General features: G+C 40.8%; 2 protein-coding genes across 2 annotated transcripts; one reads left to right on the top strand and one right to left on the bottom strand.

The window, feature by feature from the left end:
* Nucleotides 1–30139: 30139 nt before the first annotated feature.
* Nucleotides 30140–64949, bottom strand: LOC135652979 (probable inorganic phosphate transporter 1-4). Its single transcript, XM_065174382.1, has 3 exons — nucleotides 64844–64949; nucleotides 64574–64722; nucleotides 30140–30823 (listed from the first exon to the last, which is right to left on the bottom strand). The coding sequence occupies exons 1-3, from the start codon at nucleotides 64947–64949 to the stop codon at nucleotides 30140–30142; spliced, it is 939 nt and encodes a 312-aa protein (XP_065030454.1).
* A 2775-nt stretch (nucleotides 64950–67724) lies between these two features.
* LOC135652461 (sugar transport protein MST4-like) lies at nucleotides 67725–69501 on the top strand. The gene is made up of 3 exons (XM_065173402.1): nucleotides 67725–68121; nucleotides 68286–68912; nucleotides 69018–69501. Exons 1-3 carry the CDS (start codon nucleotides 67816–67818, stop codon nucleotides 69453–69455), a joined length of 1371 nt encoding a protein of 456 aa, XP_065029474.1. The 5' UTR covers nucleotides 67725–67815; the 3' UTR covers nucleotides 69456–69501.
* The last annotated feature ends 2588 nt before the right edge of the window (nucleotides 69502–72089 follow it).

Here is a 72089-nt window from a genome sequence, read left to right as displayed (position 1 = left end):
CGGCTCATCGTCCTCTCCTACGGCCTATTGCCCAATAGGCGAGTTGACTCTACAACTCCGATATCGTTGGCGCAATACCCACTCTTCTTGGTGTTAGGATCAAGAGCACTAAGAGGGGGGGGGGGGGGGGGGGGGTGAATTAGTGTAGCGGAAAACCTTCTACGAAAAATAAAAACTATGTTCGTTCATTAAAAGTGATTTTAGTAAGAAAGCCGATTCGTAAATCACTTTAACTTTTATTTAAGCGAAATGCAGCAAAGATATAAATGCAGTTTGCATTTATGATTCTAATCAGATAGTAGGCGCAAACTGAAATATGATATTCGTACGAAAAAACTGATTTACGTCTAAATGCTGATTCGTAAATCACTTGATTAAGTGAGATGCAGTTTAAGCAAGGATATAAAGGCAGTTTGCAGTTATGATAGAAATCAAAACGTAAACGTAAACAAAAATTTGATGATCGTACGATGAAACTGAATTATGTCAAAACGCCGATTCGGAAAGTGCAGAGCTTGAAACCCGATCGTATATGCGCAGAAAGCAGTAAGCTTTAGAGGAGGTTTGCAGTAAAGATAATATGCTCAAAGTAAATGCAAACCGAGATTTAGAGTGGTTCGGTCAATCTTGACCTACTCCACTTTTGGCTTCCTCCACCGACGAGGTCACCGACGTCAACTAGTGGCCTTCCTTCAATAGGCGAAGGCCAACCACCCTTTTACAGTTTCACTCCTTATGACGGGCTTAGGAGACAACCCTTACAGAATTTTCTCTCCCCTCTTTAAAGCTCAGAACTTGGAAGAAAAGAGGGAGAAGAACTTTTGGCCTTTACAACAATTTTGAGCTCTAAAAATCATAGAACAAGATCAGGATTTCGGTGTATGTTTGTTACCTTTCAGTGCTGAATGGGTGGGGTATTTATAGGCCCCAACCTAGTTTGAATTTGGAGCTCAAAACTGTCAATTCCCGGAATTATGGGATATGGCGGTTGCACCGCCTAGTAGAGCTCGAAGACTGAGCCTTTAGGCGGTGCCACCTCCTGTCAGGGGCGGTTGCACCTCCTGCAAGAGCTCGAAGACTGAGCTCAAGCGGTGCCACCTCCTGACTGAGGCGGTTGCACCGCTCAGCTAGAGCTCGGAGACCGAGCCCAGGCGGTGCCACCTCTATCAGGGGCGGTTGCACCTCCTACCAGAGCTCGAAGACTGAGCTCAGGCGGTGCCACCGCTTGACTGAGGTGGTTGAACCGCCTGGCAGAAATCAGGGTCCGAATGGTTTGATCCATTCGGCCCAATTTGGGTTTTTTCAGGGGCCCAATTGCCCCAAGATTAAGTAAACGGGATCACCTCCCATTTCAAACTTAATCATTGTGCTAACTATGATATTTCCTAAGATATTTACTGCAACTTGCTCCGGTGCGTCAATCGCTTCTTCCGGCGAGCTTCCGGCGAACTTCCGTCGATCATCCGATGAACCCTCGGTGATACTCCTACGGACTTCCGGCAAACTCCTAGACTTGCGACGATCCACTTGGCGAGTTCCGACGAGCTTCTTTGGCAAGCTCATGGACTTCTCGGATTTGTTCCCACAGAACCTCCGACGACTGTCCGAACTTCCGTCGAACTCCCAACGTGATCATTATCTTGACTCCGTCGCAACTCCTGCTGCATATCTTATTTTCATCGTAGTTAATCCTGCACACTTATCTCAACATATAGATTAGATAACAAATGACAATTGACTTCATCATCAAAATCCGAGATTCAATAATCTGCCCCTCTTTGATGATGACAATCAATTGATAATGGAGTTAACCTTAACTCCCCCTGTCTATATGCCATACTTGAGATAAGTCAATCTTGAATTCAAAACCTTTGAATTCAAGAGACATATTGATAAGTTAAAATCATTTAAACTTATCAATACTCCCATCATGATTCCCATCATGATGTTTCTCTCTGAAGATGATGTCAATGCTTGACATTCATTTTCAAATTTTACATAACAAGTTTGAATGATGGTAATAGTAGCAATCATAGCATCAATTCATATATCTCTTGGTGATGCAAGCATGGCATTAATACTCATATATTTCTCCCCCTTTGTCATCAACAAAAAGCATTGTGATACCAGGAGAACAATATAAGCAAATTTTGAGCATAAGTGTGATGCCTTTACTAGGTTCATGTCATTTTCAATAGTGAGTCAATTATGAAACCATGACATGAAGATATCAATTCTGTTTTTACCCCGCATCTCTACCATCTATTTTTGAGTTTACTTTAAATGAAGTTAAAATTGATAAGAGATTAAATCTTGTTTCATTTTCACAAGGATCAAGATATGTATTAGAAACGAATCCTTGTTACTAAAAACACTATCATTCACATAATCAGAAATCATTTTATTAAATCTATTTCTTTAAAGAATATTCTTCACATAGGTGTATGAGAGATGTATTTCATATGTCAACAATGATGAGAATTAAACTTGTTATGACATATGATTTATTAAGTCTGGAAGAGGATAATGTATCGAGAAACTCCGATTTTTAAGAGAATCCAAAAACGAAATTCGGACGAGACTGTGCTATTGATTTTCAAATATGATCATGAAGACAAAACATGCTTATCATCATAGAAATTTTTATATGCATACACATAATTTCTAACATGTAATTGTGTAAAATCATCATAGCAATTAAGTGAAATTGATCAATCAATCAATAAAGTCCGAAAAATAATTTCAACAAGTTTATGTATTCGGACACATCAACATTCTTAATTCTCTTCTTATGAAATCAAATTGTTCTTCACTTAGAGATTTTGTAAAAATATCAGCTAGTTGATGTTTAGTGTCAATGAACTCTATAATTACATCATGATTAGTAACATGATCTCATATAAAGTGACATCTAATATCAATAGGTTTTGTTCTTGAGTGTTGTATAGGATTCTTTGTTAAACATATTGCACTTGTGTTATCACATTTAATGGGAATATTTTTAAGATGAAATTTATAATCTTCTAAGGTGTTTTTCATCCATACAACTCGTGCACAGCATGCACTTGCTACAATATATTCAGCTTCGGTTGTTGATAGTGCAACCGAATTTTGTTTCTTAGATGACCAGGAAACAAGGGCATGTCCTAAAAATTGACATGTTCCTGATGTGTTTTTAACTCAAGATTCTCTGATTTTGGGTACCATAATCCCAGATTTGTGGTACCATTAAGATATCTAAGTATTCTTTTAACTACTTTGAGATGAGATATCTTAGGGTTTGATTGAAATCTAGCACAAAGTCCTATACTGAACATGATATCTGGTCTAGTTGCAGTGAGGTAAAGTAAACTTACTATCATGCCCCTATAAGTTTTTTGATCGAAGCTTTCTCCACTTTCATCAATTTCTAACTTAGTGGAGGTGCTCATAGGAGTGTTAATAGCTTTTGAGCTATTCATATTAAACTTTTTTAGCAAATTCATAGCATATTTAGTTTGACTAATAAAATGTCATTGCTTAGTTGTTTGATTTGTAAGCCTAAGAAGAATGTTAATTCTCCCATTAAATCCAGGAGGTTGTTCAACATAGACTTCTTCGGAAATAAAGCCACTAAGAAAAGCGCTTTTAACATTCATTTGAAACAACTTAAAATTATTACTACTAGTGTAGGCAAGGAGCATCCTTATGGCTTCTAATCAAGCCATAGGAGCGAAGGTTTCTTCGTAATCGATACCTTCTTCTTGGTTGAAGCCTTTGGCCACTAATCTAGCCTTGTTTCTAACCACGATACCATATTCATCTTGCTTGTTTCTAAAAACCCATTTAGTACCAATAACTAAATGGTCATTTGGCCTAGGAACAAGCTTCCACACCTCATTTCTCTCAAATTGATTTAATTCATCTTGCATTGCGATAATCCATGAATCATCTTTCATGGCTTCGTCAACACATTTGGGTTCAATTTGGGAGAGAAAAGCGGCGTTGGAACAAAAATTTTTAAGAGAAGAACGTGTTTGAACCCCCTTTGATGTGTCTCCTAAGATTAGCTCCTTAGGATGAGCATCTACATACTTCCAATCCTTGGATAAGGATGTTTCGGAAGTGGATGCATCCAAGTTGTTAGTTGGAGATACGGCTACATTTAAGTTCAAGGAATCAAAATTAACATCATCATCAAAATCGGTTTTCCTGATTTCGGAAATCTCATTGAAAACAACATGAATGGATTCTTCAATAATTAAAGTTTTTTTATTGAAGATACGAAGAGCTTTAGAAACCGAAGAATAACCAAGAAAGATTCCTTCATCGGATTTAGCATCAAATTTTCCTAAGTTATCTTTTTCATTCAAGATAAAACACTTACACCCAAAGACTTTAAAATATGAAACATTGGGTTTTTTATTGTTCCATAACTCAGAGGGAGTTTTGGTGAGTAAGGGTCTTACTAGAACTCTATTCAAAATATAGCATGCGGTGTTTACGGCTTCGGCCCAAAAATATTTGGGTAGGCTATGTTCATTCAACATGGTTCTTGTCATTTCTTGTAAATTTCGATTTTTTCTTTCTACTACTCAATTTTGTTGAGGATTTCTAGGAGTTGAGAAATTATGGTTGTATCCATTGAGTTCACAGAATTCTTGGAAATCATGGTTTTGAAATTCACCACCGTGATCACTTCTAATTGACGAAATCATATAACCCTTCTCATTTTGAACAAGTTTACAAAACTTGGTAAAATATCTAAAGCATTCATTTTTCTGTTTTAAAAAGTAAGTCCATGTGTATCTGCTATAGTCATCCACAATGACGAAGGCGTATTTGCTACCTCCTAGGCTTGATGTAGAGATTGGTCCGAACAAGTCCATATGGATCAATTGTAAGGGCCTAGAGGCGCTTATTTGATTCTTAGATTTGAAACTACCCTTAATTTGTTTACCTAATTGGCAAGCATCACATACATTATCTTTGATGAACTTGATATGAGGAATTCCTCTTACAAGTTCTTTAGATGATATTTGAGTGATTAGTTTCATGCTAGCATGATCTAATCTTCTATGCCATAGCCAAGCATCCTCATTCAAAATCGAAAAACACATTTTATTACACAAATCGTTGATGTCAATAGTGTATACGTTATTTTGTTTTAATGCAATCATAGACGTGTTTTTGTGTGGTTTTTCAATGATGCACGCATTAGATTCGAATCTGACAATATATCCTTTATCACATAATTGACTAATGCTCAAGAGGTTATGTTTTAAACCACCAACTAACAAAACATCTTCGATAAAGAAGTTAGATTTGTTACCTATGGTTCCTTTGCCAATGATTTTACCCTTGTTGTTGTCTCCGAAGGTGACATAGCCTTCTTCTATGCTAGTGAGCTTAGAGAATTGAGATGGATCTCCGGTCATATGCCTTGAGCATCCACTATCAAGGTAGCATCTCTTGCTCCTAGCTTGCGATTGTATAGGTTTCTACAAGAAAGGATGATCTTTAGGTACCCATTTGCTTTTGGGTGCCTTAAAAATAGATCTATATTTTTTATCATGTTGCATAGAATTTATCATGGTTCCTTTAGGAACCCAAATTAATCTGTTCGGACTAATTTTCTTGAATGGACAATAATACGTTTTGTGTCCAAGTTTGCAACAAAAGTTGCATTTGCTTTGGTGTCGAACATGTAAGATGGGGCCTTTTATAAAGGTGGTTGGATTTTGGTGAGGACTTCTCACAAATCCGATTCCACTTCTTTTAGGAACGTGACCCTTGTTTGCAAGGATCATGTTCAAGGACTTGCTACCAACCTCGAATTTCTTCAAGGTGTCCTTAAGTAGCAAGTTTTCCTTTTGGAGAGTTTCTAGATCATGGCATTTTATGCACGAACCTAAAGTATCATGATATTCAGTTTTTAACTTATCGAAATTACAAGTAAGACTATCATGCTCCTTTTTTAGCAATTTATATTTTCTACTAATAATCTTGCATTCATCAAATAAGTCATGGAAGGCATTTAATAATTCATCAAATGACAAATCTGCATCTATTAAATTCGTTTCCTCCTCTCCGATGGCCATTAAGGCGTAATAAGCAACTTGCTCGGTGTTGGACTCCTCTTCTTCGGACGCGCTTGAGTCATCCCACGTTGCTTTGAGTGCCTTATTCTTTGATGTTCTCTTTTTGACTTGGGGACAATCACTTTTGTAGTGTCCCAGCTTTTTGCATTCGTAGCAAATAACTTGGTCCTTCTTGGGTTCAAGTTTATTTTTTGTGTCATTCTTAAACTTGTTTCTTTTAATTAATTTTTTAAAATTTCTTGTTAGAAGTGCCAAGTCATCGTCACAGTCCTCATCACTTGAGTTTTCTCTCAAGTGATCTTCTGAAGTTCTAAGTGTCATATCCTTCCTGTTCTTTGGAAGGATGTCTTCTTGCTCTTCATGAGCTTTGCAAGTCATCTCGTAGGTCATTAATGACCCGATTAGTTCTTCAAGAGGGAAGTTGTTTAGATCTTTCGCCTCTTGAATAGCAGTGACTTTAGGATCCCAACTCTTAGGAAGGGATCTTAGAATCTTATTTACGAGCTCAAAATCCGAAAAACTTTTTCTGAGTCCTTTGAGACCATTGACGATATCCGTGAAACAGGTAAACATGTCGCCAATAGTCTCACTCGGTTTCATCCGGAAAAGTTCGAAAGAATGTAACAAAAGATTGATTTTTTACTCTTTCACTCTACTTGTGCCTTCGTGAGTCACTTCGAGTGTGTGCCAAATATCAAATGCGGTTTCACAAACCGAAACACGGCTGAACTCGTTTTTATCAAGTGCACAAAATAAGGCATTCATAGCCTTTGCATTAAGAGTGAAAGCCTTCTTCTCCAATTCATTCCAATCGATCAGTGGAAGAGAAGACTTCGAAAAATCATTTTCGACAAGATTCCAAAGTTCAAAATCCATAGAAATAAGAAAGATCCTCATTCGGGTCTTCCAATAGGTGTAGTCCGTCCCATTGAACATGGGTGGACGTGTAATAGAATGGCCCTCTTGGTTTCCGGCCTATGCCATCTCTCTTGAGTTTTAATCCGTTTGAGAGTTAACGTGAATTAGTGCGGCGGAAATCTTTCACAAAAAAAAAATGTTCGTACGATAAAAGCGATTTCGGTGTCAAAGCCGATTCTAAGATTACTTTAACTTAAGATCAAGCGAGATGACGTTAAAGTAAATCTATGAAGGCAGTTTGCAGTTATGATGAAAATCAGAATATAAGCGCAAACTGAAATACGACGTTCGTATGATAAAAGCGATTTCGGTATGAAAGCCGATTCGTAAACCACTTTAACTTGAGATGAAGCGAGATGCAGTTGAAGCAAATATATAAAGACAGTTTGCAGTTATGATGGAAATCAGAATGTAAGCGCAAATTGAAATATGATGTTCGTACGATAAAACTGATTTGCATCTAAATGCCGATTTGGAAAGCACTGAACTTTGAAACACATTCGTAAAAGCACAGAAGGCAGTAAGCTATTGAGGATGTTTGCAGTAAAGATAAGATGCTCAAAGTAAATGCAAACTGAGATTTAGAGTGGTTCGGTCAATCTTGACCTACTCCACTTTTGGCTTCCTCCACCGACGAGGTCACCGATGTCAACTAGAGGCCTTCCTTCAATTGGCGAAGGCCAACCACCCTTTTATAGTTTCACTCCTTTTGACGAGCTTAGGAGACAACCCTTATAGAATTTCCTTTCCTCTCTTAACAGATTAGAACTTGGAAGAAAAGAGGAAGAAGAACTTTCAACTCATACAACACTTTTGAGCTCTAAAAATCATAAAGTAAAATTAGAATTTCGGTGGTTTTTGGGTGCCCTTTTAGTGCTGAAAGGGTAGGGTATTTATAGGCCCAAACCCAGTTTGTATTTGGAGGTCAAAACTGTCAATTCTCGGAATTCTGGGATTTGGTGGTTTCACCGCCTGACTGGGGCGGTTGCACCGCCTGGCAGAGCTCGAAGATTGAGCCTCTGGGCGGTGCCACCTCCTGTCAGGGGCGGTTGCACCTCCTGTCAGAGCTCGAAGACTGAGCTCAGGCGGTGCCACCTCCTGACTGAGGCGGTTGCACCGCTCAGCTAGAGCTCGGAGACCAAGCCCAAGCGGTGCCACCTCTGTCAGGGGCGGTTGCACCTCCTGCCAGAGCTCGAAAACTGAGCTCAGGCGGTGCCACCGCCTGACTAATGTGGTTGAACCACTTGGCAGAAATCAGGGTCCGAATGGGTTGATCCATTCGGCCCAATTTGGGTTTTTTCAGGGGCCCAATTGCCCCAAGATTAATTTAATGGGATCACCTCTCATTTCTAACTTAATCATTGTGCTAACTATGATATTTCCTAAGATATTTACTGCAACTTGCTCCGGTGCGTCAATCGCTTCTTTTGGCGAGCTTCCAACGAACTTTCGTCGATCATCCGATGAACCCTCTGTGATGCTCCTGCGGACTTCCGGCAAACTCTTGGACTTGTGACGATCCACTTGGCAAGTTTCGACGAGCTTGTTTAGTAAGCTCATGGACTTCTCGGATTTGTTCGCGCAGAACCTCCGACGACTGTCCGAACTTCCGTCAAACTCTCGAACTCCCAACATGATCATTGTCTTGACTCCGGCGCAACTCCTGCTGCATATCTTATTTTTATCGTAGTTAATCCTGCACACTTATCTCAACATATAGATTAGATAACAAATGACAATTGACTTCATCATCAAAATCCGAGATTCAACAGACGCTTCATCCGATTTTTCGGTGCATCGTCCCCTCTTGCAGCCTATTGCCCAATCAACCAGTTGACTCAGCAACTCCAATATCCTTGGCTTAATATCGGCTCTTCTTAGACCGATGCCCGAATCCATGGCCCGAAGAATTCTGTCGATACCTCGACTAATCCACCGACTCGACGTCCAATTTTTGACAATTTTTCCCTCGGCCCAATATTATTCTTCTTGCTTTAATTGTCTCATCCTGATCGAAGCATCCTGCATCACTCAAAACGCAGATTAAACCATAAACACTTATCAATTGGTTTCATCATCAAAATATTTTTTTTTTGGTAAGTAAAAGTAAATTTATTATGTGTAAAGTTTCTACAAATAGCTTTATCTATACAAGTCATAGACAAAGCAAAGTTACTCATAGAGTGCGAATGCGATAGTTATGACTACACATGCTGTAGACTATAACTACCTATGGGTACATTATTTGGCATCATTCCCAAGATCTTTTGCTAATAGCAAAATTAAATTTGATAAAAATATCTTTTTCTCTTCGGGTGAAGTGCTCAGTTTTTAGATCTTGCTCCAAACAGGATCTTGAGTCTCTAATAATCTCTTTCAAGAGCTGAGCATTGTTTGTGTGTTGACATTCAAAGATTCTATTACATCTCTCCTTCCACATCCACCAAATAGCGCATCTGAAAGTAACCTTTGCCAGTTGTGTTAGAGGCCCTTTTCTTGAGAAACATTGCATAAGGTCGCCTAGTTCTTGGTGCAAGTTTGGTTGCGGCAGTCTATTGAGTTCAAATCGTTGGAGAATCTCCTTCCATATCCATTTTGTATAATCACAAGCAAAATAGAGGTGGTCAACAGTTTCTTCTTGTTGCAAACAAAGGGAGCATCGGTTAACATGATAGATACCTCTTCTTTTCATATTGTCTATTGTAGGTAGTTTATTGAGAAGGGCCTGCCATGTACATAAGCAGTGTCTTTGTGATCCCGGTCGATCCCATGTCCAACTGCTTGGGACCCACTTGTTATTTCTTTGCCTAATTTGATTCCATGCGGATGTGGCACTAAATTTGCCATTGTCATGAGGCCAAATAAGTATATCCTTGGCTAATCAAACACATCTCTTATGCAATCTCTTCTGGAACTAGTACTAATATGTGGTACAATCCTTGGGTGAGTGGGAAGAGTATATTTCAATTATATGGCGACAGAATACGAAAAGATCTTGGGGCTCCCAAAGATTGGAAGGTTTCCGAGTTCATTGCTAACGGTACCTGGTGTCTCCCTAATCCTATTTCTCCCGAAATGTTATCACTTTGGCCGACTATCATAGCTATTCCAATCAGGAACAACTCTTCATCATCAAAATATAAGATTCAATAGTCCAAACGTTCAACGAAAGTTCTAACGTAATTGATCAAGAAGTCTAGGAGCTTACTAAAGAAGCTCGTTGGAACTCACCAAGAAGATCATTGTAAAGTCCAGGAGCTTGCCGGGAGTCCTCTGGAACATTGCCGAGAGATCGTCGGAAGTTCGTTAGAAGATCACAAGAAGCTTGCTGGAAGAAACTGGACTTATTTAGCTTAGTAAATGCCTTAAATTTTGTAGTTAGCACATAATTAGATTAGAATTGGACTAACTCAACTAGGGACCAATTGGGCCTAAGGATAGGTTGTGTTGGGTTAAGTGAAAGGCCAAAATAATGACCCAACAAGTAGAACCATCGTGGCATATTCTCTGAGATTGTATCGGGCGGTGGTACCACCGGCCTAGATGGTGGTACTACCCAGGCTCAGTCTACGAGATATCAGGCATTGGTACTGTTGAATCTCGGATTTTGATGATGAAGTCAATTGTCATTTGTTGTCTAATCTATGTGTTGAGATAAGTGTGCAGGATTAACTACGATGAAAGTTAGACAAGCAGCAGGAGTTGTGCCGGAGTCAAGTTAATGATCACGTTGGGAGTTCGAGAGTTCGACGGAAGTTCGGACGGTCGTCGGAGGTTCTGCGAGAACAGATCCGAGAAGTCCAGAAGCTTGCCAAGCGAAGCTCGTCGGAACTTGCCAAGCGGATCGTCGCAAAGTCCAGGAGTTTGCCGGAAGTCCGCAGGAGCATCACCGAGGGTTCATCGGATGATCGACGGAAGTTCGCCGGAAACTCGCCGGAAGAAGCGATTGACGCACCGAAGCAAAGCTGCAGAAATTGTCTTAGATCTAATCGTAGTTAGCACGTTGATTAAGTTGGAAAATGGGAGGTGATCCCATTAGCTTAATCTTGGGGCAATTGGGCCCCTGAAAGACTGAAATTGGGCCGAATGGAGCTAACCATTCGGACCCTGATTGCACCAGGAGGTGCAACCGCCTAGGCCAGGAGGTGGCACCGCCTGGGCTAAGCCTCCCAGCGAGACTGGGCGGTGCAACCTCCCCAGCCGGGAGGTGGCACCGCCTGAGCTCAGTCTTCGAGCAAGACTGGGCGGTGCAACCTCCCTGACAGAGAGGTGGCACCGCTTGAGCTCAGTCTTCGAGCAAGACTGGGCGGTGCAACCTCCCTGACAGAGAGGTGGCACCGCCTGAGCTCGGTCTTCGAGCTCTGCCAGGCGGTGCAACCTCTCCAGTCAAGAGGTGCAACCGCTTGATCCCGGAATTCCGGGATTTGATCGTTTTGAGCTCCAAATTTGAATTGGATTGGGGTCTATAAATACCCCACCCATTCGGCACTGAAAAGATACAGACCTACACCGAAATCTTGATCTTTTCTATGATTCTAAGAGCTCAAAAGTGTTGTAAAGCCTTTAAGTCTCCTCCTTCTGTTCTTCAAGTTTTTGAGTTGTAAAGTGAGGAGAGAAAGGTCTGTAAAGGTTGTCTCCTGAGCCTGTCAAAAGGAGAGAAACTGTAAAAGGGCAGTTGGCCTTCGCCTATTGAAAGGAAGGCCTCTAGTTGACGTCGGTGACCTCGTCGGTGGAGGAAGCCAAAAGTGGAGTAGGTCAAGACTGACCGAACCACTCTAAATCTCTGGTTTGCGTTTATTTTGAGCACTTTATCATTACTGCAAATCTCCTTCATAACTACTGCTCTCTGCGCTTTTACGAACAAATTCTAAGTGCTGTTCTTTCCGAATCTGCATTCAGACGTAAATCGGTGTTTTCATACATTACAGTTTACGTTTACGTTTTAATTCTGCAAAACTGTCTTCTACGCCTTCACGAACAAGTTTTTAAGTGCTGATCTGTCCGAATCTGCTTTCAGACGTAAACCAGTGTTTTCGTACGATATTTACATCGCAGTTTACGTTTACGCCTTGATTCTGCAAAACTGTCTTCTGCGCTTTTACGAACGAGTTTCTAAAGTTCAGATCCCTTTGAAACTGCGTCTTGACGTAAAATTGCATTTAGACGTAAAACTACTCAAACTGTGTAAAGACGTTTTAGACGTAAATCTTAGTTTAGACGTAAATCTGCGTTTAGACGTAAAACTACGTTTAGACGTAAATCTGCGTTTAGACGTAAAACTGCGTTTAGACGTAAATCTGCGTTTAGACGTAAACTGCGCTTAGACGCAATCTGCGCTTAGACGCAAACTGTGTTTAGACGCAAACTGCGCTTAGACGCAATCTGTGCTTAGACGCAAACTGCACTTAGATACAAACTGAGAATTAGCTTTTGCATCATAATAGTTTTTATTGAACGAACGCAGCTTTTGGTTTTAATCGCTGTAAGATTTCCGCTGCACTAATTCACCCCCCCCCCCCCCCCTCTTAGTGCTCTCGATCCTAACAATTGGTATCAGAGCGTGGTTAACTCTCTAACGGATTAAAACCCAAAGAGAAATGGCATACGCCGGAAACCAAGAGGGGCATTCTATTACACATCCACCCATGTTCAGTGGGACGGATTACACCTACTGGAAGACCCGAATGAGAATCTTTCTTATTTCTATGGATTTTGAATTGTGGAATCTTGTCGAAAACGGATTTTCGAAGTCTTCTCTTCCAATGATCGATTGGAATGATTTGGAGAAGAAGGCTTTCACTCTTAATGCAAAGGCTATGAATGCCTTATTTTGTGCACTTGATAAAAACGAGTTTAACTGTGTTTCAACTTGTGAAACTGCATTTGATATTTGGCACACACTCGAAGTGACCCATGAGGGCACAAGTAGAGTAAAAGAGTCAAAAATCAATTTGTTGTTACATTCTTTTGAACTTTTCCGCATGAAACCGAGTGAAACCATTGGCGACATGTTTACCCGTTTCACGGATGTCGTCAACGGTCTAAAAGGACTCGGAAAAAGCTTTTCGGATTTTGAGCTTGTTAACAAGATACTAAGATCCCTTCCTAAGAGTTGGGATCCTAAAGTCACTGCTATTCAAGAGGCAAAAGATCTACGAAATTTCCCTCTTGAAGAACTAATCGGGTCATTAATGACCTACAAAATGACTTGTAAAGCTCATGAAGAGCAAGAAGACATCCTTCCAAAGAACAGGAAGGATATGGCACTCAAAACTTCTGAATGCCACTTGAGAGAAAACTCAAGTGATGAGGACTGTGATGATGACTTGGCACTTCTAACAAGAAAGTTTAAAAAGTTCTTTAAAAGAAACAAGTTTAAGAGTGATGCAAAAAATAAACTTGAACCCAAGAAGGACCAAGTAATCTGCTATGAATGCAAAAAGTCGGGACACTACAAGAGTGATTGTCCCCAAGTCAAGAAGAGAACATCAAAGAAAAAGGCGCTTCAAGCAACATGGGATGACTCAAGCGCATCCGAAGAAGAGGAGTCCAACACCGAGCAAGTTGCTCATTACGCCTTAATGGCCATCGAAGATGAGGTAACAAATTCAATAGATGCAGATTTATCATTCGATGAATTATTAAATGCTTTCCATGAATTGTTTGATGAATGCAAAAATATCAGTAAAAAATACAAATTGCTGAAAAAGGTGCATGATAGTCTTACTTGTGAGTTTGACAAGTTAAAAGTTGAACATCATGATAGTTTACATTCATGTATCAAATGTCATGATTTAGAAACTTTCCAAAAAGAAAACCTGCTACTCAAGGACACCTTGAAGAAATTCGAGGTTGGTAGCAAGTCATTGAACATGATCCTTGCAAACAAGGGTCACGTTCCAAAAAGAAGTGGAATTGGATTTGTGAGAAGTCCTCACCTAAATCCAACCACTTTTATAAAAGGCTCCATCTGACATGTTCAACACCAAGCAAAATGCAACTTTTGTTGCAAAATTGGACACAAGACACATTTTTGTCCATTCAAGAAAATAAGTCCAAACAAATTGATTTGGGTTCCTAAAGGAACCATGAAAAATTCTATGCAACATGATAAGAAATGTAGATCTATTTGTGAGGCACCCAAAAGCAAATGGGTACCTAAACATCATCCTTTCTTGTAGAAAACTAAACCATCGTAAGCTAGGAGCAAGAGATGGTACCTTGATAGTGGATGCTCAAGGCATATGACCGGAGATCCATCTCAATTCTCTAAGTTCACTAGCATAGACGAAGGCTATGTCACCTTCGGAGACAACAACAAGGGTAAAATCATTGGCAAAGGAACCATAGGTAACAAATCCAACCTCTTTATTGAAGATGTTCTATTAGTTGATGGTTTAAAACATAACCTCTTGAGTATTAGTCAATTATGTGATAAAGGATATACTGTCAAATTCGAATCTAATGCTTGCATCATTGAAAAATCACATAAAAACATGTCTATGATTGCATTAAAACAAAATAACGTATACACTATTGACATCAATGACTTATGTGATGAAATGTGTTTTGCAGTTATGAATGAAGATGCTTGGCTATGGCATAGAAGATTAGGTCATGCTAGCATAAAACTAATCACTCAAGTATCATCTAGAGAACTTGTAAGAGGAATTCCTCATATCAAGTTCATCAAAGATAATGTATGCGATGCTTGCCAATTAGGTAAACAAATTAAGGGTAGTTTCAAAGCTAAGAATCAAATAAGCACCTCTAGGCCCTTACAATTGATCCATATGGACTTGTTCGGACCAATCTCTACATCGAGTCTAGGAGGTAGCAAATACGCATTTGTCATTGTTGATGACTATAGCAGATATACATGGACCTACTTCTTAAAACAGAAAAATGAATGCTTTAGATATTTTACCAAGTTTTGTAAACTTGTTCAAAATGAGAAGGGATCTATGATTTCGTCAATTAGAAGTGATCATGGTGGAGAATTTCAAAACCATGATTTCCAAGAATTCTGTGAACTCAATGGATATAACCATAATTTCTCTACTCCAAGAAATCCTCAACAAAATGGGTAGTAGAAAGAAAAAATCGAAATCTACAAGAAATGGCAAGAACCATGTTGAATGAACATAGCCTACCCAAATATTTTTGGGCCGAAGCTATAAACACTGCATGCTATATTTTGAATAGAGTTCTAGTAAGACCCTTACTCACCAAAACTCCTTATGAGTTATGGAATAACAAAAAACCCAATGTCTCATATTTTAAAGTCTTTGGGTGTAAGTGTTTTATCTTGAATGAAAAGGATAACTTAGGAAAATTCGATGCTAAATCTGATGAAGGAATCTTTCTTGGTTATTCTTCGGTTTCTAAAGCTTTTCGTATTTTCAATAAAAGAACTTTAATTATTGAAGAATCCATCCATGTTGTTTTCAATGAGATTTCCGAAATTAAGAAAAATGATCTTGATGATGATGTTAACTTTGATTCTTTGAATTTAAACGAAACCCCGTCTCCAACTAGCAACTTGGATGCATCCACTTCCTTACCCAAGGATTGGAAGTATGTAGATGCTCATCCTAAGGAGCTAATCTTAGGAGACACGTCAAAGGGGGTTCAAACACGATCTTCTCTTAAAACTTTTTGTGCAAACGCCGCCTTTCTCTCCCAAATTGAACCCAAATGCGTTGACGAAGCCATGAAAGATGATTCATGGATTATCGTAATGCAAGATGAATTGAATCAATTTGAGAGAAATGAAGTGTGGACGCTTGTTCCTAGGCCAAATGACCATTTAGTTATTGGTACTAAATGGGTCTTTAGAAACAAGCAAGATGAAAATGGTATCGTGGTTAGAAACAAGGCTAGATTAGTGGCCAAAGGTTTCAACCAAGAAGAAGGTATCGATTACGAAGAAACCTTCGCACCTGTGGCTCGATTGGAAGCCATAAGGATGCTCCTTGCCTACGCTAGTTGTAATAATTTTAAGTTATTTCAAATGGATGTTAAAAGCACTTTTCTAAATGGCTTTATTTCCGAAGAAGTCTATGTTGAACAACCTCTTGGATTTGAAAATAATAGTCTCCCTAATCATGTGTTTAGATTAACTAAAGCTCTCTATGGTTTAAAACAAGCTCCAAGGGCTTGGTATGAGAAACTTAGTTCTTTTCTCATTGAAAATAATTTCATAAAAGGCAAGGTTGATACTACATTATTTATCAAGAATTTTGAAAATAATTTTCTCATTGTTCAAATTTATGTTGATGATATTATCTTTGGTTCTACGAATGAATCTCTCTGTGAATCTTTTGCTAAAACTATGAGTCTTGAATTCGAAATGAGTTTAATGGGAGAGTTAACATTCTTCTTAGGTTTACAAATCAAACAACTAAGCAATGGCATCTTTATTAGTCAAACTAAATATGCCATGAATCTACTCAAGAAGTTTAATATGGAGAACTCAAAAGCCATTAACACTCCTATGAGCACCTCCACTAAATTAGAAATTGATGAAAGTGGAGAAAGCTTTGATCAAAAAACTTATAGGGGTATGATAGGAAGTTTACTTTACCTCACTGCAACAAGACCAGACATCATGTTCAGTGTAGGACTCTGTGCTAGATTTCAATCAAACCCTAAGATATCTCATCTCAAAGCAGTTAAAAGAATACTCAGATACCTTAATGGTACCACAAATCTAGGATTATGGTACCCAAAATCAGAGAATCTTGAGTTAATTGCTTATGCTGATGCGGACTTTGCTGGTTGTAGATTAGATAGAAAAAGCACATCAGGAACATGTCAATTTTTAGGACATGCTCTTGTTTCCTGGTCATCTAAGAAACAAAGCTCGGTTGCTCTATCAACAACCGAAGCTGAATATATTGCAGCGAGTACTTGCTGTGCACAAGTTGTATGGATGAAAAACACCTTAGAAGATTACAAAATTAATCTTAAAGATATTCCCATTAAATGTGATAACACGAGTGCAATATGCTTAACAAAGAATCCTATACAACACTCAAGAACAAAACATATTGATATCAGACATCACTTTATACGAGATCATGTTGTGAATCATGATATAATCATATAGTTCATTGATACTAAACATCAACTAGCTGATATCTTTACAAAACCTCTAAGTGAAGAACAATTTGATTTCATTCGAAGAGAATTAGGAATGTTGTTGTGCCCGAATACTTAAAATATTATTTTTCGGACTTTATTAAATGATCAAATCACTTGATTGCCATGTTTCCATGATTATATGTGAAAATCTGCAACAAAATCTTGTCCGAATGCATCTTATTTATTCGAATGCTATACACCAGATTTTCTCGTACACTTTCATGAAAAATAAGTTTCTGAAATAAATTTGATGAAGTGATTCATGTGTATGTATTCCATCCTGCAAAATCTTTACATAGACAATGGATTATAACAAAAAGGGGAAGAAGTATTTAAAGCAATCTATGTAAAATTCCTCTATAAGCTTGCTATTATTATTTTCCTGGTATCATAATTACTATGTTTTTTGTTGATGACAAAGGGGGAGATATATGAATTGATAAACACTGCCATGATTAGAAATACTATGAGTGATGCTATAAACACACTGCTATGATTATGCCATCCTTGCATCACCAAGAGATATATGAACATGTGCTAAAGTTTGCATTATGCCTTGAGTTGATATCTTATCATGTGAAGAAAATGTAAAACTTGCTAGAAAATTTCAAATGTGTGCATCATGTAATAGTGCTTCACAGCTTTATATGATAATGTTCAAACTACATGATGAATAGTTACAAACACAATCATACAAACTTGATGATGTATGTCAAGCCTTGACATTATCCTTGAAGAGATACATCATGATGAGTATCATGATGGGAGTATTGATAAGTTTAACTGATCTAACTTATCAATACGTCACTTGAATTCTTAGGTCTTGAATTGAAGGTTGACTTATCTCAACTATGGAATATAGACAGGGGGAGTTAAGGATAACTCCATTATCAATTGATTGTCATCATCAAAAAAGGGGAGATTGTTGAATCTCGGATTTTGATGATGAAGTCAATTGTCATTTGTTGTTTAATCTATGTGTTGAGATAAGTGTGTAGGATTAACTACGATGAAAGTTAGACAAGCAGCAGGAGTTGCGCCGGAGTCAAGTTCATGATCACGTTGGGAGTTCGAGAGTTCGACGGAAGTTCGGACGGTCGTCGGAGGTTCTGCGAGAACAGATCCGAGAAGTCCAGAAGCTTGCCAAGCGAAGCTCGTCGGAACTTGCCAAGGGGATCGTCGCAAAGTCCAGGAGTTTGCCGGAAGTCCGCAGGAGCATCACCGAGGGTTCATCGGATGATCGACGGAAGTTCGCCGGAAACTCGCCGGAAGAAGCGATTGACGCACCGAAGCAAAGCTGCAGAAATTGTCTTAGATCTAATCGTAGTTAGCACGTTGATTAAGTTGGAAAATGGGAGGTGATCCCATTAGCTTAATCTTGGGGCAATTGGGCCCCTGAAAGACTGAAATTGGGCCGAATGGAGCTAACCATTCGGACCCTGATTGCACCAGGAGGTGCAACCGCCTAGGCCAGGAGGTGGCACCGCCTGGGCTAAGCCTCCCAGCGAGACTGGGCGGTGCAACCTCCCCAGCCGGGAGGTGGCACCGCCTGAGCTCAGTCTTCGAGCAAGACTGGGCGGTGCAACCTCCCTGACAGAGAGGTGGCACCGCCTAAGCTCAGTCTTTGAGCAAGACTGGGCGGTGCAACCTCCCTGACAGAGAGGTGGCACCGCCTGAGCTCAGTCTTCGAGCTCTGCCAAGCGGTGCAACCTCTCCAATCAAGAGGTGCAACCGCCTGATCCCGGAATTCCGGGATTTGATCGTTTTGAGCTCCAAATTTGAATTGGATTGGGGTCTATAAATACCCCACCCATTCGGCACTGAAAAGATACAGACCTACACCGAAATCTTGATCTTTTCTATGATTCTAAGAGCTCAAAAGTGTTGTAAAGCCTTTAAGTCTCCTCCTTCTGTTCTTCAAGTTTTTGAGTTGTAAAGTGAGGAGAGAAAGGTCTGTAAAGGTTGTCTCCTAAGCCTGTCAAAAGGAGAGAAACTGTAAAAGGGCAGTTGGCCTTCGCCTATTGAAGGAAGGCCTCTAGTTGACGTCGGTGACCTCGTCGGTGGAGGAAGCCAAAAGTGGAGTAGGTCAAGACTGACCGAACCACTCTAAATCTCTGGTTTGCGTTTATTTTGAGCACTTTATCATTACTGCAAATATCCTTCATAACTACTGCTCTCTGCGCTTTTACGAACAAATTCTAAGTGCTGTTCTTTCCGAATCTGCATTCAGACGTAAATCGGTGTTTTCATACATTACAGTTTACGTTTACGTTTTAATTCTGCAAAACTGTCTTCTACGCCTTCACGAACAAGTTTTTAAGTGCTGATCTGTCCGAATCTGCTTTCAGACGTAAACCAGCGTTTTCGTACGATATTTACATCGCAGTTTACGTTTATGCCTTGATTCTGCAAAACTGTCTTCTGCGCTTTTACGAACGAGTTTCTAAAGTTCAGATCCCTTTGAAACTGCGTCTAGACGTAAAATTGCGTTTAGACGTAAAACTGCTCAAACTGTGTAAAGACGTTTTAGACGTAAATCTGAGTTTAGACGTAAATCTGCGTTTAGACGTAAAACTGCGTTTAGACGTAAATCTGCGTTTAGACGTAAAACTGCGTTTAGACGTAAATCTGCGTTTAGACGTAAACTGCGCTTAGACGCAATCTGCGCTTAGACGCAAACTGTGTTTAGACGCAAACTGCGCTTAGACGCAATCTGTGCTTAGACGCAAACTGCACTTAGATACAAACTGAGAATTAGCTTTTGCATCATAATAGTTTTTATTGAACGAACGCAGCTTTTGGTTTTAATTGCTGTAAGATTTCCGCTGCACTAATTCACCCCCCCCCCCCCCCTCTTAGTGCTCTCGATCCTAACAGGTACGGCCCAGACATAGTCTCCCAAGTGCTGCTGCTGCCCAGTGTCAGTGTTGATTTATAGAATATTATGGAAAGTAATAAATCTCTCATTCAAGTTTCCTTAAATGTTGATTTATAGAATATTATGGAAAACAGCTTTCAAAGGTCTTCTCTTCCAATGAACAATTGGAATGTTTTGGAAAGAAGACTTTCTCCTTAAATGCCAAGGCTATGAATGTCTTGTTTTGCGCTTTAGATAAAACTAAATTCAATTGGGTTTTTACTTGCAAAACGACTTTTGATATTTGGTACACACTTGAAATCACACACGAAGGCACTAGTAGAGTAAAGGATTCTAAGATAAATCTTTTAATACATGATTTTGAACTATTTTGAATGATGCCATGTGAAACCATTATTGATATGTATATTTGTTTTACGGATGTCGTCAATGGCTTAAGAGCTCTTGATAAAAGTTTTTCGAATCTTGAACTTATGAATAAAGTTTTACGATCACTTTCTAAAAATTAGGATTTGAAAATAATGACAATACAAGAATCAAAGAACTTAAACAATTTTCTGATTGAAGAACTTATCAGGTCTTTGATGACCAACGAAATGACCAATATGGCACATGACGAACTTAAGAACAACCTTCCAAAGAACAGGAAGGATTTTGCACTTAGAACAAAAGAAGACCACTTGAGCGAAAGCTCAAGTGATGGTGAACTTGAACTTCTCACAATAAAGATTAAAAAGTTTTTAAAACAAGAATAAAAAATTAAAAGTAAACTTAAAAAGGACGTAACTACTTGCTATAAACGCAAGAAGAAGAAAGCACTTTGGGATGAAACGAGTATCTCCGAAGAAGAGGAGCATACTGATGAAGACGAAACGATAAATTTCACTTTGGTGACTCTCGACAATGAGATAAAATACTCAAATGAAACCCCATTAGTTTATTTTGAAATTACTTAATGCATTTCATATGTTATTTTTAAATTAGTATATAAAATATAAAATATAAATAAATAAATAAAAGGGGATCATGCTTTTCTTTCTCTAGCTAATTTTGAAAATGATAATGACAATTGCATATTTTATGAAAATACAACAAAACGCTAGATTTAAATCTAATTATTAAATTCTATGTATGTTTTAAAGAAGCAATAATGAATATCTTGATGATTTCCATATTATTTTTCGATGATGAAGCATGGCTTTTGTATGGAAGACTTGATGATTTTTGTCTTTGGTTTTTTGTTTTAATGAATGATGCATGGATTTGGTATAAAAGACAAAGGCATGCTTGCATGAAATCAATCAAAAGTTTGAAACTAAAAGAAAATAAGATATCTTTTCAACTTATAGGAACCTATCTACGTTGCTTTCATTTAGTTATCCAAAAAGTGATTTTAATGAAGATTTTAGATTTCTTTTAATATTATTTGTTTTAATAATGAGATTATTAGGATCAAGAGCGCACTAAGAGGGGGGGTGAATTAGTGCAGTGGAAAACTTTCACTATTTCAAAAACCTTATTTCGATTAAAGCCGATTCAACGAGAATGATTTCAACTCAATCCGTTTCGGAAGGAATTTGAACTTGAAACCTTAAATGAAAATGCAAGAGAAGACTAAGGTGATTTGCAGCAATGTAAGTTGCACAAATGAACAGCGTCGGTTTCGTAAAGTCTTTGTACGATTAAAGCCGATCTCGGAAGATGTTTACGTCAAAGCGTATGTAGATGTAGTTAAAGCACCGTAAGGAGGCGAGGCAGTTTGCTATAAAAGAAAGTTGCTCAAAGTAAATGCAAACCGAGTTTTAGAGTGGTTCCATCAAACGTGACCTACATCCACTTTTGGCTTCCTCTGACGACGAGGTCACCGGCGTCCACTAGAGGCCTTCCTTTAATAGGCAAAGGCCAACCACCCTTTTACAGCTTTTCTCCTTTTATCGGGCTTAGGAGACAACCCTTATAAGTTTCACTCCTCTCTTGAATGATCTCAACACTTAGAAAGAAGGAGGAGAACTCTAGCTTTTACAACACTTTAAGGTCTCAAAGACTCAAGAGTATTTCAAGATTTCGTTCCCCTTTCATGCAGAAAATGGTAGAGTTTTTATAGGCCCCATGAGTTCAAAGATGGAGCCTAAAAGTGTCCAATCCTATATTTCTGGGGTCCTGGCAGTACCACCGCCATTACTAGGCGGTACTACCGCTTGTCATCTGACATTAGGCGATAAAGCCACTCAGTTTGGGTAGTACTATCGCCTGACAGAGCTCGGAGATCGAGCTATAGCAATACCATCGCTGACAACAATAACTATCGGCGGTACTACCGCATGACAGGGGCGGTACCACCGCCCAGAATTCCTGGGAGACCAAATCTCTCAGGCGGTGCCACCACCGACCCTAGCGGTGCCACGCCAGCCAGGAATTCAGGGACTGAATGAGCTGTTCCATTCGGCCCAATTTAGGTCTATTAAGGGCCCAATTGGCCTCAAATTAAGTTAGTGGGATTTCCTCCCAATCCTAACTTAATCTATACTCTAACTACGACAATTGAGATATGATTACTGCAATTCGTGTTTCGATGCGTCAATCGCTTCTTCCGGCGAGCTTCCGGCATACTTCCGACGAACATCCGACGAACTCTCGATGTTGCTCCGGCGGACTCCCTACATGCTCCTAGACTTCGCGACGATCTTCTTGGCGAGTTCCGACGAGCTTCTATGGCAAACTCTTGGACTTCTCGGTTGGTTCCTGTAGAACTTCCAATGAACGTCCGGACTTCCGACGAACTCTCGAACTCCCAACGTGATCTTGATCTTGACTCCGGCATAACACCTGCTGCATGTCTTACTGCCATCGTAGTTAATCCTGCACACTTTTCTCAACATATTAGATCAATAAATGATAATTGACTTCATCATCAAAATTCGAGATTCAACAATCTCCTCTTTTCGATGATGACAATCAATTGATGACGGAGTTAACCTTAACTCCCCCTATCTATATGCTGTACTCGAGAAAAGTCATTCTTAAATTCAAAGCTTTTGAATTCAACAGATATATTGATAAGTTAAGTTCATTTAAACTTATCAATACACATTATGATTTCTATCATGATGTAACATTCTGAAAATGATGTCAAGGCATGACATCCATTTTCAAGTCTTATATTTCAAATTATGAAGGATGACAAACATAGTAATTCATCATTCTAAGATATCAATTTATAAAATTGTAAGTTAAGCTCTAGATATCTTATCATAATGAACAAAAGTTAACATCCAAACATTTCAAGTGTAAAATTACATATATTTATCATCAATTTACCATATTTTGGTATTATTTCTCCCCCTTTGTTATCAACAAAAAAGAGAACGATTCACAAATAAATGCAAGTGTGGTAAAAATTTATATCATATTTCAAATTATAAAGAAATTCATACAAATCATATTTCAAGCATTCATGATATCATTCAAAAGTTCTCACATTAAAAGTTATAAATATTTAATGAGATGGCTTCCATCAACTTCTCCTCTTTTTATTTTTCATTAAAACTTCAAATGAAGGAGGAAAGTGAGGAGGAAAAACCATTGAGAATCAACTTTGAATGAAGTTAAAAACGATAAAAGAGTGTCATTAAATCATGATTTATTTTTCACAAGGATCAAGATATTCATGTGAAATTAAATCCTCATTCTTGCAAGTGTTCATAAAAAAAAATTCTTCCTTCGTTAAGAAGGAATTCATGTTCAAGAATTATCATATCAAATCCATTTCTCAATTAAAAATTCACAATAGATAAATCAATGAGAGATGCATTTGTCAATGACTTCTATGTATCAAAAATCAACTTGATATGGCTTAGACTCATGAAAGCTCCATTCAAGAAATATATTAAGTGAAAGATAGTCCGAAAAGAAAATATGCATTAAATTCATGAATTTATAAAGTGTTTTGCCATAGCTTTTCATCAATACTTGCATGAGGCAAAATCATTAGTGCTTTGTAGTACTCAAGGATTAAGAATCTGATGTATGATTAAAACTTCTTAATATTCAATAGATATCATAATTATATATTGCATCATTGTATGATAACATGCTCATCATCATAGAGACTTTTAGCATCAAAGCACAAAATTTCCAACTTCAAAGTGAACACAACATCTTGTAAAATTTGTATCATAAAATTTAAGTGATTGATGAAAGAATCAAGAAAGTCCAAAAACGAAATTTAACAAATTTATACATTCGGAAAAATCAAGGTAGTTAGCGTAGAATTTTACTATCAAAGTAAGTAGCATAAAAGCATAGCATTGCGATCATCAAAGTGAGTAGCATTCTAAGTTTACAACATTAAGATAAACAACATAGTATTATAACATAACAAAGAGGAATTGTGTCCACTTTTCAAAAATACATACACAGCTTATTAAGGTGGTGGAAAGTTAAAATATCTAAACAAGGTATCAAACTATCGGTGGATCTGCTGCAACTCAGTTAAGATTTGATCTTGGCATTGTTCAAGTCGATCTTGTCGTTGTTCAAAGTGATCCATCTGAATCCCTATGTCTTTGATAGATGACGGAGGTGCTTGCTCAACTAGAGGTGATTCCTCCAAGGGACAAGTTGGAGGAGATTGATTGTTAGAATCAAGAACACTAAGAGGGTGGGGGGATGAATTAGTGCAGCGGAAAACTTTCGATGATTTAAAACGATGTTCATACGATAAAGACGATTTTGGTAAGAAAGCCGATTCGAAAATCACTTTAACTTGTGATCAAGCGAGATGCAGTTAAAGTAAAGATATAGAGACAGTTTGCAGTTAAGATAGAGAACATAATGTAATTGCAAACCAAAATACGATGTTCATACGATAAAAGCGATTTCGGTATGAAAGCTGATTCGGAAGTTGCTTTAACTTAGATTAGGTGAAGTGCAATTAAAGTAAAGCTATGGAGGTACTTTGCAGTTAAGATAGAGAACAAAAAGTAAATGCAAACTGAGATTTAGAGTGGTTCGGTCAATCTTGACCTACATCCACTTTTGGCTTCCTCCTTCGATGAGGTTGTTAGGATCGGAGCGGCACTAAGAGGGGGGGGTGAATTAGTGCAGCGGATTAAAACTTCGATTTTAATCAAAATCTTTCGTACGTTAAGAATGAAACTTGAGAAATTTAACTTGAAGGCGTATTCTTGAAGTTGCGCAGCAAGAGTAATAAGGAACTAAAGTAGTAAGAAGATTTGCAGTAATGTAAATGACAATAATAAAGAGCAAACCAGAGATTACGCCGATTTTTAGAGTGGTTCGGTCAAATGACCTACTCCACTTGCGAGGCCCCGCTTCGATGAGGCTCCCACCTTCCACTAGCAAGTCTCTTGAAATGGAAGGGTAAACACCCCTCTTACAACCTTTTACAAGCAGCTCAACCTCTTACAAATTTTCAATAAGAAAGAAGGAGGAGAACTCTCTAGCAAATTGAAAACAAGACATGCTAAGACTTTCTAAGACTTTTCTCTCAATCAAAATCCTTCTCAAAAGTTGTAACCTCAGCTGAGATTTGAGGGGTATTTATAGGCCTCATGAGGATTCAAATTTTGGGCTCCAAAATTTGAATTCTCTTAGGGATCCCGGTGCTGGAGGTTCCACCGCCCAGCGCTCGGGTGCTGGACAGTGCAACCGCCCAGCCAAGGAGGTGTCACCGCCCAGCCAGGCGGTGCCACCGCCTGGCTCTTCAATTCATTTGTTTGGCTTATTTTTAGCCCAAACCAAATCTGACTTTGGGCCCAGTTGGCCCCTAACCAGGATATAGGATTATCTCTTAATCCTAATCCTAATTACAGGTGAACTACATAACACAAAAAAAAACATCCTAAGCAAGTTTTCTAACCGCGAACGTCGAGTCTTGTTCCGATGAGCTTTCCGACGAACTTCTTCCGACGGACTCCCTGCAAGCTCCCAATCTTTGTGATGACTTTAACGAGTAGCCGAGCCTTCTCGGTGATCTCCGCGAGCCTCCGACGATTTCTTCGGTGAACTTTCGACACGTTCCCGATTTCTTCTCGGATGGTTCCGGCAGCATCTCCGATGATTCTTCGGTCTCTTAAACGTCCATCGAGCTCGACTCCGGTATCCTTGCTTTATGTTTTCTGGTTATCGTAGTTAATCCTGCATGTTACGATAAGTAACTTTTTTAGCCGTGGCCTCGGGGCCGTCGCGGCTCGGTTCGGGGGTCCGGATGTCGGGGATCTCGAGCGACGTCCCTCGGGGTCTCCCGGCGACCGAGCACGGTGGTTTGGGTCAGGAGGTCGGTTCGGCAGTTCGGGTCGGCGGTTCGGGTCGGCGGTTCGGGTCGGGAGGCAGCTCCGCCGCAGCTTCGGGATGAGGCGACACCGTCTCGCACCTGCACACAGGTCGGGCCGGGAGCTCGGCCCGACCCCTCCGACGATCAAGTTAGAGGAAGACGTGGAGGGGGTTGTGGATGAGGCATAAGAAGAGCCTCTGAGTGTTTTGTGTTTGAGTGAGTTCCTCCTCTTCCCCCCTCTCTTTAGAGTTTGGGGGTATTTATAGAGGAGGTTTGATGTTACCTAACGTAGCTGTCTGCAGGGCAGAACTTTACCTTTGGTGGCGTCTAACATTACCACTGGGGCTGCGTGGGAGGCCGAGCTGCTGCAGGGTATGGCGAGCCTCGGGCAGTGTGTCGCTCAGTGGGATGCAGTCATGGCGTGTCACATCGCCATTTTTGCCCCTATCATATGCCCCCCCCGAAAGGAGCTATGCATCAGTTCTTGCATGCAGGGAGTCCGATGCATGGCTTCTTACTTCAGGTAGGCTGTTCATGCGGATCCGAGGGGCATGACGCAGACGGGCCGGTCGCGCGAACGTGTCTCGAGCAGCATGAGGCCGAGGTGCGCAACTTAGTCAGGAAGCCGAGCAGAGTTGGACTCGGGGGCAATGGAGCCGAGGAGGTCCGAGGAGCACAGCGCAGGCGGGCTGGGTGGCGTAAAGCCGAAGAGCCGAGGAGCACGATGCAGGCGGGGTGACCGCGCAGGTGTGATCTTGGGAGGCGTAAAGCCGAGGGCCGAGGAGCACGACACTGGCGGGGTAAACGCGCAGGTGTGATCTCGGGAGGCGTAAAGCCGAGGGCCGAGGAGCACGACACTGGCGGGGTGACCTCGCAGGTGTGATCTCGGGAAGCGTAAAGCCGAGGGCCGAGGAGCACGACACTGGCGGGGTGACCGCGCAGGTGTGATCTCGGGAGGTGTAAAGCCGAGGGCCAAGGAGCACGACACTGGCGGGGTGACCGCGCAAGTGTGTCTCTAAGTAGGCGAAAAGCCGAGGGCCGAGGAGCACGACATTGGCGGGTTGGCCGCGCAGGTGTGGTCTCGAGATGGCGTAGAGCCGAGGGCCGAGGAGCACAACGTAGGCGGGGTGACCGCGCAGGTGTGGTCTCGGGATGGCGTAGAGCCGAGGGCCGAGGAGCACAACGTAGGCGGGGTGACCGCGCAGGTGTGGTCTCGGGATGACGTAGAGCCGAGGGCCGAGGAGCACAACGCAGGCGGGGTGACCGCGCAGGTGTGGTCTCGGGAGGCGTAAAGCCGAGGGCTGAGGAGCACGACACTGGCGGGGTGACCGCGCAGGTGTGATCTCGGGAGGCGTAAAGCCGAGGGCCGAGGAGCACGACACTGGCGGGGTAACCGCGCAGGTGTGATCTCGGGAGGCGTAAAGCCGAGGGCCATGGAGCACGACACTGGCGGGGTGACCTCGCAGGTGTGATCTCGGGAGGCGTAAAGCCGAGGGCCGAGGAGCACGACACTGGCGGGGTGACCGCGCAGGTGTGATCTCGGGATGGCGTAGAGCCGAGGGCCGAGGAGCACAACGCAGGCGGGGTGACCGCGTAGGTGTGTCTCGGGTGGCGTGAAGCCAAAAGGGGGTGTCCTCGAGCTTTAAGCGACCGAGGAGGCCTCGGGCATTATGCGACCGAGGTGGCGGCCTCGGGCATTACGCGACCGAGGTGGTGGACTCGGCAAGCATGGAGCTGAGGCACTCGGCACAGGCAAGCCGCGGCCGAGGGGTGTGAACCAGGTGGGTCTCGGGCACCAAGCGGCCGAGGAACACGATAGGCGGTCGGGCCGCGCCGAGGTGGGTCTCGACAGAGGTTGGCCGAGGTGCTCGGTTGACCGCGCTTAGGTAGGTTCGGCGCAGGCAAGCTGCGACCGAGGGGCGAGACCCTGGTGGGTAAGCTGCCCTGAGACAGACTCGGCAGTGAATATGGCCAAGTAGCTCGGCGCAGGCAGGCTGGCCACGCAGGCGCTGCTCAGGCGGGCTGGCTGCTGCGCTTGGGGCCGAGGGGGAGAGGCAGCGTGTTTGGCTGCAGCGTGTTGCTGCGCATGTGGCCGAGGCGGCTTGGCTGCGTGCTGGCTGCGCATGAGGCCGAGTGGCCGAGGCAGCGAGGCAGCGTGTTGGCCGCGCATGAGGCCGAGTGGCCGAGGCAGCGATGCTGCTTGCCGGCTGCGCATGAGGCCGAGTGGCCGAGGCAGCGAGGCAGCGTGTTGGCTGCGCATGTGGCTGAGTGGCCGAGGCAGCGAGGCTGCGTGCTGGCTGTGCACGAGGCCGAGTGGCCGAGGCAGCGAGGCAGCGTGTTGGCTGCGCATGTGGCCGAGTGGCCGAGGCAGCGATGCTGCTTGCCAGCTGCGCATGAGGCCGAGTGGCCGAGGCAACTAGGCAGCGTGTTGGCTGCGCATGTGGCCGAGTGGCCGAGGCAGCGAGGCTGCGTGCTGGCTGCGCACGAGGCCGAGTGGCCGAGGCAGCGAGGCAGCGTGTTGGCTGCGCATGAGGCCAAGTGGCCGAGGCAGCGAGGCAGAGAGTTGGCTGCGCATGAGGCCGAGTGGCCGAGGCAGCGATGCTGCTTGCCAGCTGCGCATGTGGCCGAGTGGCCGAGGCAGCGAGGCTGCGTGCTGGCTGCACACGAGGCCGAGTGGGCGAGGCAGCGAGGCAGCGTGTTGGCTGCACATGAGGCCGAGTGGCCGAGGCAGCAATGCTGCTTGCCGGCTGCGTATGAGGCCGAGTTGCCGAGGCAGCGATGCTGCTTGCCGGCTACGCATGAGGCTGAGTGGCCGAGGCAGCGTGTTGGCTGCGCATGTGGCCGAGTGGCCGAGGCAGCGAGGCTGCGTGCTGGCTGCGCACGAGGCCGAGTGGCCGAGGCAGCGAGGCAACGTGTTGGCTGCGCATGAGGCCGAGTGGCCGAGGCAGCGAGGCAGCGTGTTGGCTGCGCATGAGGCCGAGTGGCCAAGGCAGCGATGCTCTTTGCCGGCTGCGTATGAGGCCGAGTGGCCGAGGCAGCGAGGCTGCCTGCTGGCTGCGCACAAGGCCGAGTGGCCGAGGCAGCGAGGCAGCGTGTTGGCTGCGCATGAGGCCGAGTGGCCGAGGCAGCGATGCTCTTTGCCGGCTGCGTATGAGGCCGAGTGGCCGAGGCAGCGAGGCTGCGTGCTGGCTGCGCACGAGGCCGAGTGGCCGAGGCAGCGAGGCAGCGTGTTGGCTGCGCATGTGGCCGAGTGGCCGAGGCAGCGATGCTGCTTGCCAGCTGCGCATGAGGCCGAGTGGCCGAGGCAGCGAGGCAGCGTGTTGGCTGCGCATGTGGCCGAGTGGCCGAGGCAGCGAGGCTGCGTGCTGGCTGCGCACGAGGCCGAGTGGCCGTGGCAGCGAGGCAACGTGTTGGCTGCGCATGAGGCCGAGTGGCCGAGGCAGCGAGGCAGCGTGTTGGCTGCGCATGAGGCCGAGGCAGCGATGCTCTTTGCCGGCTACGTATGAGGCCGAGTGGCCGAGGCAGCGAGGCAACGTGTTGGCTGCGCATGAGGCCGAGTGGCCGAGGCAGCGAGGCAGCGTGTTGGCTGCGCATGAGGCCGAGTGGCCGAGGCAGCGATGCTGCTTGCCGGCTGCGCATGAGGCCGATCGATCCCGAGGTAAGTGGAGAGCACGCTTGAGTCTGTCGGATAATACCTCGACATTCGGGGGCCGCCCGTTCCGCGTTCTTGGCAACAAGAGCAGTGTACCGCGCGGTCTCTGGCAACTTCATCCGCCAGTAGTAGGTTAAGGCAGCCGGGAGGGCGCCCAGCATGAGAGTTGTTCACCAGATGTAGTCGGCCTCCGGGACGGTGGAGCCGGTGCGGTGGTCCCTGTAGGCCCGATAGTCGAAGGGCTCCTTGAAGGCGGCGGAGATGATGATGGAGACGATTCCGCCTGTGAGGATGCCGAAGCCTTGCGTAGTGAAAACGACTGCGATGAAGGCGCCATGGGTCTTCTTGTAGGCGTACTCCGACATGATGGTGGCGGAGAGCAGGTAATCGCCGCCGACACCAAAGTCGAGCCAGAAGCGGAAGAGGCAGAGGGTGGCCATGACGCCCTTGGCGGTGTGACCGAGGGAGAGGCCGATCGCGATGGAGCAGATGACCATGAGCATGAGCGTCATGCCATACACCTTCTTGCGGCCGAGCTTGTCGCCGAGCCACCCGAAGAAGAGCTGGCCAGAGAGGGCACCACAGAAGGCCACGCCGGTGATGGCAGCGGACATGTTGAGCGGGAACGTCCCGGGCGATTTCGAGTTGGGGTCGAAGGAATAGATGCGGCCAAGGAGCTTCGTGACGAGGGAGATGCAGAAGAGATCGTAGGCGTCGGTGAAGAAGCTGATGCCAGCAATGACGGTGGCCGTGAAGTGATACCACCGCGTCTTTGCAAGGTCGAGTGCCCCGAGCACTTGGAGCTGACCTCCGGCCGTCGTTGCAGCGTACTTTCCTTTGCTTGTGCAACCGCTCTATAAGAAGAGGAGGAGAAGAGGGAGACCAAAGCTTGGTCGCAGGAAGGAGAAGCCGAGCAGGGAGGTCTAGAGGAGAAGGCGAGGTAGGCTCTGAGAACTGTGGGAGGGGCCGAGGCGCCGAGGTCGCGCAAAGATCTCGGCTGTAGCCGAGGAACTGAGGCACACGGGTTGGCTGCGCGCGTGGGACCGAGGGGCCCACGAGAGGTCGAGGCGCGCGGGCTGGTCGCGCGCGTGGGACCGAGGCGTCGAGGCGCATGGCGCGGTCGCGCTGGCCGCGCGCGTGGGACGCGGGCGGGTTGGCCGCGCGCGTGGGACGCGGGCAGGCTGGCCGCTCACGTGGGACGCGGGCGGGCTGGCCGCGCGCGTGGGACCGAGGGGCCGGAGGCGCACGGGTTGGCCGCGCGCGTGGGGCCGAGTGGCCGAGGCGCGCGGGCTGGTCGCGCGCGTGGGGCCGACGTGGGCGAGGCGCGTGGGGCCGACGTGGGCGAGGCGCGCGGGGCCAAGCCGCGCGCGTGGGGCCGAGGGGCTGAGGCGCTCGGGTTGGCCGCGCGCGTGGGGCCGACGCGGGCGAGGCGCACGGGGCCGAGGGGCTGAGGCACTCGGGCTGGCCGCGCGCGTGGGGCCGAGGGGTTGAGGCGCTCGGGCTGGCCGCGCGCGTGGGGCCGACGCGGGCGAGGCGCGCGGGGCCGACGTGGGCGAAGCGCGCGGGGCCGAGGAGCCGAGACGCGTGGGGCCGAGGGGCCGAGACCAGCCCCAGAAGTCGCTGCTGCTGGTGCAGGTCGGCTGCAGTGGAGCAACAAAGGAGAAGACTAACGTACCATCATTCCGGGCCCTCCTTCTAGCGCCAATCTGTTACGGTGAGTAACTTTTTTAGCCGTGGCCTCGGGGCCGTCGCGGCTCGGTTCGGGGGTCCGGATGTCGGGGATCTCGGGCGGCGTCCCTTGGGGTCTCCCGGCGACCGAGCACGGTGGTTCGGGTCGGGAGGTCGGTTCGGCAGTTCGGGTCGGCGGTTCGGGTCGGCGGTTCGGGTCGGGAGGCAGCTCCGCCGCAGCTTCGGGATGAGGCGACACCGTCTCGCACCTGCACACAGGTCGGGCCGGGAGCTCGGCCCGACCCCTCCGACGATCAAGTTAGAGGAAGACGTGGAGGGGGTTGTGGATGAGGCAGAAGAAGAGCCTCTGAGTGTTTTGTGTTTGAATGAGTTCCTCCTCTTCCCCCCTCTCTTTAGAATTTGGGGGTATTTATAGAGGAGGTTTGATGTTACCTGACGTAGCTGTCTGCAGGGCAGAACTTTACCTTTGGTGGCGTCTGACATTACCACTGGGGCTGCGTGGGAGGCCGAGCTGCTGCAGGGTATGGCGAGCCTCGGGCAGTGTGTCGCTTAGGGGGATGCAGTCATGGCGTGTCACATCGCCATTTTTGCCCCTATCACTGCACACTTAACTCAATAATATGGATTAGATCAATTAACCCACCAATTGATTATATCATCAAAATCCGAGATTCAACAATCTCCCCCTTTTTGATGATGACAATCAATTGATGACGGAGTTAAACATAACTCCCCCTATCTATATGCCATATTATGAGAAGATAAAAAACACTTGAATTCCATTCTATTGGATTCAAGCATAACCCGATAAGTTCTAATCGTAGAACTTTATCGTTATCCTCATTAAACAATAGTAAGTACGAAACTTCGATGAAAATCATAAGTTAAATTATACGGGACGAATTTTGCTACGATTGAAGATAAAGATTTTCAATATAAATTTCATGATATCAATCTTGTGATATTTTCAAGGATTTGCAAGTCATATAAGACATTCATATCACATAAGTTTTTGTAATTCATATTAGTCATGCTATCGTTCTGGTGTAAGTCATCACTTCTCCCCCTTTGTCATCAACAAAAAGAGACAAGCCAGCTAATTGATGATCATAGAAAAAGGTTTAGCATTTATCAAAGTTCATCATTCAAATTTGCCAGAAATAGTTTATCCAAAAGACATCATCATCTATGCAGATTAAGACAGTAGTTATCTAAAGGAAAGATCAGTTATCGTACAATCGATGACAAACATGAACTTGTTTTTTAAAAGCAAACAGAACAGAATAAAAAGATACATCAATTTAATCCTTAGGAGGTAATCCACAGTGCTGATACATGATATCTATTTTTTCATTCATCTGTCGTAGTGTCTTCAAAATTTCAACTTGTTGATTCTGAATTTGTTCTTGCTGTGATTTGATCTGAGATAGCTCCGCCATAATGATATCTTCAGAGGAGGAAACAGGAGCTGACGGTGCTGCTCCAAAGGGACTAGGAGGAGGAGATTCATTTCCCATAAGAATTGGTGTTTCGGGTTGTTCTATTGGTGTAGGAATTGGATCCGTCTTTCTAGGCTGCCTAACCCATATGCCATTGCTAAAAGTGCACCTAAGTTTTTTCAGCAGGTTTTTATTTATTATGTTATATCGATCATTTTGAATAGATTCTTCATCGGGTGGAATGCAAATGTCATAGGCATGAAGAATTCTAGTGATTAACCTCCCATATGGCAATATAGTATCTTTAGTCATAATTTTCTGCTTGTGTTGGCGAATCAAGTACCCGAAACAATTATGCTGACCGGTCATAATCCAATACATGGTTCCTATCTCTATTTGACTTACTTCGTCAAGATGAAATTGTTTGGGGAATATGATGCTTGTGATAATGTGATGAAGAATTTTAGAGTTGAAAGGCATTAAGTGTTCACAGCTCTTGGGTACGAAGTCAAGGTTTGGATTTGCAAAAATTGTTTTCACGGCTTCGGAATAGGTTGCTCCTATTTTTTTGACGTCCCATTTACCTTTAAAATAGCATCCTCTATCTTTTTCAGTTATGCCAATTAGCTCACAAATGGTGCTGTCAAATATTCTAATGGGTGTTCCTAGAATGTAAGTGCTTAGGCAATCATTGTCTTCATATAGGTTGGCATAGAACAATCTCACTAACCGTGGATAGATTGGTTCATCTACTTGTAGTAGAGGTAGAGCTTCTAGGTGTGCAAACCACCTAATGGGTTCTAAGTCCTCTAGTTCATCCAAATCAACGTATTTTCCCTTATGGACACATCGTGTTTCAAATTTTGGAAAGCTAAGGGCTACCTCTTTTGATCTAAAAAGGTCATGGTTATATGAATCTCCTTCGATCCTTATTCCTTTTGATCTCTTAGGAGCCATTTTCTAGACAACATGATGATGAAATTGTGAAAAATAAGCAAGAGAAAGAGAAAAGAAAAGAGGGATTTCAAGTGTTACCTTGTGGAGATTATGTTGAGAGATGGAAAGCTTGGACCACCAAGAATCCTTCTCCAATGTTTCTAAGAATTAGAATGAGGGTTAGAGGGAATGGGAGAGGGTTTTGAGAGGTCTTTCTTCGGGTTGGGGGCGGTGTCACCGCCGGCCCTAACCCCTCGGGTTAAAAGGGTGACTCGGTCGGTGTCACCGCCAAACTGGTCGGTGTCACCGCCTGGCGCCCGAGCGCCAATCGGTGCAACCGCCGGATTTGGCGGTGCCACCGCTGGCATCATGCGGAGGAAAGAAAAAAAATTTTCTTCCTCTTGATTAGCTTCTTCCCTCAAGATCATAATTTATACTTTAATGGATCATTTTGAATTGAAGAAGAAGGAAGAATTCAAATTCATAAACGAAGGGAATAGAACGAGTCCTTTTTGTGAAGTTCATTTTAGGGACAATTTAGCATGCCTAATTTCCTTCGGATGAATTCAAATTGGTCTTCATTCAAAGCTTTTGTAAATATATCTGCTAATTGATGCTTTGTGTCAATAAATTCTAGAACAACATCATTGTTAAGAACATGATTGCGTATGAAATGATGCCTAACGTCGATGTGCTTAGTTCTAGAGTGCTGAATTGGATTTTTAGTAAGGCATATGGCACTGGTATTATCGCATTTTATGGGAATATTTTCAAGCTGAATTCCATAGTCTTCTAATGTATTTTTCATCCAAATTACTTGTGCACAACATGCACTTGCAGCAATGTATTCGGCTTCCGCCGTAGATAGTGCAACTGAATTTTGTTTCTTGGAAGTCCAAGAAACAAGTGCATGTCCTAAAAATTGGCATGTTCCGGATGTACTTTTTCTATCTATCCTGTATCTGCCAAAATCGGCATCTGCATAAGCTATTAGATCGAATTTTTCAGATTTTGGATACCACAATCCTAAATTTGGAGTTCCTTTAAGATACATAAATATTCTTTTAACACTCTTAAGATGAGATAATTTAGGATTAGATTGAAACCTAGCGCAAAGTCCTACACTAAACATAATATCTGGTCTAGTCGCAGTGAGGTAGAGTAGACTACCTATCATTCCCCTATATGTTTTTTGATCGAAACTTTCACCATTTCCATCCATATCTAACTTAGTCGCAGTACTCATAGGGGTGTTTATTGCTTTTGAATTATCCATGTTAAATCGTTTTAATAATTCTAATGTTTATTTTGATTGGTTAAGAAATATACCATCACTAAGTTGTTTGATTTGTAATCCCAAAAAGAAAGTTAATTCACCCATTAAACTCATTTCAAATTCAAGACTCATACATTTGGCAAATGATTCACATAGTGATTCATCCGAAGAGCCAAACACAATATCGTCAACATAAATTTGCACAATAAGAAAATTATTTTCAAAATGTTAAATAAACAATGTAGTATCAACCTTGCTTTTGGTAAAATTATTTAAAATAAGAAAGGAGCTAAGCCTTTCATACCAAGCTCTAGGAGCTTGTTTTAAGCCATAGAGAGCTTTAGTCAATTTGAATACATGATTAGGAAGAAGAGAATTTTCAAATCCGGGAGGTTGTTCGACAAATACTTCTTCGGAAATAAAACCATTCAAGAAAGCACTTTTAACATCCATTTGAAATAGTTTAAAATTATTACTACTAGCATAGGCAAGGAGCATCCTTATGGCTTCTAATCGAGCCACGGGAGCGAAGGTTTCTTCGTAATCGATACCTTCTTCTTGGTTGAAACCTTTGGCCACTAATCTAGCCTTGTTTCTAACCACGATACCATTTTTGTCTTGCTTGTTTCTAAAGACCCACTTAGTACCTATGACTAAGTGGTCACTTGGTCTAGGAACAAGCTTCCATACCTCATTCCTCTCAAATTGGTTCAATTCTTCTTGCATTGCAATGATCCAAAAATCATCTTTTAAGGCTTCGTCAATGCATTTAGGTTCAATTTTAGAAAGGAAAGCGGCGTTAGCACAGAAATTTTTGAAAGAAGAACGAGTTTGAACCCCTTTTGATGTATCTTCTATAATTTGCTCTTTTGGATGAGCATCTACATTCTTTTGGTAAAGAAATTTCGGAAGAAGATGCATTCTTTTGGTAAAGAAATTTCGGAAGAAGAATCATTCTTTTGGTAAAGAAATTTCGGAAGAAGATGCATTCAAATGGCTATTTTGAGGAGAGGGTTCATTTAAATTCAAATTATCAAAACCAAGATCATAATCAAAATCATTTTTCTTTAAATCGGAAATTTCATTAAAAACTACATGAATAGACTCTTCAATTACTAAAGTTCTTTTATTAAAAACCCGAAAAGCTTTTGAAACGGAAGAGTAACCAAGAAAGATGCCTTCATCGGATTTAGCATCAAATTTTCCTAAAGCATCCCTTTCATTTAAAATAAAGCATTTACAACCAAAAACTTTAAAATAGGAGATGTTTGTTTTTTTGTTATTCCATAATTCATAGGGAGTTTTGGATAAGGATGGTCTTATTAGGACTCTATTCATGATGTAGCAAGCCGTATTTACGGCTTCGGCCCAAAAGTACTTAGGTAAACTATGTTCATTCAACATAGTTCTTGTCATTTCTTGTAGGTTTCTATTTTTCGTTTACACTACTCCATTTTGTTGAGGATTTCTTGGAGTTGACAAGTTGTGATTGTACCCATTACTTTCGCAAAAAATTTGAAAGTCACGGTTTTGGAATTCACCACCGTGATCACTCCGAATTGATGAAATCATGAAGCCTTTTTCGTTTTGAGTGAGTTTACAAAATTTGGAGAAACACTTGAAGCAATCACTTTTGTGAGCTAAGAAATAGGTCCAAGTGTATCTAGAGTAGTCATCCACAATCACAAAAGCATATTTGCTTCCACCTAAACTTGTTGTATCAATTGGTCCAAATAAGTCCAAATGGATCAATTGTAATGGTCTAGTAGTGCTAATTTGATTTTTTGGTTTGAAGCTTGTTTTTATTTGTTTGCCTAGTTGACATGCATCGCATACTTTGTCCTTAATAAACTTTATATTTGGAATTCCTCGTACTAATTCTTGAGATGAGATCTTAGATATTATTTTCATGCTTGCATGGCCTAATCTCCTATGCCAAAGCCAAGCATCATCATTTACGGCGGAGAAGCACATTTCATTACTTAGTTCATCAAGATTGATGGTATAGACATTATTTTGTTTTAAAGCAATCATAGTCATGTTATGATTTGGTTTTTCAATAATGCACATATTTGATTCAAATCTAACGATGCAACCTTTATCGCATAGTTGACTAATACTCAAGAGATTATGTTTCAATCCATCAACTAGTAAGACATCATCAATGGAAAAATTAAATTTGTTACCAATAGTTCCCTTGCCAATGATTTTGCCCTTGTTGTTGTCTCCGAAGGTAACGTACCCTTCTTCTTTGCTAGTGAGCATAGAGAAATGAGATGGATCTCTAGTCATATGTCTTGTTTATAGTTCCTTTAGGAACCCATATTAATTTTTGTGAATTAATTATCCTAAATGGGCATTTGTAGGCAATATGTCCGGATTTGCAACAAAAGTTGCATTTCATATAAGAGGAAACATATAATGTAGGTCCTTTTATGAAAGTAGTAGGATTTTGATGTAATCCTTTTACAAATCCAATTCCATTTCTATTTGCGATGTGACCCTTGTGTGCAAGGATCATATCTAATCCTTTGCTACCAACCTTAAACCTGTTTAAGGTTTCTTTAAAAAGCAAATTTTTATTTTTTATTGCTTCTAAGTGCTCACACTTAGAGCATGGAGGAGTTTGAAGACTATCAAACTTATCTTGTAGCAAAGCATGCTCTTTCTTTAAGATACTTAACTTCTTGCTAACAGTTCTACATTCATCAAATAATTCATGAAAAGCGATAGATAGTTCTTCAAAAGATAAATCTTCATTAAATAAATCACATACCTCTTCTCCTAACGCCATTAGCGCGTAATGAGCAACTTGCTCGGTGTTGGACTCCTCTTCTTCGGATGCACTTGAATCATCCCACGTTGCCTTGAATGCCTTCTTCTTTGATGTTCTCTTTTTGGCTTGAGGACAATCGTTCTTATAGTGTCCCGGTTTTTTGCATTCATAGCAAATCACTTGGTCCTTCTTTTGTTCAAATTTATTTTTTGTATTATTCTTAAATCTGTTCTTTCTTAAATATTTTTTAAATTTTTGAGTCAAAAGTGCAATGTCATTGTCACTGTCCTCATCACTTGATGTTCCTTTCAAGTGGTCTTCTTGTGATTTGAGTGTCATATCCTTCCTGTTCTTTGGAAGGGGGTTCTCGAGCTCGTCATGAGCTTGACATGTCATTTCGTAGGTCATTAGAGACCCAATGAGTTCTTCAAGAGGGAATGCTTTAAGGTCTTTGGCCTCTTGAATGGCCGTAACTTTTGGATCCCAACTTTTAGGGAGGGATCTTAAGATTTTAGTTACTAGTTCAAAGTTAGTAAAATCTTTACCAAGAGCTTTGAGTCCATTGATGACATCCGTAAACCGGGTGTACATGTCTCCGATGGACTCACTTGGTTTCATTCGGAAAAGTTCGTAAGAGTGCACAAGGATGTTGATTTTGGACTCTTTCACTCGGCTAGTGCCTTCATGAGTGACCTCAAGAGTTCTCCAAATATCAAAAGCCGAATCACACATTGAAACACGATTAAATTCGTTTTTGTCTAGTGCACAAAACAAGGCATTCATAGCCTTTGCATTTAAAGCAAAAACCTTCTTCTCCGATTCATCCCATTCGCTCATCGGAAGAGAAGATTTTTGAAATCCATTCTCGACAATAGACCAAAGCTCAAAGTCCATAGAAATAAGGAAGATTCTCATGCGAGTCTTCCAATATGTGCAATCCGACCCATTAAACAAAGGTGGTCGTGCAATAGAATGGCCCTCTTGCATGCCGGAGTAAGCCATCTCTCTTGGGTATTAAACCAAATATGAGAGATAACCTTGCTCTGATACCACTTGTTAGGATCGGAGCGGCACTAAGAGGGGGGGTGAATTAGTGCAGCGGATTAAAACTTCGATTTTAATCAAAATCTTTCGTACGTTAAGAACGAAACTTGAGAAATTTAACTTGAAGGCGTATTCTTGAAGTTGCGCAGCAAGAGTAATAAGGAACTAAAGCAGTAAGAAGATTTGCAGTAATGTAAATGACAATAATAAAGAGCAAACCAGAGATTACGCCGATTTTTAGAGTGGTTCGGTCAAATGACCTACTCCACTTGCGAGGCCCCTCTTTGATGAGGCTCCCACCTTCCACTAGCAAGTCTCTTGAAATGGAAGGGTAAACACCCCTCTTACAACCTTTTACAAGCAGCTCAACCTCTTACAAATTTTCAATAAGAAAGGAGGAGAACTCTCTAGCAAATTGAAAACAAGACTTGCTAAGACTTTCTAAGACTTTTCTCTCAATCAAAATGCTTCTCAAAAGTTGTAACCTCAGTTGAGATTTGAGGGGTATTTATAGGCCTCAAGAGGATTCAAATTTTGGGCTCCAAAATTTGAATTCTCTTAGGGTTCCCGGTGCTGGAGGTTCCACCGCCCAGCGCTCGGGTGCTGGACGGTGCAACCGCCCAGCCAAGGAGGTGTCACCGCCCAGCCAGGCGGTGCCACCGCCTGGCTCTTCAATTCATTTGTTTGGCTTATTTTTAGCCCAAACCAAATCTGACTTTGGGCCCAGTTGGCCCCTAACCAGGATATAGGATTATCTCTTAATCCTAATCCTAATTATAGGTGAACTACATAACACAAAAAAAACATCCTAAGCAAGTTTTTTAACCGCGAACGTCGAGTCTTGTTCCGGCGAGCTTTCCGACGAACTTCTTCCGACGGACTCCCTGCAAGCTCCCAATCTTTGTGATGACTTTAACGAGTAGCCGAGCCTTCTCGGTGATCTCCGCGAGCCTCCGACGATTTCTTCGGCGAACTTCCGACACGTTCCCGATTTCTTCTTGGATGGTTCCGGCAGCATCTCCGATGATTCTTCGGTCTCTTAAACGTCCATCGAGCTCGACTCCGGTATCCTTGCTTTATGTTTTCTGGTTATCGTAGTTAATCCTGCACACTTAAATCAATAATATGGATTAGATCAATTAACTCACCAATTGATTATATCATCAAAATTCGAGATTCAACAGAGGTCACCGACGTCCACTAGCGGCCTTTCTTTAATAGGCGAAGGCCAACCACCCTTTTATAGTTTCACTCCTTTTGACGGGCTTAGGAGACAACCCTTACAGAATTTCTCTCTTCTCTTGAAAGATCAAAACTTGGAAGAAAAGAGGGAGGAGAACTTCTAGCCTTTACAACACTTTTGAGCTCTAAAATCACAGAGTAAGATCAAGCTTTTGGTGCCCTATCATGCAGGAGAGGGTTGGGTATATATAAGCCCCAAACTGGTTTAAATTTGGAGCTCAAAAATGTCACCTCCCAGATTTTCGGGGTCTTGACGATACTACCGCCAGACTGGGCGGTACAACCACTTGACAGAGCTCGGAGACTGAGCTATGGTGGTGCCACCGCCTGACTGGGGCGGTTCCACCGCCCAGTCTCGCTAAAAAACTGAGCTCAAGCAGTACCACCGCCTGACAAGGGCAGTACCACCGCCTAGTCTCGCTCGGAGACTGAGCCCAAGCAGTACCACTGTTGGGAAATCTTGGGGGCGACATCATATGCGCAGCGGAAGAACAAGAAAACAAAATCCCCGATTCCCAAAGAGATGTTCGTCGTCGTGCGAAGATTGGTGCGCAAAATCCGCGAAACTTAAAACTGCATATAGAGTAGATTGTGTTACCTAGGGAGATCGTATATCCCTGTTTCCTTGCAGATCCTTAGGAGAGGGTGAAGGAGGTCAAGCGTCCTCCTCTCTAGCGTTGATCCACACAGTAGGGTTGCGACGATGCTCCTCAAAACTCCAGGCTGCTCTGAGGTTGAGAGGGAGAGGAGAATAGGAAAGGCAAGCAAAGACTCTAGCCTATGAGGCTCTTAATCCCTCCTATTTATAGAGGTCCCCTATCAAACCCTAATGGGTCCTCCCCTAGTGGGTATTGGATCTGCATCCAATAAGACAAGGGCTCCGTCGGATATCTCATATCCGAACCTCTACTCATCGCAATGGCTACCATATGTGTGTGACCCTCTAGGCCCAATATCGAGCTGGCCGTGAGTCATACCAGTCAGAACTCCTTCTAACTCAGTGAATTATTATCTCTGTAATAATTCACTTGACTCATCGACTACGGACGACTAGGCCACTACGCCGTAGTCCCCAGACGATACAGGGGAATCCAATCCATTGGACCTGTCTGTCCTCAGTTATCGTGTACCTATAGTCCCTCATCCATCTAATATCCCAAAGACCGTATATCGAGCATGGTGTTGTCAGACCCATATGGTTTCTACTCGAGTTTCGCTCTAATCGGATTCTCCGGGAGAACTCTTTCTCTCTCAACCCGAATGACCCTGGCCAGGGATTTGTCTGAGCAAGAACACATGAGATATTCCTCTCATAACGCCGAGAGTGGATGATCCTCTATCGACACTCAATAGCCCTCGTAAGGTCGACTACCACTCCCAATGACCAACTATACTAGATCTGGGATAGCCAAACCTATAAGTCTGGTATCAAAGAGTGGAGCACTCATACAGGACATCCTTGGTCTCTCACGTCTAAGGACCAGATACACCACTAGGACTACGGAATCGCTGTCTGACAATAAGGCATCATCAACCATCCAGCATTCCGTAAGCGAATCAATCAGTGAACCCATTCTCCAATGAGCACCTGTACTGTATCCCTAGTGTCCCTACACGAGTAGCTATAAGACCAGCTGCATCCATCATATGGACGGGTATATAGCACACCAGTCTGTCCAGTTATCACGATGTCCCTCTCGAGTAACCTATGACCGGGATTATTTAGGATATATGTTTAAAGGTGAATCGATCTCATTATCGTGATCTCATCACGATCCGATTCCCATTGCACAAATCCAAGGACATCACAATATATATATATATATATGCATTTATGTAATAGTTATAAAGTGATATATGCCAAAATATAATAAGCAAAAAGATTCTGTATCAAGTCACACGTGTCATCACTCACGTGATTGGCTTGCTGGGCACCTATGACTAGCAACCACTACCTGACCTGGGTGGTTACACCGCCCAGCTTTCCTGGGAGACCATCTCCTGGGCAGTGCCACCGCTGACCCTAGCGGTGCCACCGCCTGGCAAGAATTTTGGTCCGAATGGGTTGATCCATTCGGCCCAATTTGGGTCTATCAAGGGCCCAATTGCCCCTAGATTAAGTTAATGGGATCACCTGTCATTCCTAACTTAATCTATATGCTAACTACGATATTTCTTAAGACATTTATTGCAACTTGCTACGGTGCGTCAATCGCTTCTTCCGGTGAGCTTCCGGCGAATATCCGACGAACCTTCGACGATCCTCCGGTGGACTTCCGGCAAACTCCTGGACTTGCGACGATCCACTTGGCGAGATCCGACAAGCTTCTTTGGCAAGCTCCTGGACTTCTCGGATTTGTTCCCATAGAACCTCCGACGACCGTCCGGACTTCCGTCGAACTCTCGAACTCCCAACGTGATCATAGTCTTGACTCCGGTGCAACTCTTACTGCATATCTTACTTCCATCGTAGTTAATCCTACACATGTAAAACAAAACTTCGATTGAGACAATTAATCCTAAGCAATTAACCAAGTTGTCCGGCATGTCATTGGTCCCTCGACGCTTCGTCTGATTCTTCGGCACATCGTCCTCTCTTGCGGCCTATTGCCCAATCAGCCAGTTGACTCTGCAACTCCGATATCCTTGGCGCAATCTTCGCTTTTCTTCGCCCGATGCCTGAATCCATGGCCCGAAGCCTTTTGTCGATACGTCGATCAATCCACCGGTCCGACATCCAATCTTTGACATGTTCCTCCGGCCCAATATGATTTTTCTTGCTTTAATTGTCTCATCCTGATCGAAGCATCATACATCACTCAAAACATAGATTAAATCATAAACATATATCAAGTGGTTTTATCATCAAAATACGAGATTCAACAATCTCCCCCTTTTTTATGATGACAACCACTTGATGACGGAGTTAACCTTAACTCCCGGAGTTTAAATAAACTCCCCCTATCAATATGTCATATTGATAGAAACTCTTGGATTCAAAAATCCAAGCAACATGTCATCATAAACTTATGCATAACATGTCATGTCATCAACATACTTCTCCTCCTTTGTCATCAACAAAAAGGAGAAGTCCAACTTTAATGTGTTTGTAGTATAAATTCAACTTATTGCATGAAAAACATAATATCAAGTTTTATCATGATGTAGTTTTGAAGCTAGAAAATTTAGCAAGTGTTACATCATGCTTAGAACATTCAAGCTATCAAGTTTTAGATATGCAAGTTTTACAACATACAAGATAGCACTTTTGCTTCTTTTAAGATAGCAACTTCTACATCAAGCAAGCTAGCAAATTAGAGATATTCAAGAAGGCAACTCTTGCTTCTTGAAATATGTAAATTTTGTCAACTTTGCTAGATGCGCAAGTTAGCATATTTTGCTTCTTGAGATAGGCAAGATAGCACTTTTGTAATTTTTGTTTCTTAAGATGTTCAAGATAGCAAGCTCTACATCTTGCAAGCTAGCAATGTTACAACATTTTAGAACATGCAAGCTAGCAATTTAGAGATATTTAAGAAAGCAACTCTTGCCTCTTGAAATATGCAAGTTTGCTAGATGTGCACGTTAGCATGTTTTTCCTCTTGAGATAGGCAAGATAGCACATTTGCTTCTTTTGAGATAGCAACTTTTTGCTTCTCTTTAGATCACAATCTAGCAATTCTAGCAAATTTTACATCATGCAAGGTAGCAAATTTTTGTGATGTTCAAGATATCAAGTTCTTCTCCTTGCAGTATGTAAGCTAGCATATATTTGCTTCCTTTGTTTGAGCTAGTAATTTTGCTTCCTTTGCAAAGTGCATGTTTCTAAATTTTGCAAGATGAGCCAGTGATATTTCTCCCCCTTTGCCAATGTCAAAAAGAAGGGAAGACCCTTTGCGTCAATTTCTAAATCATGCAAAGGTAAGTATCAATCTTATTTGTGCATCATTATATTTTCAAATTAAAACATGCACATTTTCAAAACCATACATTTCATTTTTCATTCATGATACAAATAAATCAATCATCATTATGAGCATATCATACATGATATTCAAGCATTAAAATTTTTAAGCATTTATCAACATGTTGATCATGATATCAAACATTCATCATTTAAAGCATTCATGATACACATCATATGCAATACACCATGTACATCATTATCATAAGCATTGCATGCATCATTACAAATTTATGAATATTTCATGCATTCATATCATCACATAAAGAATATCAAGAAGAATTAGTTGGGTGATGAGATAAATATTTCATGAATAAAAGGAATTGCATAAAGATCATGAAAGATTTGAACATGTGAATACCAAAAGACATGATTTCTTTTTGAAAATCCTCTGGATAAAAAATCGAAAGAAAATCTTAGGAGATCGATTAAACAAAAAATCTTGATTCATAATAAAATTTCATGTATCGAATATCGAGAAATCAAGATGATGATTAAAAAAGAAACATATCACAAGTTATATTCAAGAGAAAAATCATCATTCATTTTGTCAAATCAACATTTGTTGGGTATGCATGATATCAAAACATAGTTTCAAATCTTCAACATATAACATGCATAAATTCAAAAATCGAAAGGAGAAGGGAAGAATTCAAAGGTACAAAGATTTCAACCATCTCATAAACAAATGAAGGATCAAGTCTTGAATTGTAAATTCCATGAATCATTTCGACAAATCTCCTTTTAAATAATCGAGATGATCATCAAGGGAAATCTCATGTTATTCCAAGAAATCAAGATCATGATTTTGATAAAACTCATCTCAAATTCAAATCACCAAAATCATTTTTATGGTTCACAAAATTCATAACATAAGTAGATTCATGATTTCATTGATAATATATTTTCCCTTTTTTAAGTATATTATTTTAAGTGATTGATTTCATGTTAGCATGCCTTTTCATTTATGTTAAATAAAAAAACATGCATCAACGTTTAAGATTGAAAAATGAATTTCATCATAAAACCATCAAGATCAATAAATCACAAAAATCAAGAGAATCCGAAAATGAAATTTAACACTTTTATGCATTCGGACATGGTTTTGCCATATATTTTTCAAATACACTCATGAAAATAACACATGCTTATCATCATGTATAACTTAAAATCTCATGCATAAAATTGTTAATCATGGTATCAAAAATGTTTAATATTACATCATTATGCATTTCTTCAAACATGATTTTATTTAATCAAAATCGAGAAATAATAATGGAAATCAACATAATACACATTATTACTTCTTAACCACACATAGCATGATTTCATATTTTCAATCGAAATCATTTTGTATGTTTATCATAAAATATGTATTTTTCATGATTATTTTCAAAATTACGAGCATGATCATATTCTTACATTTTTATTTTTTTTTAATAAAATTTTTAAGAAAAATAATTTATCTAAAAAAAAAATGTATCATGGACAACATCAAGTAATTTCAAAATAAATTAAGGGGGTTTCGATTACCTCATCGTTGAATGTCGTTAAGGCGTAGTTTGCCACCACGCCTTTGTTGATTTTCTCCTCGTCTTTGGAGGAGCTCGATTCATCCCACTTTGTGTTCTTCTTCTTGCATTTAAAGCAAATAGTTCCATTCTTTTTGTTCTTAAATTTTTGTTTCTTTAATCTTTTAAATTTTTTAGTGAGTAGTTCGTGTTCACCATCACTTGAGCTTATGCTTGAGAGGTCTTCAAATGTTCTATGTCCCATATCCTTTCTGTTCTTTGGAAGGTTGTTCTGTTCATCATGTTCATCATGTGCATTGCGCACCATTCCATATGTCATCAATTAGCCGATAAGTCCTTCAAGTGGAAAAATATTTAAATCTTTTGTTTCTTGTATTGCCGTTACTTTTGATTCCCAAGCTTTAGAAAGTGATCATAAAACTTTACTAACAAGTTCAAAATTCGAGAACCATTTGCTAAGAGCTTTTAAACCATTGACGACATCTGTAAAATGGGTGTACATGTCAACAATGGTTTCGCTCGGCTTCAATCGAAAAAACTCGAAATCATGCATTAAAAAGTTGATTTTTGAATCTTTAACTCTAGAAGTGCCTTTGTGTGTGATTTCAAGAGTGTGCCATATGTCGAAAGTCGTTTCGCACAAAGAAACCCGATTGAACTCATTTTTGTCCAAAGCGTAAAATAAGGCATTCAGAGCCTTTGCGTTTAAAGAAAAATACTTCTTCTCCAAATCCGACCATTCGTTCATCGGTTTAGAGGGAAGTTGAAAACCGTTTTCAACAATATTCCATAAATCTAAATTCATAGAAATCAAGAAAACTCTCATTCAAGTTTTCCAATAAGTGTAGTCCAATCTGTTAAACAACGGTGGATGAACAACCGATAAGCCCTCTTGAAAGCCATGAAGAGCCATTTCTCTCGGGTGAAAATCCGAAATGAAAAATACCGGACTCTGATACCAATTGGTAGGATCAAAAGCACTAAGAGGGGGGGGGGGGGTGAATTAGTGCAGCGGAAAACTTTTGACGATTTAAAACATTCGTACGATAAAGATGATTTCGGTAAGAAAGCCGATTCGAAATCACTTTAACTTGTGATCAAGTGAGATGCAGTTAAAGTAAAGATATAGAGATAGTTTGCAATTAAGACAGAGAATAGAATGTAATTGCAAATCGAAATTCGACGTTCATACGATAAAAGCGATTTCGGTATGAAAGCCGATTCGAAAGTTGCTTTAACTTAGATTAGACGAAGTGCAGTTAAAGTAAAACTATGGAGGCAGTTTGCAGTTAAGATAGAGAACATAAAGTAAATGCAAATTGAGATTCAGAGTGGTTCGGTCAATCTTGACCTACATCCACTTTTGGCTTCCTCCTCCGATGAGGTCACCGATGTCCACTAGAGGCCTTCCTTCAATAGGCGAAGGCCAACCACCCTTTTACACTTTCACTCCTTTTGACGGGCTTAGGAGACAACCCTTACAGAATTTCTCTCCTCTCTTGAAAGCTCAAAAATGTCATTTCCCGGATTTCCGGGGTCCTAGCGGTACTACCTCCTAACTAGGGCGGTATAACTGCCTGGCAGCTCGGAGACTGAGCCTCTGGGCAGTGCCACCGCCTGATCGGGGTGGTTGCACCACCCAATCTCGCTCGAAGACTGAGCCCAGGCGGTGCCACCGCCTAGCTTTCCTGGGAGACTATCTCCTGGGCGGTGCCACCGCTTGGCAGGAATTCTAGTCCGAATGGGTTGATCCATTCAACCCAATTTGGGTCTATCAAGGGCCCAATTGCCCCCAGATTAAGTTAATGGGATCACCTCCCATTCCTAACTTAATCTACATACTAACTACGATATTTCTTAAGACATTTACTACAACTTACTCTAGTGCGTCAATCGCTTCTTCTAACGAGCTTCCGGCGAACCTTCGGTGATGCTCCGGTGGACTTCCGGCAAACACCTGGACTTGTGACGATCCACTTGGCGAGTTCCGATGAGCTTCTTTGGCAAGCTCCTGGACTTCTCGGATTTGTTCCTACAGAACCTCCGACGACCGTCCGGACTTCCGTCGAACTCTCGAACTCCCAACGTGATCATAGTCTTGACTCCGGTGCAACTCCTACTACATGTCTTACTTCCATCGTAGTTAATCCTGTATATGTAAAACAAAACTTCGATCGAGACAATTAATCCTAAGCAATTAACCAAGTTGTCCGGCATGTCATTGGTCCCTCGACGCTTCGTCCGAATCTTCGGCGCATCGTCTTCTCTTACGGCCTATTGCCCAATCAGCTAGTTAACTCCGCAACTCCGATGTCCTTGGCGCAATCTCTGCTTTTCTTGGCCCAATGCCCGAATCCACGGCCCGAAGCCTTCTGTCGATACGTCGACCGATCCACTGGTCCGACGTCCAATCTTCTTACATGTTCCTCCAGCCCAATATGATTTTTCTTGCTTTAATTGTCTCATCCTGATCGAAGAATCCTGCGTCACTCAAAACGCAGATTAAATCATAAACATATATCTAATGGTTTCATCATCAAAATACGAGATTCAACATTGATTACCCCTAAATATTGGTGTTTCCGGTTCTGGTTCTGGTTGGAGGGTATCGGTCCTTCTAGGCAGTCTAATCTACATACCATTTCTGAATATACATCTCATCCGTCAAAGTAGATTTTTATTTATGATACTGAATCTGTCTAATTTTATAACTTCTTCATCGGGTGGAATGGCAATATCGTAGGCATGGAGTATTCTTGTGATTTGGCCACCATATGGAAGCATCATGTCCTTTTTAAATATTTAAATCATGTTTTGTTGGATTAGGTAACCAAAGCAATTGTTATATCCCTTCATGATCCAATACATGTTACCTAGTTCCAGTTGGCTTACTTTATCATGATGATATTACTTTGGGAGAATGATACTAATCAAGATGTGATGAAGTATTTTGGTGCTTAATGGTAGTAAATGTTCATAGCTTTTTGGAAGTATCATTAAGTTTGGATTGCCAAAAATTGTTCCTAAGGCATCAACGTAAGTGGTCCCAACTATTTCATTATCCCATTATCCTCTAAAATAACAATCTCTATCTTTTACCGAGATTCCTATGATATCATAAATTGATCTATCCGTAATGGATATATGATGTCCTAACAGATAGGTAGATACTCTTTCTTCTTCATCTACATGTTGATTGTTGTAAAACAACTTAACAAGTCTAGGGTAGATAGGTTCACTTATTTGAAGAATTGGGAGAATGTCTAGATTTGCAAATCATTGAATAGGTTCCAAATCACTTAGTTCATCTAAATTAACATATTTTCCCTTATGAACATGTCTAGATTCTATGGATGCAAATTTTAGGGCATGTTGATTAGAATAAAAAAGTAGGGAGTCATAATTTTCTTCTAATCTCCTCTTCCCTTTGTCACTAGAGGATTTTCTAAAACTCATAAATACTACTATTATGAAGATTGATAATGAGCAAGAGTAGATAATACAAAAGAGAAATCAATGCATTTTAGAGAATACCTTAGTTGAGATCTTCAAGAGGATGTAGGAATGATCCTTGATCTAGCACGAAATAGAGATTTTTGGGCAGCTAAAGGGAGAGAATGGTGTTCAAAGGGGATTTGGAGCTGCTTGGGGGAGTGGAAAATGAGTTGGGGTCGGTTCTACCGCCGGCCCTAGCTTAGTTTTATAAGGGGGCAGATTGCGAGCAGTGGCACCGCTGGCTGGGTGGTGCTACAGCCTGCCACCCGTAACAGTTGCCGGTGCTACCGCTAGCTGGGCGGTGCCACCGCCTACAAGCAGTGAGCACTGCCTACATGGGTGTGTGGGCTGATGTGGGTGATTTCAACTTGAAGGAAGTTTTTGTTTGTGGAGCACACAACCGTATTTACATAATCATGTAAAAATTCACATCATAAGAAGAGAAGATTCGTACATTCATGATCGATCTTATAAAATGCATACTATACCCAAATGTCATATAGAACTCATATGTTTACAATATGTTCATGACTCATTATGCAAGCATCGTAAGCCTCATAATATATAACGCAAGTTCATGATTTACATCATACAAAATTCGTATGTAAACCTGGCTCGCAAGCCGTAAGTTCATGATCTTGTAAGATATAGTTGGATCCGAAAAAATTGAGGAAGGAATGTATCCGATAAATTCGGAAATCCGGAGGATGTGTGAAGAGGAATTCATGCATAAGAGTTTACAAGTTTCAAAATTTTCAGGGATCAAAATTAAGTGTTTATCACACGAGATTAACGTATAGAATATAAGTATCATTTTATAATTGATAGTTTTAATTCTAATGACCCCCTTTTTGTTATTTTGGCTAGAGAGCTTTATGAGTTATTTTGGATCTTCTAGTCATAAACCTTGAGTTCCCAAAAGCAAGATACCATCTCTTGATCCTAGCTTATGATGGTAAATATTTCTACAAAAAAGGATGATTTTTAGATACCCATTTGACCTTGGGTGCCTAAAAAATCGATCTAAATTGCTTATCATGTTGCATTGAGTTATTTGAGGTTCTTTTAAGAACCCAAATCAATTTATGTGGACTACATTTCTTGAATGGACAATGATAAGCTATATGCCCAAATTTACAATAAATGTTACATTTCTTTTGGGGTGAAACATGCAAGGTATGGCCTTTAATAAAGGTGGTTGGATTATGGTGAAATCTACTCACAAATCCGATTGCGGCTTTTCTATGAACATGACCCTTGTTGGCAAGGATCATGTTCAACGCCTTACTACCAACCTCAAATTTCTACAAGGTATCTTTGAGTAGCAAGTTTTCCTTTCGAATAGAGGGTTGTAAAAGGGTAGCTGATCTTCGCCCGTTGAAAGAAGTGTTGAATCTCGGATTTTGATAATAAAATCAATTGATTGGTTAATTGATCTAATCCATATTATTGAGTTAAGTGTGCAGGATTAACTATGATAACCAGAAAACACAAAGCAAGAATACCGGAGTCAAGTTCGATGGACGTTTAAGAGTTCGAAGAATCGTCGGAGATGCTGTCGGAACCAACCGAGAAGAAATCGGGAACCTATCGGAATTTTCGAAAGTTCGCCAAAGAGATCGTCGGAGGTTCACGGAGATCACCGAGAAGGCTCGGCTACTCGTTAAAGTCATCACAAGTTCGGGAGCTTGCTGGGAGTCCGTCGGAAAGCTCGCCGGAACAAGACTCGACGTTCACGGTTGAAAACTTGCTTAGGATGTGTTTTGTTATTTAGTTCACTTGTAATTAGGATTAGGATTAAGAGATAATCCTATATCCTGGTTATGGGCCAACTAGGCCCAAAATTAGAATTGGTTTGGGCTAAATTTAAAGCCCAAACAGTGAACCGAAGGGTCTGGCGGTGGCACCGCCCAGCACTGTCAATGTCTGACAGTGACAGGCGGTGGCACTGCCAGCATCGGGAACCTAAAGAGAATTCAAATTTTGGAGCCCAAATTTGAATCCTCTTGAGGCCTATATATACCCCTCAAATCTCAGCTGAGATTACAACTTTTTGAGCAGTAATTGTTTGAGAGAAAGGTCTTAGAAAAGTCTTTGCTAGTCTTGTTTTCAATTTGCTAGTGTTCACCTCCTTCTTTCTTACTGAAAATCTGTAAGAGAGTGAACCGCTTGTAAAAAGTTGTAAGAGGGGTATTTACCCTTCCCCTTCAAGAGATTTGCTAGTGGAAGGTGGGAGCCTCATCGAAGAGGGGCCTCGCAAGTGGATGTAGGTCATTTGACCGAACCACTATAAAATCGGCGTGATCTCTGGTTTGCGTTTACTTATTGTCATTTACATTACTGCAAACCATTTGCACTTTAATGCTCTACTTCTTTGTCTCCGTCTAACTTATCTCTTCAAGTTAAAATACAATTGAAACGGTTTCAAACGAAAACTTTACTTTTATCGTATGAAGTTTCCGAAAGTGTTTAAATCGTCAAAAGTTTATCACACTTTACCGCTGCACTAATTCACCCCCCCCCTCTTAGTGCCGCTCCGATCCTAACAAGAAGATCGTTAGTGGATGCCGGTAGCCTCGACGGAAGGGGAATCAGTAGAGTGGATGTAGGTCACAACGACCGAACCACTATAAATTGGTTTGCATTTTTATTTGAGCAATTTACCTTTACTACAAACTAAATTTTTACTTGCCTACTACTTTCACTACATATACGAATGAGATTTCAAGTTATCGTCCGAGTTCAATTTTTATTGTACGAAAGATTTCAAAATCGATATTTTTACTCTTGCACTAATTTAGCCCCCCCCCCCCCCCCTCCTACCTATTAGTGTCGACTCGTTCCTAACAAGGGGGCAATGGTTAAGAAGCCCAAAGGCTTAAATATAAACCTTAGCCACTCTTTTTTATAGGATATAGGTGACTAGGTGGGGTTTATTACAATCTCACAGGGTTTTTATTAGATGCTTCTTAGTTGAGTAGGACCCAACCCTGCTTGGGTCTTATCAAGCCTGCCCTCTCCAAATCAGCCTTGTCCTCAAGGCTGAGGTTCCATGAACTTAGGGAACCGGATCTTCAGCTCCTTATATGATTCCCATGTGGCGTCTTTGAGTGGTAAATTATTCCAATGCACTAGTACTTCAGTAGAAGGACGTCGACGACACATCACGATTTTGCGATCAAGGATGGCTTGTGGTTGGGCTTAAATATCTCCATCATCAGTGGTGTTGAGCAGTTTGATATGGAGTGACTCGTGTTCTCCCAACTTGGATTTCAGGCATGACACGTGGAAGACAGGGCAAAATTTGACATTCTCAGGTAATTTAATGTTAGGATCAAGAGCACTAAGAGGAGGGGGGGTGGGATGAATTAGTGCAGCGGAAAACTTTCGACGATTGAAATTGCGTTTGTACGTTGAAATCTGATTTCGACGTAAAAATCGTTTCGTGCAGATAATAACTTTGAAAGCTTACGCAAATGTATTTGAAGTAAAGTAAGGAAGGCAGTTTGTAGTTAAGATAAATAGCACAAAGGAAATGCAAACTAGATTTTAGAGTGGTTCGGTCAAACGTGACCTACATCCACTTTCGTCTTCCTCCTCTGATGAGGTCACCAACGTCCACTATAGGCTTTCTTTCAATAGGCGAAGGCCAACCACCCTTTTACAGTTTCACTCTTTTTGACGGGCTTAGGAGACAACCCTTACAGAATTTCTCTCCTCTCTTGAAAGCTCAAAACTTGGAAGAAAAGAGGGAGGAGAACTTCTAGCATTTACAACACTTTTGAGCTCTAAAAAACACAAAGTAAGATCAAGCTTTTGGTCCCTTTCATGCAGGAAAGGGTAGGGTATATATAGGCCCCAAACTGGTTTGAATTTGGAGCTCAAAAATGTCACCTCCCGGATTTTCAGGGTCCTGGCGGTACTATCGCTAGATTGGGCGGTACGACCGCCTGGCAGCTCAAAGACTGAGCCTTTGGATGGTGCCACAACTTGACAAGGGCGGTTGCACCGCCTAGTCTCGATCCAAGACTGAGCCTAGGCGGTGCCACTACTTGACTGGGGCGGTTGCACCACTCAGTCTCGCTCGGAGACTAAGCCCAAGCGGTGCCACTGCTTGACCTGGGTGGTTGCACTGCCCAACTTTCCTGGGAGACCATCTCTTGGGCGGTGCCATTGTCGACCCTGGCGGTGCCACCGCCTGGCAGGAATTCTGGTCCGAATGGGTTGATCCATTCGACCCAATTTGGGTCTATCAGGGGCCCAATTGCCCCCAGATTAAGTTAATGCGATCACCTCCCATTCCTAACTTAATCTACATGCTAACTACAATATTTCTTAAGACATTTACTACAACTTGCTCCGGTGCATCAATCGCTTCTTCCGGCAAGCTTCCGAGGAACTTCCGGCGAACATCCGATGAACCTTCGGCGATGCTCCGACACACTTCCAGCAAACTCCTGGACTTGCAATGATCCACTTGGCGAGTTCCGACGAGCTTCTTTGGCAAGCTCCTGGACTTCTCGGATTTGTTCCCGCAGAACCTCCGATGACCGTCCGGACTTCCGTCGAACTCTCGAACTCCCAACGTGATAATAGTCTTGACTCCGGTGCAACTCCTGCTGCATATCTTACTTCCATCATAGTTAATCCTGTACATGTAAAACAAAACTTCGATCGAGACAATTAATCCTAAGCAATTAACTAGGTTGTCCGGCATGTCATTGGTCCCTCGACGCTTCGTCCGATTATTCGATGCATCATCCTCTCCTGCGGCCTTTTGCCTAATCGGCTAGTTGACTCCGCAACTCCGATATCCTTGGCATAATACCCGCTCTTCTTGGCCCAATGCCCGAGTCCATGGCCCGAAGCTTTCTGTCGATACGTCGACCGATCCACCGGCCCGACGTCCAATCTTCTGACATGTTCCTCCGGCACAACATGATTTTTCCTGCTTTAATTGTCTCATCCAGATCGAAGCATCCTGCGTCACTCAAAACACAGATTAAAACATAAACACAATTATCGATTGTTTTCATCATCAAAATACAAGATTCAACAATCTCCCCCTTTTTAATGATGACAACCAATTGATGAAAGAGTTAAACTTAACTCCCGGAGTTTAAACAAACTCCCCCTATCAATATGCCATATTGATAGAACCTTGAATTCAAACTGAATTCAAGTCATTGCAATATTCATCATTAATACTTGCAACATGTCATCATGAACTTATGCATAAACTTAGGCATAACATCATACTTCTCCCCCTTTGTCATCAACAAAAAGGAGAAGTCCAACTATTCTTGTGTTTGGAATATAAGTTCAACTCATTGCATGAAAAAAATAATATCCATTTTTACCATCATACAAGTTTGTTATCATCAAAGATATACATGGTAGTACGATAGCAAGTTTACAATATACAAGCTAGCAAAAATTTTTCAACGTTTTAAGACACGCAAGCTAGCAATTTTGAGATGTTCAAGAAAGCAACTATTGCTTCTTGAAATATGCAAGTTGCAAGCTATCAAATTTTGCTTCCTTTGCAATGTTTGAGCTCGCAATTTTGCTTCCATTGCAAAGTGCATGTTTAGCATGTTTAGCATCTTGAGATAGCAACTGTTTGCTTCTCTTTAGACTACAAGCTAGCAATTTTTACGATATGCAAGTTTTACTACATATAAGCTAGCAACAATTTTGAAAGCAAGTGCAAGATAGCTTTCTTGTGTAAGCTCATGATTCTTGCTTCATATTGTAATGTGCAAGTTGCAAGTTTTACTTCTTAAAATAGGCAAGATAGCACATTTGCTTGAGATTATAAGATAGTATTTCTTGCTTCTTTCGAGATAGCAATTCTTTGCTTCTCTTTAGATTGCAAGATTTGCAATTCATTGGTAGTGTTCATGATAGCAAGTTCTTTCAATGAAATGATCGAGCTAGCAAATTTTTCTTCCTTTGAAATATGCAGGCTAGTAAACTAACTCCCCCTTTATCATTATCGAAAAGAATGGAGAAATCAATAGCTAAAAAATTTAATCATTATACAAGCCATATTACAAAATCATGTCATGATATCAAAAAAATTCAAGGACATGATTCATTCGACAAATCTTTTTAATAGAGCAAAAGAATTATACAACCAAGGATCATGATTAAAATATATCAATATTATAGATCAAGTCATGATTCGTGATTCATCATATAGCAAATTAATTTTCAATCATCACATAAGGCATTTAAAGAATTTTTGAAACATAGGATAATGATTAATTTAAGCATGCAATGTTTCAATCAAATTCAAGTCATGAATACCAATACTTTCATATTGTGAGTATCAATTCATGAATACCAAAAGATATTATTTGTGATTCCAATTTTACAAGATCAAGATTATGATTTAGATAAAACTTATTTAAATCAAATCGTTAACTTGAAACTCATAATCAAATCATCAAAATCAATTTTGAGATTCACAAAATATCATGAAATCATTAATCTCGATCAGATGGGAAAAGTAATTTTTAAGTGATTCTTTTTCATCTAAACATGCCTTAGTCTTTATATGCTAAATCAAGATAAGCATGAAAGTTCAAGACGTGAAGGCAAAATCTTATAAAACAACTCATCAAGCAAGATTTTAAACATCTATTTTCAAGCCATATAAAAAGTAAGTCAAGGATTCAATTATCTCATGTCATGAATTCCAACATGCATCTCAAATTATCAACATCACATTAAAAAGATATTTCAAAAGATATATCGATAAGTGATTCATTTGTATCATTTCATTTATTCGGAAGATTCTCCTCTTTAGTAAATAAATCTAGGAGAACAAAATGAATTAAGGGAGATATAACATGATTGAAGCATTGAACATGATTCATATTTAAAATGTGTCTCATGTCATAAGTATGAATTAAGCATTTGTGATATCCGAATTCATTCTCAAAGTCACATTCAATAAATTCATACATGACAAGCATAGATTTATTGAAAAGTCGATAAGATAGAGGATCGTATTTTGTTTTTATAAATTTCTATTTATGTGATTTGCTTCTTATAAGCATGCCTTTACCTTTAATAAAACAAGTGTCAACATTTAAGACGGAAAGGTAAATTTCATAAAACAAATCATCAAGCAAGATTCCATGATAACATCATTTTAATATCTTGATATTCATCATCAAGTATGATTTCAAAAAGTATGTTCAATAGAAATCATTAAGACCAAATGCATGATACACTTATTTATTTTCAAAATATTCATCATGTTTATTTTCATGAGATTTACAAGATTGGTAAAATAAATTTATTAATCTCAATAGGATAGAAAATTCATTTCCATTTCATACAATTGATTTTATGTGAGGGTATTCAAGTCTTTTATGAAAATATATATCATCATTTAAAATCGAAACATAAGTTTTGTCATGAAACCGTCAAGACCAAACACATCATGATATCACATCTATCATCAAAAGACTATCAAGAAATTTATACATAGATGTACATGCACTATGCCATCTTAATATGTCATGAGAATGTCATCTTAATTCGTCATAAAATTGATTAGACAAAAAACATGTTAATCTAAAATGAGAGTTTTAAATCAACATTTACTTCAAAAACTCATGCATGACATAAAGTCATCAAGATACACATGCATGGATTAATCCTAAGCATTATCACATATCATATAATTATCATCCCTAATGTTGCATACATCATTCAACATTTCAAAACATAACATGCATGAAACCTTAGCAATATACTTTTCATGATCAAATTTTTAATTTTTCAAAAATGCTAAAAAGAAAAACATGATATAATTTTTGAAAAATATTTTTTTATTTCCTATTCCTACTATCTAAATTAAGCACTCATGAAAAACTTCAAGTAATTTCAAAAGAATTCAAGAGAGTTGAGTTACTTACCTTGTAGTCAAAGCCCGTCAAAGCCCAATTCGCCGTTTCACCTTTGTAAGTTCTTGATTCATCCTTGGTTGCCTTTTTCTTCTTTGGCCTTTTCCTCTGTTCAAGTTCATTGTTTATTTTAGATTTTTGTTTAATAAATTTATTAAGATTTAGTGTTCGAAGTTCAAGTTTATCATTGTCCTCATCACTTGAGTCATCGCTCAAGTGGTATTCATTTGTCCGGAGTTCCAAATCCTTCCTATTCTTTGGAAGGTGGTTCAAGTGCTCATCGGGTTCAAAATGTTCCAAAAGTGTCATTTCATAGGTCATTAATGACCCGATTAATTCATCTAATGGAAAATCATTTAAATTTTTTATCTCTTGTATTGCGGTTATTTTAGGATCCCACCTTTTCGGAAGGGATCTTAAGATCTTGCTTACGAGATCAAAATTTGAAAAAGATTTACCAAGAACTCTTAGATTATTGACGACATCCGTGAAATGGGTGTACATGTCGCCTATAGTCTCGCTTGGTTACATTTGAAAAAGCTCAAAATCATGCAATAAAATGTTAACTTTCGAGCCTTTGACTCTACTAGTTCCCTCATGCGTGATTTCAAGTGTTCGCTAAATATCAAAAGTCGTTTCGCACGTAGAAATCTGATTGAACTCATTTTTGTCCAAAGCGCGAAATAAGGCAAGGCATTCATAGCCTTTGCGTTTAAAGAAAAATACTTCTTCTCCAAATCCGACCATTCGTTCAACGATTTAGAGGGAAGTTGAAAACCGTTTTCAACAATATTCCATAAATCCAAATTCATAGAAATCAAGAAAACTCTCATTCGAGTTTTCCAATAAGTGTAGTCCAATCCGTTAAACAATGGTGCATGAACAACCGATAAGCCCTCTTGAAAGCCACGAAGAGCCTTTTCTCTCGGGTGTAAATCCGAAATGAGAAATACCGAGCTCTGATACCAATTGTTAGGATCAAGAGCACTAAGAGGGGGTGGGGGTGAATTAGTGCCGCGGAAAACTTTCGACGATTGAAACTGCGTTTGTACGTTGAAATCCGATTCCGACATAAAAATCGTTTCGTGCAGATAATAATTTTGAAAGCTTATGAAAATATATTTGAAGTAAAGTAAGGAAGGCAGTTTGCAGTTAAGATAAATAGCACAAAGGAAATGCAAACCAGATTTAAGAGTGGTTCGGTCAAACGTGACCTACATCCACTTTCGACTTCCTCCTCCGATGAGGTCACCGACGTCCACTAGAGGCCTTCCTTCAATAGGTGAAGGCCAACCACCCTTTTACAGTTTCACTCTTTTGACGGGCTTAGGAGACAACCCTTACAGAATTTCTCTCCTCTTTTGAAAGCTCAAAACTTGGAAGAAAAGAGGGAGGAGAACTTCTAGCCTTTATAACACTTGTGATCTCTAAAAATCATAAAGTAAGATCAAGCTTTCGGTCTCTTTCATGCATGAAAGGGTGGGGTATATATAGGCCCCAAACTGGTTTGAATTTGGAGTTAAAAAATGTCACCTCCCGGATTTTCGGGGTCCTGGCGGTACTACCGTCAGACTAGGCAGTACGACCGCCTGGCAGCTCGGAGACTGAGCCTCTGGGCGGTGCCACTGCCTAACAGGGGCGGTTGCATCGCATAGTCTCGCTCGGAGATTGAGCCCAAGCGGTGCCATCGCCTGACTAGGGTGGTTGCACCGCCCAGTCTCGCTCGAAGACTAAGCCCAAGCGGTGCCACCGCCTGACCTGAGTGGTTGCACCGCCCAGCTTTCTTGGGAGACCATCTCCTGGGTGGTGCCACCGCCGACCCTAGCGGTGCCATCGCTTGGCAGGAATTCTAGTCCGAATGGGTTGATCCATTCGACCCAATTTGGGTCTATCGAGGGCCCAATTGTCCCCAGATTAAGTTAATGGGATCACCTCTCATTCCTAACTTAATCTACATGCTTACTACAATATTTCTTAAGACATTTACTGCAATTTGCTCCGTTGCGTCAATCGCTTTTTCCGGCAAGCTTCCGGCGAACTTCCGGCAAACATCCGACGAACCTTCGGCAATGCTCCGGCAGACTTCCGACAAACTCCTGGACTTACGACGATCCACTTGGCAAGTTCTGATGAGCTTCTTTGGCAAGCTCCTAGACTTCTCGGATTTGTTCCCGTAGGACCTCCGACGACCGTCCGGACTTCCGTCGAACTCTCGAACTCCCAACGTGATCATAGTCTTGACTCCGGTGCAACTCCTGCTGCATGTCTTATTTCCATCGTAGTTAATCCTACACATGTAAAATAAAACTTCGATGGAGACAATTAATCCTAAGTAATTGACCAAGTTGTCCGGCATGTCATTGGTTCCTCGACGCTTCGTACGATTATTCGGCGCATCATCCTCTCTTGCGGCCTATTGCCCAATCGGTCAGTTGACTCCACAACTCCGATATCCTTGGCACAATACCCGCTCTTCTTGGCCCAATGCCCGAGTCCATGGCCCGAAGCCTTCTATCGATACGTCGACCGATCCACTGGCCCGATGTCCAATCTTCTGATATGTTCCTCCGGCACAACATGATTTTTCTTGCTTTAATTGTCTAATCCTGATTGAAGCATCCCATATCACTCAAAATGCAGATTAAAACATAAACACAATTATCAATTGGTTTCATCATCAAAATATGAGATTCAACATTTAAGTCTATATGTCATGGCTCTAATACGCTCTGTGATCTGATATGGGCCATAAAAATATGGGGATAGCTTCATGGAGGCTCATGTATTGATGGAGATTTGCTTGTATGGCTATAGGCAAAGATAAACCTAATCTCCTACTGAAAATTCTGTAGCTTGCTGTTTCATTCTAGCTTGAGCGGTAGAGAGATTATCCTTTAGCAAATGTAGTAGTTTGCCCCTATCAATTAAATCTTGGTCGACCTGATTTATCTTGGCCGAGCCAATTACATACTTTGGAATCATAAGGGCCGACCGACCATACAATGCTTTATATGCGGAACATTTTGTAGATGAATGATATACCAGCATTCGGCATTCGGCCTAGGGAAGTCATTTCGCCCACTCCTTTGGCCGGTCACTAGAGAAACACCGAAGGTATATCTCTAAACACATGTTCACCACCTTTGTTTAGCCATTAGTTTGTGGATAATATGCTGTGCTAATCTTGAGTTTGGTGCATTGTAACTGAAATAACTCGGTCCAAAATTTACTAGTGAAGATCCTACCACGATCACTTATAATTGACCTTGGCATCCCATGCAATTTAACAATATTTTCTATGAAAATATGAGCAATGCTAGCAGTAGTATAGGGATTTTGCACAGCATAAAAATGAGCATATTCTGTAAGTCGATCAACCACCACGAGAATTGTGCTTTTACCTTTGGAAGGTGGCAGCCCTTCGATGAAGTCCATGGAGATGTTAGTCCACACCAAGTCTGATATGGGTAATGGTTTTAGCTTCCCTGGACTCGCCATTATTTCACCCTTTCGCTGTTGACATATATCACATTGTGCCACATATTTAAAAATAATTTTTTCATCCCTCTACAATAAAAATTTTGCTTCACTCTTTTGTAGGTTCTCAAAAATCCGGAGTACCCTACTGAAGGTGTGGAGTGCATTTCGTGCAGGATGAGTTTGATGCAAGGGGAGTCGGGTATAAGCACAATGTGACCTTTGTAGCTTAGATCCCTCGAATCCCAAGTGTAGTGTGCTATTACGCTTAGATCCTCCTCCAATTTTTTTATGATATTACTGATCTCTTGATCCTTCTTCCATTCCTCCCTAATGTCTTTAAGCAAGTCGGTGGTAGGAAGAGAGATGGTTAAAAATTTAGCTTGCTTAGGTAGCCATGAGAATGTATCTGCAATAACGTTTTCTTTCTCTTTTTTGTAAATACTTACATAATCAAATCCTAGAAGTTTGGTTACCTATTCTTGTTCCTCAAGGGATGATATCTTCTATTCCAAAAAGTACTTGAGGCTTCTATGGTTGGTTTTAATTTGAAATCACCGGTCAATCAGGTAGGGTCTCCACCTCGTTACTAAAGCCTCAAAAAGAGTTTGATTCATAACAGCCTTTGTTGGTGAAATATTTAATAAATAAACTATTGTTGCAATTGCTTCTGCCCAAAACTGATTTGGAATGTGTTTTCCTTTAAGCAAACTTCTTGCCATTTCAACAATAGTCTGATTCTTACGTTCAGCTACACCATGTTGCTCCGGTGTATATGGTGCTGTCAATTCTCTGTGAATACCATTTTCTTTACAAAAATAACTAAACTAATTAGATAAAAATTCATCACCTCTATCTGTCCGAAGTGTCTTTATATATCTACCACTTTGCCTTTCTACAAGTGCCTTGAATTTTTAAAAATTATCAAATATTTCAAATTTCAGTTTCAGAAAATATACCCAACTCATGCAGCTATAATCATCAGTAAACAATAGAAAATATTGACTTCTATCAAATAATTTTGTATTCATAGGTCCACATAAGTCAATATGAATTAATTCAAGATAATTAGATGCTTTCCATACTTTTCCAACAGGAAATGGTTTTTTACTTTGTTTGTCATAAATACATCCTTCACATACATCAAGTGTATTAATTTTAGGCAATTTGAAAACTTTTTTTTTTTTGTTTAACAACCTTAAACTACTAATGTTAAGGTATCTATATCTTAAATGTCATAGATTAAACTCATTCTTTTGAGTTACGATAAAAGTATGCTTTTTAATATTTGAAACATCAAGTGAAAATATCTTGTTTTGCGTTATGCAAATATTTACTCTAATTAAACCAGATTTTTATCTTTAAGGTATGGTATGAAACCAAGTGTAAGCTATCTAAGAATTTTTTGTTGTATTGCGTATGCTTTGGTGAATTCATAAAATCATCACAAGCTTGATGAAAAATCTAAAAAATGTATCTTAATTAGTTATTCCTTACAATTGAAAGCATATCGATTATATAATAAGTTATTATTAACAGAAATATTGTGTTTGATGAAAGGGCAAATTGGAATTGGGAGACCAATAAAGGTGGAACACAAATTCAGATTACAATAGAACTAGACACTCCGTAGAATCGAATGACAAATCCTACTTCAACAAATTCATCATCAACCTCACCCAATAGCAATTCAAATTTTGATTCCTTAAATGAAACCCCTCCAAGAAATTTCAGATCACTAACAGAAATTTATAACTCAACATTTGCTTTGTTTATTTCAGATCCTATATTTTTTAAGGAAGTAGTTGAAAAAGAGGAATGGCGAAAAGCAATGAAGGAGGAAATCAAGTCAATTGAGAAGAATGAAACTTGGGAGCTAATGGATCTACCGAAAGAAAAGAAAGCTATTGGATTAAAATGGGTGTTTAAAACAAAGTTTAATGCAGATGGAAGTATCCAAAAGCATAAAGCTCGACTTGTAACAAAAGGATATTCACAGCAATAAGTTATTGATTTTGATGATACTTTTTCTTCAGTTACTAGATTCGAAACCGTGAGAACTTTCTTGGCTTTAGATGCTCACTTGAGTTGGCCTGTTTATCAATTTGATGTGAAATCTACGTTTTTAAATGGAGATTTACACGAAGAGATTTTTATTGCTCAACCCGATGGTTTTTTGGTTAAAGGATATGGATAAATGGTGTATAGGCTAAGAAAAGCTCTTTATGAGCTTAAACAAGCTCCAAGGGCATGGTATAGTAAAATTAATTATTATTTTCTTCAAAATGGATTTAAGAGGAGCAATAATGAGCCTACTCTTTATCTAAAGAATTAAGGTGAACATAATATTCTAATGGTTTACCTCTATGTTGATGATATAATATATATGGGTTCATCTAACTCTTTTATAGCAGAATTTAAAAAGTATATGATAGATAAGTTTGAAATGTCAGATGTAGGTCCACTGCATTATTTTCTTGGGTTGGAAGTGAAGCAAGGATAAGATGAAATTTTTATTTCATAAAGAAAATATGCAATGGATCTACTCAAAAAATCTAATATGATTAATTGCAAAGCTACAGCAACACCCATGAATATAAATGAGAAATTGAAACTTGAAGATGGTACATATTTGACAAATGTAAGATACTATAGAAGTTTGGTTGGAGGTTTGATTTATCTAACTCATATTCGATCAAATATTACCTTTTCTATTGGTGTAGTATATAGGTTTATGCATAACCCAAGCATCTCAGAGCTGTTAAAAGAATTCTGCATTATATTGCTAGAACTATATATTATGGTATTTGGTATTCTCATAATTTTAAATGTAAATTATTTGGTTTCACTGATAGTGATTGGGCAAGAGCTTTAGATGATAGAAAGAGTACTTCATGCAATATTTTTAGCCTTGGGTCAGGAGCTATATCTTGGAGTTCAAAAAAACAAGTAACAATTGCGTTATCAACATCAGAAGCAAAATATGTAGCCGCAACATCAGCAGCTTGTCAACATCATAGCTTAGAAGACTTATTAAAGATATTCATCAAGAATAAAAAGAAGCAACGAAAATATTTTGGGATAACAAAGCCATGAGTGTAATGACGAAGAATCTAACATTTCATGGAAGAACAAAGCATATAGAGATACGCTATCATTTCATCCGAGATCTTGTAGCAAGTGGAGCCATAGCGATGAAGTATTATGGAACAGATGAACAAGTTGCAGATATCCTCACTAAGTCACTTTCAGTTCAAAAGCATGTTTATTTCATGTCGCAAATCAGTGTATATAACTATGAATCGATGGAGAGTGTTGAGAATTGATTCATGGTAGTTATCTAGGTAGTTATCATGTTTTGGATAGTTTTAGGCATGTTTCAAGAAGTGGCCCATGATCTAGAAGTTATATGATAGTTCCTATAACTATCTCAATCATGGGTGACATGGGGAGTGAGGTAGTAACCACTAGGTCCTATAAATAAGACCGTCGTAGTTTATGAAGCAAAAGAGAAGAATAATACACTTGGGAATATCTTGAAAGTGTTCTATGTCAATCCTCTTGTTTTAAATACTACATCGGTTTTCTTGATCGAAAGGATTCCTTTTAATTGCATCGTAGTATTCTGTTTTTTATCGTTTGCTTGCTCCTCCATCCCTGATACTATGATAAAATATGAAATATAATTACAGAGTGTGTTTGATATAGTGAACTTGATGGCTATTTATACATATTAGCAAAGATGATTTTTCTCAACTACTCAGAGATTTTCTTATGCAGTTAAAAAAATTTTATCTTCTATCATCGACTACCACTGTGGGCCGGTCCCTAGCCTTGTCGTCCTCAGGAACCCCACCGGCCGCGACATCGGCAGTCGGTACGAGTTGGGGCAGGTGCTCGACCGTGGCTAGTTCGGCGTCACCTACCTCTGCACCAACAAGGCCACGGGGGAGCACCTCGCCTGCAAATCCATCTCCAAAAAGAAACTATGCTAGGCTGTGGCTCATCAAGGACGTGCGCAGGGAGGTTGAGATTATGAGGCACTTGTCTGCCAACCCCAACATCGTGAGCCTCCACGACACCTACTAAGACGACTGCGACGTCCACATCGTGAGGGAGCTCTTCAATCGAATCGTCGCCGGTGGGGCATTGCACCGGAAGGGCGGCGACCGCCATCACATGCACCATCGTACAAGTCATTCAGGTCTGATCTCTGCACCCTGCTTGCTTTAAATTTTGCACTATGAGGTGTTCTTTTGTATCTTCTGTGCAACTACTCATGTTTCCTACCTAGTGATTCATGAAGTGGTGTGCTGTTTTTTAGAATCACTGAAACTTAACCCCTAGTAAAAGGTTACAATAAAGATGTTTACTCAAGTAACAGGTTACGACAAGAACCAACATCTCTGGCAAGGATTAACAATTTCCATGGAGGATCAACTTGCCTTGAAAAGAATATTGATAATCGGTGTAACATCCATCCATCTTGATTTAAATTTGGTCTTTCCTTCCATTGTAGCGAGATGGAGTCCTTCCCTGAATGAATAAGTATTTTGAACCAGTGGTAGCTCGACCTCTGCAATTTGGAACCATTCAACAGATGGTCAACCAGCAATTTTGGATCTGACAAAAGACAACCCAGGCCTGATGGGATATGCAAGCTACAGCAAGAGTATGGTTTAATATCTTAAAAAAACATTCTACAAATTAAATTGTACATATTGCTTATCATATACATATTTAGTTTTGCTAAGTTTTATCGTTGCTATTATTGTAGCTGTAAGTGGTTTGATATTGTCCATCCAAATACGTAGCGAGCGGTGGATAGAGATGGAAATGTGCCCATCGTATATCCTTACTCTTGCCTGCTTATCCAATATCATCATGATACTACTGGTATAGATATGGGCTAATCTCTAAATGTGTTTTTATTTCTAAACGAATTTGAATATATGACTTACCAAAAAAAAATTGAATATTTGAAGTTGTTAATAGTTTTTACATGTAAACACATTTTTTTCTTATGCTTCTTGTATTAATATATTTTAAATTTTATTTATAAAATAAATATGATCGATCAATTTGAATTAGTTATTTAAACATTTTTTTTCATGCCGTCCGCAATTCATGTAATGTTCCCATATTCCTCCAGCTAAAATCCATAATCCTTATCCTTTTTCTTTTTTTTGACAAATAAGGTTATTGAATTTAATATTTTTCTGATATCTATATCTGAATTGGTATCCAGTGATTCAAAAATGTATAGGAACATGAAACCCTTGGATTTTCTACTATATGATTGGTTTTTACCATTATGCTGCCTTGTTGTGAGCATCTCGATATAATAAATCATTATATTTCTTTTTATTATTAGTATTTGTTTTACCTGCTTGCCATGCTTATATGACTAGTATCATTTATACTTGCAAATCCAAGGCAGCTACATTACAATATTGGGACTTATATCATATGGGATCTCAGAGTTAGCCCATCCTGTTTTTGCAACCCTTTCTGAGCAAGGTGCTGTTTCAATGCGATAGATAGTTACACTAATTGATCATGATCTGTGCTGTCAGATATCTACAATATTGGTTTATGGGTTTGACATCAGAAAGTGTTATCCATCTTCTCTAACAGTGCAAGAAGTCTATGTTCAAGAGGGATAGTTGGTCCAAGTTTGATTTAAGGAGGAAGATAACACTTTGATTGTGCAATCCAAGTAAGATGACCATCTGGATAGGCAGCATGCCTTTCAATTTATTGGCCTACTCCACTTCAACAAATTCCAAAGTTTTTAATCCTTCCATTTAGCTTTAGTTTTTAACTTAATGTTAGATAAGGCCCTATTCTTGACAAAGCTGTGTTGGCCTTCTGCGAGCATTGTCACTATTATTGGCATTTCTTTGGTTAAAATCAAATTTCTACTTAATTATCGTCCCTCGAAGACCTCTATATATACACCATTTTTCTTATCTCCTTTCAAGTTGGCATCCCCATCTTCTGTTTTCCTTTTTTCTTCACCTCTTCGGACAATCTTGCACTTGGCCTTTTGTGTAAACCAGGTGCAATATTGCAGCCGAGAGAGGAAGGACAAGATGCCGGCGATGGTGATGTCAAATGCGGGGCCTAGTGGTGCAAAGAAATTTGAGGGAAGGATCACAATATATGTTGTAATATGTGGAATAATTGCAGCCACGGGAGGCCTCATGTTTGGTTATGACATTGGGATATCAGGTAAATTCCATTTTATATTAATTCAGTAGTAGATTTATTTGTTATATTATCTAGCATCGGAAGTATGGCCAGGTTTGTCTTGGTTTGTCATCATAGGTTAAATAAGATAATTAGACGTACTTTTTACAAAAAGAAAGGGAACAACTTGTTATTGAGGTTTTAACTACAACAGGAAGATGATTGTTTATTTTCTTTACTTGACATAAGCCCATTGGATGGTATTAATAATCCAATCTCCACCTCCATTGCAGAGAGATAGATGGTCTATCATACAAGATAGGTGATGGTTGCTTGCAGATCTTGTAATAACTTTGCTTGGGATTCCATGCATGGATTTTCCACTTGGTTGTGTGATGGTTGTTTCTCTTTGTCATCAACTGCCTCATATGTTGCTTTTGCCTAAATCCTTCCCTAGATTTATTTGTTTTATTATCTAGCATCGAAAGTATGGCCAGGTTTGTCATAGGTTAAATCAGATAATTAGACCTACTTATTATAAAAGAAAAAAACAAAAGGAACAACTTGTTATTGAGGTACAACAGGAAGATGATTGTTTATTTTCTTTAGTTGACATTAGCCCATTTGATGGTATTGATAATACGGTGAGAAAGATGCTCTATCATACAAGATAAGAGATGGTTGCTTGCAGATCTTGCTTGGATTTTCCACTTGGTTGTGTGATGGTTCTTTCTCTTTGTCATCAACTGCCTCATATATGTTGCTTTTGCCTAAAGCCTTCCTCATTCAGCTCCAATCTATTTCTGATCATGGAGCTAATCAATCGTATCTGTACGGTCAATCTGCAGGGGGAGTGACATCTATGGATGACTTCTTGGAGGAGTTCTTCCCTGCGGTCTTTGAGAGGAAGCACAAAGCCAAGGAAGACAACTATTGCAAGTTTGATAACCAAAACCTTCAGCTTTTCACTTCATCATTGTACCTTGCTGCCTTGGTAGCCAGCTTCGTAGCTTCGAAGATTTGCACGAAACATGGCCGGAAGCTCACTATGCAAGCAGCATCAATATTCTTCTTGGTTGGTGTCATCCTGAACGCAGCTGCTGTGAACATTGCCATGCTGATCATCGGAAGGATTCTCCTCGGAGTTGGTGTTGGATTTGCCAATCAGGTTTGCTCTACTTTCTTTTTCATACAATTTTTCATTCTAGAGTTTCTCTTCTCTTCAGTTTCCGTCTCAATTTCCCTATTAACTTCCAATTTCTCCTGGAAGATGTATCTTTTGTTAAACTCACTTTCCGTGTCATATGTTTGCCACTATTATTCATCCTGTAGGCAGTTCCTCTATTCTTGTCGGAGATCGCACCAGTTCACGTCCGTGGAGCCTTAAACATCCTCTTCCAACTTGACGTGACCATCGGGATCTTTGTGGCGAACATTGTAAACTACTTGGTATCCAATATCCACCCCTGGGGGTGGAGACTTGCGCTTGGCTTGGCTGGAGTGCCGGCGATGATGCTTTGCTTGGGCTCCATGGTGATTGCGGAGACCCCGACGAGCCTCATCGAGCGTGAGATGCTTATGGAAGGCTTGGCCATGTTGAAGAAGATCCGGGGGACCGACAATGTCGATGCAGAGTACGAGGAAATACTACACGCCTGCGAGATGGCACGACAGGTGAAGCAACCTTTCAAGAATCTCATGAAGAGAAGTAGCCGACCGCAATTGGTTATTGCCATCGTGATGCAAGTCTTCCAGCAGTTCACTGGGATCAACGCCATCATGTTCTATGCACCAGTCCTCTTTCAGACCATCGGATTTAAGAATGATGCTTCACTTCTTTCTGCGGTCATCACGGGGATCGTCAATGTTCTGTCTACCGTCGTATCAGTGGTCTTAGTGGACAAAGTCGGGAGGAGATTCCTGCTTCTTGAAGCTTGTGGCCAGATGTTGATCACACAGGTTAGGGACACAAGCCATGGGCATATTAAACATGTAAATTATAGATTACGAGGAATCGTTTGAAATATGAGATTCTAACTCAAGTGGGGGGTGATTTGCATGCAGGTGGCTATTGGAGGCATTTTGCTTGTGAATTTGAAAGCAACCAATGAGCTGGGACACGGAGTGGCAGTTTGGGTGGTGGTGCTCGTGTGCCTATTCGTTTCGAGCTTTGCTTGGTCTTGGGGTCCACTTGGCTGGTTGATTCCTAGTGAAACTTTCCCCCTGGCGACGAGGACCGCCGGCTATGCCTTTGCCGTCAGCTCCAACATGCTTTTCACCTTTGTCATTGCCCAAGCTTTCCTATCTATGATGTGTCATCTACGTGCCGGGATCTTCTTCTTCTTTGGTGCATGGATTGTGGTGATGGGTCTGTTCGTCATCTTCTTATTGCCCGAGACCAAGAACGTACCGATCGATGAAATGACCGAGAAGGTTTGGAAGCAACATTGGTTCTGGAAGAGATTCATGGATGAGGAAGAAGACAAAAAACACTCCGTCTAAGACTCAATGATTTGTGTTTACCTTGAGGATGTCGGGGCTAACCTCGTCAACATGATCTTTATGTCGAGTTCATTATTTAATACTTTTATCGATATATAATCTTTATTTTTGAATAATAATATTGTAAGAAAATGAGGTTATCATTTTGTTTTGTCTTCGTGTTATGCTAATATATATAACTAAATAAAATATAATTATAAAATTAAAATTAATAAAACTATTATTTTGAATAGATTTGATCATAAAACAACATAACCAAAAATAATTTTCGAGTTAATTATTTAATATTTTTATCAATATATAATCTTCCCTTTTGAATATTGATATCCTAAGAATATGAGACTATTGTTTTGTTTTATCTTCGTGTTATGCTAATATTTGTAACTAAATAAAATATAATTATAATATTAATATTAATTAAAATATTATTTTGAGTAGATTTTATCATAACACAACATAACAATTTTTGAGATAGAATGAAAGAGATAGAATTTCATTGGCGCCCACAATTTGCTAGAAATTCTAGAGGCATTTGTTTCAACATTATGTAAATCAAAATATTATAAATATTTGATCACATCTTTCCACAATTTTGAGAATCTTACAACCCAATTCGAGATTCTGAGTTACCAAATTGCCGTGTTTGGTACATAAATTTTACAAGAAAAGCTATAGCCTCTATCACAGCAGTTGGACATGGGATCGACCGGGATCACAGAGACATTCCTTATGTACATGGCAGGCCCTTCTGAATAAACTACCTACAATAGATAATATTAAGAGAAGAGGTATCTATCATGTTAACCGATGCTCCCTTTGTTTGCAACAAGAAGAAACTATTGACCACCTCTATTTTGCTTGTGAATATACTAAATGGATATGGAAGGAGATTCTCCAGCGATTTGAACTCAATAGGCTGCCGCAACCAAACTTGCATCAAGAATTAGGCGACCTCATACAAAGTTTCTCAAGAAAAGGACCTCTTACACAATTGGCAAAGGTTACTTTCAGATGTGCTATTTGGTGGATGTGGAAGGAGAGATGTAGCAGAATCTTTGAATGTCAACACACAAACAATGCTCAGCTCTTGACAGAGATTATTAGAGACTCAAGATCATGCATGGAGCATAATCTCAAAATGGAGCACTTTACACGAAGAGAAAGAGATATTTTTATCAAATTCAATTTTACTATTAGCTAAAGATCTTGGCAACGATGTTAAATGCTGTAACCAATGGTAGTCTTGGCACATCTTAACATGCTCGTTACAGTTAGGAGTTAAAGTCTACAACATGTGTAGTCATAACTACCACATGTGTACTCAATGAGTTACCTGACTTTGTCTATGATGTATAGACAAAGCTATTTGTAGAAACGTTACACATAATCAATTTACTTTTACTTATCAAAAAAAAAGAAAAGCTATAGCATTAGTTCTTAAATAATTGAAGATGTGAGAAAAAAAGTGGTAGTTTGCATTATTTTAAATAGGTTAAGAACTTAATTTAAGTTTCTTATTTTGGAAAGATGATGGAATAACAAACTATAAGCTAATGTGAATACTCAAAATTTATTCAAAGTCATTAGACACGAGTGACATCACATGCGCAACGGAAGAATAGAAAATAAAATTCTCATATTTCCTAAAAAGATGTTCGTCATTGTGCGAAGATTAATGTGCAAAACCTGCAAAACTGAAAACTGCATATATGAAAGATTGTGTTTTACCTAAGGAGATCATATATCTCTGAATCCCTACAGATTTGTAGGAGAGAATGAAGGAGGTTACACATCCTCTTTTCTAGTAGCGATCCACACAGTAGGGCTACGACAATGCTCCTCTAATCATTACCCAAAACTACATACCTACTATCTGAGGAGGAGAAGGGGAGAGGAGAATAGGAGGTAGCAACCAAAAACCTCTAGCCTATGAGCCTTTAGTTCCCTTTTATTGTTGAATCTCGGATTTTGATGATAAAATCAATTGATGGGTTAATTGATCTAATCCATATTATTGAGTTAAGTATGCAGAATTAACTACGATAACCATAAAACACAAAGCAAGAATACCGGAGTCAAGCTCGATGGATGTTTAAGAGACCGAAGAATCGTCGGAGATGCTGCCGGAACCAATCGAGAAGAAATTGGGAACCCGTCGGAATTTTCGGAAGTTCGCCGAAGAGATCGTCGAAGGTTCGCGGAGGTCATTGAGAAGGCCCGGCTACTCGTTGAAGTCATCACAAGATCGGGAGCTTGCTGGGAGTTCGTCGGAAGAAGTTCGTCGGAAAGCTCGTCGGAACAAGACTTGACGTTCGTAGTTGAAAACTTGCTTAGGATGTTTTTTTTTTTTTTTTTTTTTTTTTTGGTAAGTAAAAGTAAATTGATCTTAAGTAAAAGTAAATTGAGCTTAGGATGTTTTTAGTTATGTAGTTCACATGTAATTAGGATTAGGATTAAGAGATAATCCTATATCCAGGTTAGGGGCCAATTTGGCCCAAAATTAGACTTGGTTTGGGCTGAAATTAAAGCCCAACTTGTGAACCGAAGGGTCTGGCGGTGGCACCGCCCTTCACCCGAGAGCCAGGCGGTGGCACCGCCCAGCACCCGAGAGCTGGGCAGTGGCACCGCCAGTCC

The sequence above is a fragment of the Musa acuminata genome, chromosome BXJ3-11, assembly GCF_036884655.1.
Source record: "Musa acuminata AAA Group cultivar baxijiao chromosome BXJ3-11, Cavendish_Baxijiao_AAA, whole genome shotgun sequence".
NCBI lineage: Eukaryota > Viridiplantae > Streptophyta > Magnoliopsida > Zingiberales > Musaceae > Musa > Musa acuminata.
This window is presented reverse-complemented; position numbering and strand designations above follow the sequence as displayed.

Coding starts and splice junctions, on each gene's coding strand:
- LOC135652461 (XM_065173402.1), top strand. CDS start 67,816: ATGGATGACTTCTTGGAGGAGTTCTTCCCTGCGGTCTTTGAGAGGAAG. Junction 68,122..68,285: donor GTGTTGGATTTGCCAATCAG/GTTTGCTCTACT, acceptor TTCATCCTGTAG/GCAGTTCCTCTATTCTTGTC. Junction 68,913..69,017: donor GCCAGATGTTGATCACACAG/GTTAGGGACACA, acceptor ATTTGCATGCAG/GTGGCTATTGGAGGCATTTT.
- LOC135652979 (XM_065174382.1), bottom strand. CDS start 64,949: ATGGTGCATGTGATGGCGGTCGCCGCCCTTCCGGTGCAATGCCCCACC. Junction 64,723..64,843: donor CGTCGCAGTCGTCTTAGTAG/GTGTCGTGGAGG, acceptor ATGGATTTGCAG/GCGAGGTGCTCCCCCGTGGC. Junction 30,824..64,573: donor CTAGGGACCGGCCCACAGTG/GTAGTCGATGAT, acceptor CTCTTCTTATAG/AGCGGTTGCACAAGCAAAGG.